We start from the raw sequence: 72089 nt of genomic DNA, 5'->3' as shown, positions 1-72089 counted from the left end.
CCGCCGCAGTGCTAAGCCGAACACATCTGTAGGCGGACCTGTAGGCAGACCGGCCGGCTGCTCCCAGCGCGCGTCTTGCCACCAACCGTCTCGAGCGTCGCGCGTCGTTCTTTAGCCGCGGTAGCATTTGCACTCGCAGCGCCTGCGTCACATCCACGGTCGCTTTTTAATTAAGCGCCTCACTAGATCAGTACGTGAGGGCATTCGCAGAAACTGCCGTCGATGCGGATTCGACAGTGTGTATACGGCGGTTCTGCTCTGTGATATTCCTCCGACGGTCACGCGGTCAGCTTTGTTCACACAAAATCCACAAAATCCATCGTTTCGCGGCACTCGCTGAAACTGCGACTGCGGCTGGCGAAACATCGAAACTGCGACTGGCCGCATTGAAAATGCCTCTAATTAAACAACCGTCGCACGATGAAGCAAATGAGGTTTCTACAGGTTATAAGTAGGTCACTAGCTACTTATCGCAACAAAAAAAAACAAGATGCAAAATTTTTGTGTCAGTGCCCCTTTAAGAGAGAAACTACCACACCATTTTTTCTTAGAGTGAAGTTTCTTCCTTTCACGACGCTTCCTCTCCCTATATCTCTACTTTCTGCTTATCAGTGTCTTCCAAAGCCGTGTTGTCACTCTGCTCCTTTCTGCACTCTAAGAAAAAACGCTGTGGTAGTTTCTCCCTTAAAGGGACACTGAAGTGATATGTAAACATTGCGGGATTACTAGCGCAAATTGTAGTCCGGAGTCCCCAGGCCATGTTTCGACCACTCTAGGCGCGTTTACGCGATTTTATTTAGTAGAAAAACTAATTGGAAAATGCCGTCCTCCTCTCTTTACGCTCGCCCATTTTCTGTGGCGTTTTCGTGTGACGTCAGGAGGGGATGAGGTGGCAATTGGCTGGCTGCGCTACTGCACGGCTCCCCGGCCTTCAGACAGAGTCAGTCGGCCCAGCGTTTCGTCCGCCGGCCGCCGGCGGGTCGTCGCAATCAAGGAGGTTAAAAAAAAATGTTAGGTCGCAATTCGTTCGCTTAGTTGAAACGAAGCCAGGACACGTTTGTGAATGGAAGAATGTGCCTTTCTTTACTTGGTTTGTTTGTACACTGTATCTAGCTCCAAGTCAAGGTCGCTTCACACAGGCGCTGCACAAGCGCACATGCGACGCTTCGCTGACTGGTACGCCAGTAGGAAAATATAAGGCCTCTTGAAGGGGTAGAAGAGTCAGCGAAGTTGATATAGGTACTAAATAAATAAATTCAACTGATATTTTTACCGTACAGCGTAAAACTAGGGCGCGGGAAGCACTTTTTTGCGCTGGGCGAACAAGAACAGCGGTCAGCAGCACGACTACGCATCTGCGAACGCTTTTCCGTCTACGAAATGCAATTGCTAGACGTGAGCTACTGTGGAAACTCGGGCGACGCTTACTGCACGAGCGCAGTACAACAAATAGTCACCTAAGCTGCTTGAAATGCCAAAACTAAATAAAAGTGTAAACCGGTTGTGCAATATATACCCTATATTAGGAAGGCCTGCGCATCCGGCTTCGTGGCCGAGTGGGCTGACGCGTTATGTAGTACTCCGCAATTGTTTTGCAAGTCACGAGTTCGAATACCCGCGGGTACGTGCTATTTTTTTTTTTGTAAGTTCACTTTTATGTTTTCCGCAGATGTTTTCTATATTGAGTTCACCTTTTTTTGGGCCGCAACGTTCATGTCTACACGAACTAGTTCACAAAACACGCGCAGGCTGGCACTGGCGCGCTAGCGACTTCTCGTTGGCGAGCTGTTGCCATAAGCACCGACTGCTTGCAGGCAGTGGGCACAGGCCAGAATGAACAGACCCTTGGCCTGGTGCGAACACGCTTTTTACGATACAGGCATGAGGGAGGCAAGCTCCAAATATGGGGGAAAAGCGCATGACATTTGGGCGCCTGCGGGTACGCGGAGGGCGTTCATGCACTGCGTAGGTCTCGGCTAGTGAATGCTACGACTACAAGCCGTCCTGGGAGGCTTATATTGTGCATTTTACAGCCGCCAACATGGCAGAAGCGCGGTACGATGATTACTGAGATATTGAGAATGCCCATCCAACAACGCCATTGGTTATGTTTTACAGAACCGAAACCGAAACCGAAACTTGTTGGATTGCTAACCTTGGGCATCGTCCAATCACGGCGCCCCTCCTCTCAACGTCACAGCCTTAGTTGGTGCGGCCGCCGCAAACCGCGCATGGTAGTTTTTCTTCTTTCGCGCTTTGTAAAATAATTACCGATTTGTCAACCGAATAAACGATGAAAAGTGTGCTAATTTGAGCCAGTCTACGCAGTGCAAGCAAAAACGGGAGCTTGACAAATTCACTTCAGTGTCCCTTTAAGGGTGAAATAGGAATGTATCAAATATTGCTCCCTAAAAGATAGAAAGATTCTCCCTTTAACAGGGAGGAGCGCGTCTCTACCCCTAGGAATGGAGGATGATTTCCCCCTTTCGTGAGCTACTGGAGGAGCGTTCCTCCCCTGGCGGCGCTACCCGAGCAATGCTTGTTATACGAGAAAGGCCTAGCGAGCTGATCGGTTTGAGGATCGAGGAAGTACAAATAGGTAGGTACTCTGGTTGTGTGGGCTTAAAATACGATTAAAATACGTAAAACCTTACCCACCGCGCTCCAGAACTGCGGTTAGCAAGCCATGACGCCAACCGTATATGCATGCGCGACTTGCTTCCGTCCCGCTAAGCGTTCCGTCTACGCGTTTAGCACGAACGCGGCGCTGTAAACAGAGCAGAAGTCAACGATTGCATTCAAAATGCTGCCTTTATTTCCCAAACGTTTGTAATCCTGCTGTTCACCGACTCACGAGATCACAAACATCTAATGCGGCCGGTACAGAACGACTAGTTGTTGTTAGTCGCCTAAGCTTGCTACAACCGATGCATCAAAACGCAGATCGTCTGCAATTGTGCACCTCAGCACGGCGGTGCAGGCGGCACATAAAACGGATCCGCCGCATCCGTCCGAGCAAAGAGATGACACTGCTCGCCATCTAGCAAGCTCGAATCGTAAACGTTTAAAAATGACCGATAGATGACGCAAAAAAAAAAACAAAACACTTGGGGATGCGGAGGGGCAGTTACTAAGCATTTCTATGAGTGGGCGCTTACATCAAGGGGTTTATTCTATGGCTAGCGTATATAGGGACCGGTCACTGCTCAGAAGGCGCTGCGAATAAGTACACCCAGCGCCGCCCCGTGGAAGCTTGAGCTAACTTTGGGTCGGTGAGAGCCAGACGGCGAGCGCACGTTCATGTATTTGGCACCTCTCGGTTCTTTCTTTTTGCGATTCTGCGATTGCTTTTGAAAGGTTTCTCGTGCTTGAAAACTGTTCTGGCAAATAGTTTCCCCATGTCTCAAGTGCTTCTGTGCGATTTCCGGACAATTACGGGCTGAATATACTGCCGGCATCGCGTGCGCGAGAAGTTACCGAGATTGTATGTTCCCGCGCGCGTGTATGCCCTGAAAGAAATTGATGAGACAGAAATCGTTGCGAAGTCTCATTCTCAGCATGGGAATCTTATTTACATCGCCAATTCAGGTCATTATTAACTTATAATTGTATAAAAGGCTAATAAAGTGACGCCAGCGTATACAACGGCGCTCCACGACAGAAGCGTGTTTGTGTTGTTTCCTGTGTTCGCGCAACCACACTACGGTTACTTTTTCGGTTGCCCTTCTTCAGCTCGGTTGGTGTTGTCACTAATTAACAACGAATGCCAAACGTTATTAGCTGATGACAAAGTAAACGCAGTTCCACACAGCTGGAAATCTGCTGCGGAGCGTCGGTTGTCTTTACGGGGATTCCGTTTAGTTTCGGCTTCTGTCTTGTGAGTAATGTTTGAGTGGTCTTAGCGGCTAATTGTGATACACTTTGTCCAGGCCGGTCAGAATTCTCCAAAAAAGCATTTCTTCCTCCTCCTCATACTCTGCTTAAACAATATAACCTCAACTTTCACAGTACGCAAAAGGCATTGAAGAAGTCAGCGCGAGTGAATGCAACCTTGCCTTTGACAGCTTTCCACGCTCTCGCTTGGAATGCGTGGCCGAACTCTGCACACTTCGGGGAACAAAGCAGGGCAGTAAGCGGGATGCATATTGACCGTCTCGACGTTGCATGCTTTTGGCATCACCCGCGGAGTGCTGAGAATGCATATTCTTGTGCCGCCTTTTGCATCTATTCGGTGCCGTGAATGTCGCTAAAAAAGGTCACTGCTGATAAAACAATAGTGGCTGAAGCCGTAATACCTTGTGCTATGCAAATACTACGACGGCATGCGATTCATCGGAGCGCGTGATGTGTATGGAACACTGAAAGCAAACGTTTGTGTTTCACGGCCCTTTGTGTCTGCGCTGCGCATAAACAGTCATCGTACTCATAATTTTAGTCCTTCCGCTGACGAAAAATGTCACGGCTTTCTTGCAGCAAAATCCATTTCTTGCGACGCTTATTCTCGAGAAACCTGTACAGAACGATGGCAGGCTGCCTTTTGCGATTGTGGCAGTCCATCACGCAGCAGAATATTCTTTCCTGCAGCATTTCGATCCTTTCGGACCCTGCAACTTGCAATTATAACTATGTTCCTTAAAAATTGCACCATCTCCCAACGTGGGATCCCTGAGGAGATGCAAAGCCGTGGAAACTCGTGCAAACTCGAGATGCTTCGCATATTCTCAGCGTTCCAACGTCGGAAGATGGTGTAATTTTTTTGCTTTTCGCCTCCATCAGAAAAGCGGCCGCCGCGGCCGCGAATCGAACCCGCGACCTCGTGCTTAGAAGCGCAGCGCCTTAGCCACTGAGCCACCGCGGCGGGTCACTGCCAGAATCCTTAGTTGGTGCGGCAACCTAACCTAACCTAACCTAACCTAACCTAACCTAACCTAACCTAACCTAACCTATCCATTGTCAGCTCATCGGACGGCGCAGACCGAAGCAGCAACTGCAGGGAGCAGCGGCGCGGACCTGGTCTATCTGAAGTGGCGAGGGGGAGGGTAGAGGAGGAGCAGCGCACACAGCTGTTGGGGAGGGGAGAGAGTGACGTTATCACAGCTGGCGTGAAGAGGAGAAGAGGTGCGGACGGATGCCGGAAGGACAACGGACATAGCCCCGAGCAAGATATGCTTTGCATCCAAAAGCTTTTGCCACACAAAGCCGAACCGCACGCAGCGCGCGTTTTCACGTGCGCTGAACGGCCGGTCGCGACATCCACCGACCCAGAGTTGATAATCGGTGGCGAGAGGTGGCGCTGCAGTCACGCGCAAACTTCAGTGTCCGGTGCCTATATAGCAACATTACAGACGCCGCAGGCTGGCGGGCACAAAGTGGGAAGAAACATAGCACAACACGCCAACATACACTTCATGGAAGGCATTGTCCCTGCATAATACATGCATTATACAACAGCGCAAGCATCATACACTTATATGAACACATTAAACAACACATTGTACACTATTCACGTGCCCGCAAAGCACAAAGCACAACTACACCTTAAACGGCCACAAAGTATTTATACCACTGATTGCAGAGCGTGCAAATAGGAACAATGAGCTTGTTGTTTGTTTCGAATAACCCACAGCAATGCATGAGCCTCAGCTGTGCTTTGTTGTTTTGTCGAATGTAGCTCGTACAATTGCAACCTTTTATTGGTTTCAGGTTTTGTAAGAAGTAGTAGAAGCTCAGAGAAAAAAAAAAACGTGTAACGAAACAGTACGGCGGATATGTTTGAGTGATGACATTGCCTTCGCTCTTTTAGCGAAGAGTGGACCGCTGGTCTGGCAACCATTCGGAGACGCCAGCCCACTGATCTCCACTAGAGTTGCTGGATGGCGCTTCGAGCTCTCCGGCGCACGGCCGCCGGAAGTTCAAGCGCTCGTCCCGGAAGTCGGGCCGTTCCAGCATAGCGCATGCTACGCATGGGCTGGTTTCGCACGCATTCCGCCATAAATGCCTGCTTGTTGCGCCGTCAACTGCACAAGCAGACCAGAGTAGTCGTCTGGGAAGACGTTCCACTTGGAAGTATTACAATATTCTGTACGACGTGCGTGATACGCAGAGAAACGCAAATGTCATATCAGTGTCGTTTTTAAGCTGTGGCTCTTGTTACGAAGAATCCCTCGCTCTAAGCCGGATTTTTACCGGCGTTGGGTCGCAAACTTATACCCTAGTTACACGGCGAAAGTAACCGCAGCTAAGTTTAACCGTTGTTAATAACTTTAACCACGGGTATCGCAAACTGCAGTTTTGGATGTTACACGCGAAATTGCAGTTTTGGTGACCGCAGTCACTTGATTATGAGCGCAACAAAAATAAATTACCACACTTTTAACTTCACGATAAAAAAACAGAAGAGAAGCAGTGTAGACAAAGAAAAATATCGTTGAAGCATTCGCTTCTGACACAAGCGCAGCGCACTCGTGCGCGGCGAGAAGAGGGGCTTCCCCAACAGCTCGCAACCGGCTTGGTTTGCTTGTTGGGAACTTTCAGCTACTTTCTACTTCCAGCGGTAGATATTTGACCACCGCTATCTCTACAACTGCAGATTACAATCCATAGCACAATTTTTCACCGCACTAACATCCACTTTCTGGCATGCGGAAGTTCTTTTCCGCGATCAGATTGATTTCGAAGAGCGGCGATGCGATAAGCTGTTGCTGCCGTGGCCTGGGCCGGTTCGGGCCGCAAGCAGTGCCGTGCGGGCAGGCACGCCGGCGTGTTTACGGGCACGGCCGACGCACGCGCCGATCGTTTCCGAGTGCTACGCTTCAAGATTGCTGTTATATCCATTTTTGGCGGACGACACGCGGAATTTAGAAATTTAGCACGGCTTTTGTCGTAGTTGATCGGGCGGATCGGGAAACGAGCCGCTGCTGACGGACAGTCGCGCTGATTGCGAGAGCTATGCAAAGAACGCAAGCGCGTCTTGGGGACAGCTTTGGGGCGCCCGCTATTTGAGAACCTTCGTCTCTTCCGAACGCCAGGTGATTTTTTTTTTTCGCCTCCGCTGATGCGCCGCTACTTGCGTTTGAATTGAATTGTGCGATTTTGGGCACTGCGGCTGCGGAAACTGCGGTTAGCGTGACCGAACTAAGGTGGCCAAGCTCAGTTTGCGTTAACCATGGTTAGCGACGTAACCGCAGTTTCGTCTGGCGTGTAACGCAGCAAACTTTGCTGCGGTAACCGTGCTTAACCGTGGTTAACTGTGCCCGTGTAACTAGCTCTACACCCCCAGGCAGCATGCTCTGCAGTGACCACTTTACTGACAACTGTTTTGACAGAACGGGCGCACGAGCTCGGCTACAGCCTGACGCCGTGCCCACGTTGTTTTCTTTCTAGCATAAATCCCTAGCACAAATTTCTAGCATAAATCTCGTTAAAAATGCGTCGTCTCCTCTCAAACCAAGACCCAAGTGACATTTTAGTTCTCCTTTGCAATTAAATTCTGCTTCATATTAACGTCGCATATTTCGGTATAGCATAAGTTGCGATCTGAACGCGGTGTGTATAGCCAAAATGCAATAAAGTGAGAAAAAAAATGCCAAAATGCGCCAATGGGAACGCTTTTCAGCGGTTGAGAAGCGTAGCAGACGCCTGACTTCCGGGACGAGCCGTTGAACTTCCGGTGGCCGTGCACGCGCCCGGCCGCAACAGCGGCGAAGCGCCATCCAGCAACTAAGTGGAGATCAGTGCGCCAGCCGAAATGCTACCGAAGCTACTGCAGGGGTCTTTTTGTTGTTGGTCACTGATGCATCAATATGCTGCTGTCCGTGCTCGTTGACGAAGAAATGGGCGGTTTAGAAAAATCGTTGCCCTCTTTTACCCTTGGGAGTGAGTAGAAGGCGTCCAGAAATGCGGTGGTAATGTTGAACTGGGCGCAGCCGAGTCGTACCCAAGCCAGCATGCAGCTGCTACTAAGGAATGTGTGCGAAACACACGGCTGGAGAGGCGTGCGTTTGTGTGGCGAGCACATGGTGATAAAAAAAAGCAGTGAGAGGACAAGGAAGCACCATATTGCAGGGGCGATACTGCACAGAATAATCGCGTACGTGCGATCGGCAAAAGCCGTTGTGCAACGAAGAACGGTTTCGTTATCGGCGTCGGCGCCAACGGCAGATTGCAGACGACAATGGAGAATGTATGCCTCCCGCGTGGCCTCCGCGATTTGCTTCCGGCGGCGCGCCGTTGCTCCGGCCGTCCCATACGGCCGGAAACGAGGGGAGCGGTGTAATTTCGCTAACTCCGACAAACGCCGCTAGGCGGCGCCGTTAGCCTAAGGTCGTCTGCTTGGCTCCCTTGGACGATTGGCTCCCTCGGCGGCAGCAGCGGCAGCGGAGGTGACGGCGCGGAAGACCAAAACGATAAGTTTTTGATTTTTTTCGTTCCTTTGTTTGTGATAATGTTGCAGAAGTAGGACTCGACTTCAGTAATAGAGGTTAGCAGGTAAAAGAGCAGTTAGCGTGAGTTAACAGTAATATAAATGTAACAAGTAGTAAAGCCACGTGGTAGCAGTTAGTACTTTTTTTCTGGTTGTGTTTTGGCGCAGCGATAGGGATGTTTTGAGGATTAGGAGCAACGTGGGTGACAGCACAGGGGCGACGCGACAGGTTTTTTGGTGTTGCAACAAGCAAAGGGGCAACTGTGGGATAGAATGGAGGACCGCAGCTTGGTAGTGAGAATGGGGGGTGTGAACGATGTGTTGCAGGGACGCGGAGGAGGGTTCGCAAAGCAGATTGCGAAGGGGGTCACCGAGCTGAGGGCGGTCTCGGAGGATGTGCAGATTGCGGTTTGCACGGTGCCGGAGGTTCAGAAACAAGGGGTCCACGTAGAAAGGGCGGTGGTTGCGGCAAACAGGGAGCTTTGGACCCTGGGTAAAACGATGAAGTTTGAGGTGGTCAACCTGAACCGGGACCTGGTCCGTGCAGGCCGCAACGGGGCGTTTGTGTTCGACGGCATACACTTCAGTGGCCGTCTAGCTGAGCCTGTAGGGCACCGACTGGCAGCCCGCGCAGTGGCTTTTTTAGGGGGGCCCCGAACGTTCAAGAAGAAGGCGGACAGAGTGGAGGCGGTATCGAAGGGCAGGAGGGAGGGGGCACTGATGCACGGCGGCGGAAACGTAAAGCAAAGAAAAGGAAAATAAACCGTGGAACTAAAATTAGTTACATAAACATGCAAGGCGGCCGCAAGCAGGAAAAATGGATTGAGATACAAACCCAACTCGAGAAAGAAGAAATTGACGTGTACGCCCTGACTGAAACCCACCTGAGAGATATGGAGGAGCCACCAGTGATGGATGACTACGTATGGGTGGGGTGCAACAGGGCAGCGGGAGAGAGGAAAGGTGGGGGTGTGGGCATGTTGATTAGGCGAGGAGGGAATTGGCAAAGGGAGAATCAGGGCTGTAAGGAGCACTTATGGGTTTGTGGAATGGTGGGTGGAAAAAAGACACGGTTGGGAGTGGCCTATCTGTGGACAGGGAATGACGCCAGAGAACGAAATAAAGAGTTGGTGGACTGCCTCAGGAAGGACATAAAGAAATTTAAAGAATCCGGCGAGGTGATATTAGTAGGCGACTTAAATGCCAACATTGAGGATCTAGATGGATATACGGACTATAACGGCTCAATGGTTCTAGATATGTGTGAAGAACAGCAACTAGTAATAGTTAACCGGGAGCATAAATGCGACGGGCAGATAACGTGGCAAAGCGGCAATAGACAGTCTCGCATAGACTACGGCCTGGTCTCGGAGCACACGTACGAGCGGTTGAACCAAATGACGATAGATGAAGAAGGAGAAAACAGCCTGGGCAGCAACCACAGGCGTATAATCCTGAAATGTGACAGTGGAGGGGCTAGGCAGGAAACACCGGAGGTGGGGCTCCCGAAATTGAGCGAAAAGCAGGTAGCAGACATTGTCAATAGCATCGAAAGAGAATTAGAGGCCGAGCCCACGAAGGTGTGGGAATATGACGAGGTTGTGAGTTGTATACAGAAGGAAATATACAAAGTAAGGAAACAAAACCGCTGGAGGCGTAAAAGGAAACCACGAAGCTGGTGGGACAAGGAAATTAAACTGGCTATTGAAGAGCGACAACGGGCTTCTAGATTGCACAGAAAGGCAAAACAAATGGGATATCAGGATAAAGAGGTGCAGTTACGGTGGAGCCGGTACCGAGAAAAGAAATTTGAGGTGCTAAAACTAGTACAAGCAAAGATTAAAACTGCGAGTGAGAAATGGGTATCAGGTATACGTAAGAAGGATAAGAGCGCCCCCCAAAAATTCTGGAATCATTTAAAAGCATTGGGAACGACGACTAAAGAGGTGCAGTCTCAGATACAGGACGGGGACGGTAACGTTCTCCTGGAGGACAGCGCATTAAAATACCTACATGGAGTTATAGCAAATACTTTCGGCCAAACACGCGAGATATCGGCTACCCGGACACATGTGGCCAATAGAAGAGCGACAGAAAAAAAATTCAATATCGAATTTTTGGACTGGAAAAAGGCAGAACACAGTGTTCCCAAAAGTACGGCAACAGGACCGGATGGTATCCCAATAGAGATTATCAACCATTTGGGACCAGCGGGAAAGACGCACTTGTATAGAGCTATCGAGCGCGCTATAAAATCCGAGAGGATTCCCACGCAATGGCGCGAAAGCAGAATGAGTTTGATTTATAAAGGCAAGGGAGAGAAGGACAAGGCGAGCTCTTACAGGCCGATTACAGTCACGTCGGTGCTCTATAGATTAGCTATACAAGCCGTCAAAGTCGAGTAGTTGAAGTGGGTGGAAAGTAACGGTATTTTAGGGGAACTGCAAAATGAATTTAGGCCGGGTCGACGCCTAGAAGATAATATTGTCCTAATAACCCAGACCATCGAAATTTCGGCAGCGCAGGGCAGACCAACATGGCTACTGTTTCTGGACATAAAGGGAGCTTATGACAACGTGGATAGGGTATTGCTGTGGCATATACTGGAAGAAGAGGGGATTGGGTCAGATTTTGTGGGGCTGCTAAGGGCAATATATGAGGATAACAGGGCGCATATTACATGGGAAGGGCGTACAGGCACATAGCCCGTATACATTCGAAGAGGTTTAAAGCAGGGGCGCCCCCTTTCGCCATTGCTGTTCACACTGTTCATTAGAGGAATGGAAAGACGATTGGAGGAGAGTGAATTAGGCTTTGACTTGTCGTACCGAAGCAATGGAGAGTTGGCGGAGCAACGGATTCCGGGATTGATGTACGCGGACGATATAGTGTTGCTGGTAGATAATGCGGAAGACCTTCAAAAACTGGCCGACATTTGTGGTGATAAGGCAACGTACCTAGGACTACATTTTAACCCACAGAAATCTGCAGTCATGGTGTTCAACGAGGAAGCTCATACAGCACCAATAAGAATTCAACAGGAGGCCATACCATTAGTAAATAAGTACAAATACTTGGGGATCTGGCTTAATGAAGGAAAAGGCTACCTGAATGCCCATGAAGAACACCTCAAACATAGAGCACTTTGGGGTTACAATAAGTACGAGGTAGTGCGAGGCATCTGGAAAGGGGTAATGGTGCCGGCGCTCACGTTCTCTAATGCAGTATTATGTTTAAAGTCCGATATCCTGTCGGGACTGGAGGTTAACCAAAAGGCAGTCGGCAGATTAGCACTGGGAGCTCACAGTAAGACTACAAATGAGGCGGTACAAGGCGATATGGGTTGGGCTTCATTTGAGGCGAGGGAAGCGCAAAGTAAGATACGTTTTGAGGAGCGGCTGAGACATTTAGATGAGAAGAACTGGGCAGCCAGAGTGCACAGGTACCTGTACCTTAAAAGTGTGGACACCCAATGGCGGAAGAGGACGCGAAAGCTGGCGACTAAATATACCTTGACCGCGGCAAATAAACAAGGGGGGGGGGGCAGTTAAAAAGCAAGTGAAGGAAACAGAGACGCTCATGTGGAAAGAGAGGATGGAAAAGAAGGCGTCGCTGGGAATCTACAAAGCAAGCAAAAAAGAGATCCGGAAAGAGAACTTTTATGACAACAATAAAGGTAGTGCGCTGCTCTTTGAGGCGCGGGCTGGCTGCTTGAGAACTCGAACTTACATGAGCAAATATTCGTCCCAGGGTGAGACATGTGTTGTATGTGGCAGGGATAAAGAAACAATCGACCACATAGTAATAGGATGCCAAAAGATTCAGCCGGATAGAATTGTGGGGAAAGTCCTACTTCCTGAGGCACTGGGCTTCGCAATAGAGGGAAACATTAACTGGTCAGCAGTAGGTATTACTAAGCAGCGGCTAGAGTATTGGTGAAAAAAAAGCAGGGAAGTCGATAAAATAACAGCCCAGCCAGGGGTAGCGGCAGGGCTGAATTAAAAAGAAATCCGAGTTGAGAGACTAAATTTAAATTCAAACTACTAAGATAGGCTAGATGGCGCACGCCATCACCCCGATTCAAAGGGGAGGCCTTTAATCATCATCATCACCATCATCATGAAGCGAGGCTCGTCTGGCCAGTCTGGCCGACGCTGCCTGCGCTTTGAGTTGTAAATCAGCCTTCGTTGTCGCGTATTCGTGCTAGAAAACTCTCAATATGTGGTCTATGTATTTTGGCTCAATCCTACAAGTACAAAGTTCATTAACGTACGTTCTTAACACCCACGATTGCCTTTACACGCAGCTTCAGTGGTCGTTTGCTTGAAATGCGAATGCCATAACTCAGGGTTCTGTCATCTCTGGCAGAGTGAATGCCAGCGTGCTGAATTATTTTTTCGCTGTTTCAGCATTTTCGCGGGATATCGCAGCGCGAAAATATGCTTTTTTTGCCTTTTAAGTTATTTCGAACGCTCTAGGTATCCGTTGTGTGTGTGTGTGTGTGTGCGTGTGTGCGTGCGTGCGCGCGCGCGTGTGTGTGTGTGTGTGTGTGCGTGTGTGTGTGTGTGTGTGTGTGTGTGTGTGTGCGTGCGTGCGTGCGTGCGTGTGTGCGTGTACGCGTGTGTGAGCGCGTGTATGCATGTGTTTGTGTGGGTGTGTGTGTGCGAGTGCACGTGCGCGAAAACAGCGTAATACCGATAAGCATCTCGTCTATTGTTCATACGGCAGGCGACTGATAGTTAAATAATCTGTTAGGCTTGGTACGAATCACTTTTTTGCGTTTTATTTTATATGCTTAGGAGTTTCAAGTAACTACTGCAATCTCGCTACCAAATTATTTGCCGGGAGTGAAAAAGTCATGGTTTTCCGCGATGCCTTTCATACCGCTATCGACTCTACATGTGTATTTTTTCGAAAAACTGTTTCTTAATTTCTAGATTTGCTGGAGTAATATATTCTGCACATAATTTGTTGGCATGACATATTAAGGCCATTATTTTTTTCGATGAGCAGTTAAGCTGATCACTAATATCTGTATGCACAACATCGGCTGTAAGCAAGTTGCTCGGGATATCAGTGAATAACCACATCAAGTGGAAAACTACCAATCTTAACTCGGGTAAAGATTTTTATTGCATTACTTAGATCACATCCATTTATGCTAGACTGGAAGTCTCTCTGTGTGTTTGTATATACAAGCATGCATGCCAATAAACGGCTACAGCACGTTTACACTGCGTATTGAGGAAGAAATACCGATAGCCATTTGGACAGGATACACTTCAGATGCTGAAGAATACGATGTACGATGTACCGCGGTAAAAGTTGCGCCAAACGTTTCAAGTAGTGTTGCCATGTCATCTACTTTATCTGTCGAAGGCCGCACGTTTAAAGGAGAACAAAGGAAACGACATAGGGGGCATTTTCGTGTTTACTAATGGTTGGATTTCGGTCAGTTGAATTCCCATAATTTGGTTCTTGCTCGGAACGCGCGGAATATGCGTTCCGTGCGTTCCAAACAACATGTACGAAATTTTCAGAAATAGAACCTTAAAACGTGTCGTGTTTTGGAACCATGCGTGACTACAAAAAATAATACTGCTGTGCAACGAATTCACTTACGCGTCACCCCGGGCGTTGAAAATTCAAAGGCACCAGTAACTACCCTAACGACACCAGTAACAACTTCTACCTTTCTCCTGCTAACTTTTTTTATTATTAAACGTCGCACACAGGCTGCAAAGACCGATTTTTCATCCTCTGCGCCCGCCCGCGCCAGGGAAAGCTACCTTAGGCTTACCTTAGGTGCTACCTTAGGTGCGGCAAAAAACGCGGCCACGCCCCCTTTTCAACTTACGCTTTCTCCGGGCGATTGGGACGGCCGGAGCAATGGCGCACCGCCGGTAGCCGATCGCGGAGGCCACGGCCTCCCGTGTCCGTGTTTCGTAGAGGCCGTACAGAGGGCGCTACGTGTAATGAGCTAAAGGGAGAAACTCGCTGAGCTGGGGGGATGAAGCCCGCATTATTCTCCCTTTTTCTACCCTTTTATTCTAAGAGCGTGTTCGAGGGTGCTTCAATCAACGCTCGCCCCCCCAAAGGGTGGAGACACGTAACGCTGGCGCCGCCATTTTGGTTCACTCGCTGGTTGCCGCAGCAAGTCACTGTAGCACGACCGCGTTATCATTTTCGCTGAAAAGCGGTTGACTCGCGAACTGTGAATCATCTTTTCTATTTCGGATTGCTGGGTCTTGTGGAAAACAAAAATTGGTTTGCGTTGAGCACTTTGACCCAATAGCGGCGGCACAGGACTGTTCAAAGGGTGTCTCCACCCTGTAGGGGAATGTCGTTTTTGTTTTTATCTCCGCTTTGTACTATCGTTCATTTCTGTTAGCCTCTGCAGTTCAACAGTCATTTTTTCCCATCTCAATTTGCTCGACCACTTCGGACTTATCTCGCTTGCGGAAGGAGCGAGGCTGGTGGGCTATCGTCGGACGGCGTGGGTGCTTGGCTGGCGGGTTAACTCGGGCTCTGTGGAGGGTAGGGGGCAGGACATAGGTGTTTTTAAACTTCGAATTTGAGCTAACGGTTTGCAAATAACACCAGAACGAACTAAATATAGTAGCTTAAATAAGTTCTTAGCCCACCTGTCACGTGAGACCGTCTGCTAGGCCGGCATTTACACGCACCCCGGTCGTACGACACCCCGGTAATATAACGCTTTGTCGCGGTCCCTTGAAAGTCGTATTATCGGGGTTTCACTGTACATAAATACGGTATTCGTGGGAACGCGTTAATAACACAATAAAACACTGAATAAACAAAACACCTACATCGAGAAAACAAGGTATCTTAGTAAGGCCTTTAACGAAAAAAATGAAGCCATTTGCAAGCGATGAGTTCAGCATGTCGTCGGTGCGCTGTTTGCTTGCACTTGCCTCCCAAACGCTGGTATTGCCGTGCCTCCTGGCACGTTCCCCAGGAAGCCACAGTAGCACATGGACAGCAAAACGCTTTAAATGTACGGCAACAAATACAGAAGAATATTGGGCATCTGACCTTAACAAAATGAAATGGCATTGTAATGACGCCGCACTTGTCACTTTTGCGTCCAACTTTCCGTAAGGTCTTAATGTTTATTTAAAGCTACGCAAAATTGCACTTCCCTCCGAGACACCTGTGCTCATTAGTTGGTCAAAACGAACTGCTGTTCGTAAGGGAGCGCGATGCTTGTGACGACCAACTTCTCAAAATGCTTCCTCTCCCTCTTTTCCTCGCGTGTAGTGTTCTGGGAGATAGCTTCACGTTTTACTACCCGCACTTCCCCTCCCTCCCCTCACCCAAAGTTAAGGAATAATTACGGTCGGCGTGACGCCTCTGCCACCCCCCCCCCCTTTTCAAAAAAATAAATAAATAAGTATTCGTCCATCGACCCCACAGAATGCTCCCTCGAATGGGGTTTGCTGTTAATAGTTACACGCGCCTAGCGCACGGAGAGCTACCACAGGGCTCCGACCTTCTCCCTTTCCAATGAAAGCTATTAATAGCCGGCGGCACGCGGCAGCCACCCTCCTCGTAGTTGGCGCGGCAGGCACCACGCGTACTTCTCGAGAAAAGCCGGCCTGCAACGTTTGACCGGCCACCTTCACCATCGCCTGCCAATAAGCCACAGACACAGCCTAACAAAAACACTTAGCAGCCGTTCACATTGCGGACACTTTTTATTCTGCTCGCGAGTGTGAATGAGCTCGCGAGTGTGAATGAGAACCGAGAAAATACCCATTGCTTTCACATCGTTCGGCCTCCCCAATGACATTCCGGGCATGGCGCCCTCTCTCACGCACAACGCTCACCCCCAGTGGCGGAGAATCGCCCGTGCAGTGACGCGGGAAACACACCGACTTTATTTGGCACTACAAGGGGCACAAGTCTCCCAAAATGTTGGTAACAATAAAAAAACGTGCAAATCATACCTTCAACCACCTCGCAGAGGCACAACCACGTTGTTTTTTACAAGCCACTCTCCGTTAGCGATCACTGCATTTAGGCCTCGCGTCGGCTCGCTGGCGTATTCCGTCGGCTCGAAGTTCGGTGACTCGGAGGCGACTTTGCAGACGCCTGGATGTCGCACGTTAGTCTGGGCTGGTTCAACAACGTTCGCAACCAGCTTCGGTTGTCGGGAAGCACTTCACATCCATTCCTGTGGCCGCAAGTTCACACCGACAATAAATTTTCGGCACGCTAGAGCTCACACGACACACGACAAAAACGTAGTATCCGCAGATAGATACTGCATTTTGTGGAGAGGGCAATCGTGGTAAAAGCGCCTGTTTACGACGGCCCGTGGCCCTCGGAATAAACTGGCAGTTTTTCCACCATCATATTACCACACGTTGGTCAGGCCGCCTGCTGTGAGGAGTTTAAAAAAGTATTTCAGCCAAAAAACTTCCATTGAGGCTAATTTGTGTTTAATGTGTACTGAGACGATAAATAGGTCTCTCTTGTTTTCTGAAAGTCTGTAATAAAGTTGTGTGATGTGTTCTTTGCAAGTATCGACACTGCCTCCATCAGCGGCGTTTTTATAAACAGAAAATACTTTACTCGACATTCGAAAATACTCTTGTCCATGGCGGAGCTTTGGGTGAAATCAAGTGCTCCGCCGAAAGCCTAAATACGCCCTCCTTGAGCGGTTTTCCAAATGACACGAAAAAGTCCGCTAAATCCCCTAAAAACTCTCCTCATCAGTGGAATGGTGGACATCAAATATGCTCAATTCTTTAGGGGAGTTTATAAAATAGTCCCTCTCAGCGGAGTACATAAAACTCCGCCTAGGGAGTGCGCAAACACCCTGTTCGGAGTATTGGCGGTTAGTGTGTAGTTACACACGCAAGGAAGTTACAGCTAGCAACTTGTCGACCTCCAAAGGATAAGAAAACTGCTTTTGCTAACTTCATACGTTTTCGAAACTTCAAGAAAACTACAACATCAGCTTAACCTCGTAACCGGCTAACGTCTATACTTAAAAGCTTACTTTGCCACCTGGCACTCCAGCCGAGGGAAACATTGCCGTTGCTTTGGATGTAATATTTACCCTTCTAGAGAAAGAAGGACCACCACTGTAAAAGGCGGTAGAAGGCTCACATACTTAGTCCCCCGTTGTATTTGTCCCCTCGAACCCCACTGAAAAACGAATGACAGTAGCACCTGGCCTGCCTCGCTACACTGCTGCGAGCACGCAAAGAGCCCTCAAGTAGAATTACAACGCCTCTAACAATCTACGCGGTTACGTTTAATGTTTGATATTGGGTTATTCATCTATCCAGCCACTGAATACAGAATGAAGGAAACAACGTCCGTAGGAAAAGGAGCGGTGTCGGCATTGGTGCTATGCTACTCAGCATTACTGGTAGGAAACAAGTGTTGCCCTGTAAAAAAATGTTATATGTCGAGGCTCACTGTGTCACCGGGCTCAGCTTATATTTCCCTGATTGTGTAGCACGTGCCAACGGCCTCACGATTTTCAACACTATTTGCTGTTAAAACTTTTGCTGGATCGTAAAAATTACGTGCTGTTATGACTTTCGCTGGAGAAATAAATATTAAAGTCTGCGTATTTCAAAGCACGTAACTATGGGCTGAACGGAAATATATTTTTACCAACGCACCAAGCACTTTCAGCATTACAGACCGTCATATCATTCGTAAATCTTTTCCGACGCCACGACAAGTTTCGAGAAAATCCTGGCCTGCGCTGGTCGCTGTTTTTGGTTGAACGCTTGCGGTTGTCATTCGCCGTGCACACTATGCAGAACAGTAGTTCCTTCATATTGTCTCACCAACTCAAGTGGGTGACCCTGGAGTGTCAGTGCCTAGAAACAAAGCCCGGACTGAGGCCACTACGGGGAACAATACGGACAGCGGCGATCAAAACGAAGCACTTGGGGATAGTCATGAATAACAAGAAAATTTTATTGCTTACGTCTATATATACCTTAGTATATGTACCCTCATCGAAAGCTCCTATCAGAACCCATACATTCCCTGAACGGTGGGCTAGAAGCTTGTTTTTAAATGAATTTAACTGCGGCGCTCTGTGTTGTGTTCCTTTTCGTGAGCTTGCACCTGCTGTTGCCGGCTGAAGGGGCTGCAGACTCTTCAGAAGAGGAAGAGGCACCTGCAAAGAATGGAAATGCTGAAAAAAGTAAAGAAGATGGTGGTGCCACGAAAGGACCCCCCGATTCAGGACCGCCCAGTTCTGCGGGTCCTGGACAAACCGACAACTCCCCAAGCTCTCACAGCCCTGCAACCCGAAAACGCCCTCCAGGTCCCCCAGGTCTTCGAGTCCCTCCAAGCCCTCTTGGCAATCTTCTAAACGGCCTACTTGGTCCGCGTCCTCCGGGCCTTGGGCGCCCTCCACGCCCTTCGTGCCGTCCACCCCGGCCTGGTCCTCCTCGCCCACCTCGCCCTCCTCGTCCTCCACGTCCACCTCGTCCCAGCCCGCCTCCAAGTACGTACCTATAAAATTGCTGTTCCTTGAAGACTGTAACAACTGAAAAATGTAAAACTGAGTGCAGTGCGCGACACCCTTGTCTAGGACACTGAGTTCAACTTCAACTAGTTACCTCTCAAAACTGCAGACTCACACTTGTCACAAAAACGCTGAGGTCAAAGTACATGGTTAAGACTTCAGAATGACACAATAGTTTTCTTCAAATGCTTTTAGGCCGAGGCAAGATAAGGCTATAAGTACGAAACCTGTGTTATAGACAAGTGTGTTGCCCTCTGTACATATAGCTTTACGTGTTAATTGTGCTTTTTAGTTTATTAAATTTAAAAAGAGAGACAATAGTAATTTAATGGTGCCGGTGAGATTAAAATGAGGTTTATAGTTCTGAGCTAGTAGAAAGGCTGTGCGGAAAAAACGTTCAAGCGTAAAGGGTTGCTGATGTGTGGACGTTCAGAAAAATAGACCTAAAAAATACAACTGACGGTAAAGACCACTGTACAAAAGCCATAACTTGCACTTTCCGTGTGAGGGAAACAAGAAGGTTCTGCGGCATATCGTTTGTTTTTTAATGAGCAGAACCGTTGTCTTATTGCGCCGGGTTTTTTAACTGTGCTGTATGCCTAAGTTTAAAGAACAAGCAACTGGGCGTATTGTACAGTTCTGAAAATCTTACCACTTCAAACAAACAGAATTCTAATATCGTGAGACATTATGATTTAACTAGTGGTCTTATAGGTATCGAAGTTCAAAAAAAAAAGGAAAAATTTCGACCTTTCACTCTACCTTAAAATGTTTTGTAGAGCGGAGGCATTTGTTATTCTCCTCGTTGTATCGGGAATACCTAGTTTTTTATCCGCTTGAGTGTATCTTGGCAAAGCAGTTGGTCAGCAATGTCTCAAGTTATTGATACTTATCGTCTTTTGTTGAGTCCAAAGTTTACTCTTCCAATCCTGGTTTTTTTTTATTTCGAGAAAAAAAGTTTTAGGTACTTAAATACTATGACAACAAGAGATCAAAAACAAAAAGGTGGCGATAAGAAGCAAAAAGCCAGCGTACGAAGAAAATTGCTCAATTGTATAAGATTATGAAAAGCGGAGACAAGTGCGTGCCACCCTTCAGTTTCGCTAACCGATGAGGCGGTTGCCTTCTTAAACAAGACGTATGTATAAGTATTCGTGTGATACGTTTTTGAGCCGTTTGTGTTTTTTGATTTCGTTTTTTGATTTGTAATACCCCTTTTTTGCTGGAATGACTCGTGTTTTCCCAATAAAAGTTCAGCTGCTAGACAGCGCTTGTGGCGTTCATAACCTTCGTGTGATGTTTTCGTCTGCGGTGACCACCATGAACGTATTCAACTAGCCCAATTAGCTACCGTATTACAAAACATAGCACTCGGAAATGCAAGTGTTAACGCATTATTTAACGTGGTGATTATTTAAAGCATCTCGTAATCAGGAATTTCATTTGGAACGCAATTTTTTTACCATGTTTGAATAAATATTATGATCACATCAGTCTACAAACAAAAAGAAAAAGTTTGTAGTGGACCTATTTATAGACCCGCAAGCATGATAGCTCTGTTTTTTAACCGCCACGTCGTCATTGCGGTCTTAGGTGGGGCTTCTTTGTTTTTGTATTGTCCAGCTCCCAACAATGGCGATGTCTATCGCTATACGCACGCTTGAAGAACTGTTCCCCAGAAAACTAAAAGTTTTGGTTTCGTCCTCAATACGCTGGAGGAACTTTTGTGTTGGGACGTCGCCATAAGCGCCAAAAGGATTAAAGTTACCATGCAAAGAAAAGCGGGGAACTTGACAAATACACGTTATTTTCTAAATAACAAATATGAAACGGTAGAACAATTTTCGCGGTATTTCACCTCCAGAAACGTCCTTACTACTAGACACACAAGTGCCCTCTTTACCCTTTTTGCACTGCACGTACGGTCCCTTGGTTAATTGCAACCTTTACTCGAGAATATTTCCTTCGGTTGTTTTCTTTTCAGTAGTCTTAGAAAGTACATGGGTAGTCTTTTGTGCAACGTAAAATATTAAAAAAAACGATAATTTTTAGAGGGAGCACAAGGATTTTACAATAACAAATTAAAAATTCTGCATAGCACTTTGGAACATCACAGACCGCAATCTGCGTCGTACAGTATTGGGTGGCGCAGATTTTAATGCGTAACGTTTTTTGTCGGGTACCCCCCCTCCTCCTCAGCCAGTATGATATAACGCCCGGCATTTACACAAAAATGCGAAATATTTATTTATTTATTTATTTATTTATTTATTTTTCAGTATATTTAACCATATTTAACTCCTATATTGCAGTTATACTCAGCTATATTCAGCTGTAGAGCCATATTTCACTATATTACCACGGTTTCTTACGCCGTGTGCAAACTTACCAGGCAAAGTCACTAATTTGCACACGTTGTCACAAACCAGGGCATAAGGCGTGTAGCTGTCCTTCCCCAACTATTATCTGTAACGAATGTGGTAGATACCACGAGTTGAAGGACTATCCCGGTCTGTGTCCTTATAAGGAACATAGTGCAGCACTGTGTGCATTGTAAAAAAGACGGACACCTCGCCACTTGCACAGAGTGTCCAGCTCGCCCTCACTTCGTCGAAATGCTTAAAATACGCCAGCAACAAAACCGCTTTCAAAACCGCTACCAAAATGGCAACCGTCAACGGCGACTTACAGACCCCGGTGACTCGCCCTTACCCGTTGCATCGAAAGCTTCAGAGATAAAGTATCTCAGTCAAGACTCCACGCCGCTGGAATCTGCTGTCAACTACGAGGATGATCCCATAATTGCTGAACTACAACAAGCACGTCAAAAAGCCGAGACACAATTCGCTGAGGAGATGGCAGCTCTACAGAAACAAATTTTATTACTCAAACGCAACCATGAGCAGCGAATGAATGACATCAAGAAACACATTATCACACACAGACAAAATCTCTCCTTCAAGCAAGCATCAAGCAATCCTCAAGCAAACAACACTCTCGAAAAGCAACAAACCACCTCCCCTGCCATTTCTCGGCGCTAGGATGATACCTCGCCGGACGAACCACAGTTTCAAGTTAATTTACAAACCCCCAGTCATCACAAAATCCTAACCATGTTAGAAAAACACACAAAAGAGACAGCAACATTCCCAGTCGAATGCCACCAGGACATGCAGTCATTTCAGCAATGCGTGCAACACACAGCGCAACAGCTAACTGAGACTCAGAAGACTCTACAACGCATTGTCATGCAGTTAGACGTGACTACTGGTCACAACCCTGCAACCACAGCTCATGGCTTCGTCTAAGCCTTATTCCCACCTTGACGTTCTTCAATGGAACTGCCGTTCTCTCAAGTACAGTGCCGCAGAGCTTGGGGAACTTTTCCGGACAATAGATCAGCCCTCAGCCCCTCGCATTCCTGCTTCAGGAAACGAGAGGTACGACCCCAGAAATAGCAGGTTATCAGGGCTACTTTGTGCCGTCCATACATCACAAACAACGCGGGGGACAATTCAAAACAGAAGCACAAGCCGCCATATTCATAAGGAAGGATATACCCCACACCCAAGTTGATACCTCGTCCTATTGTACGGAAATACAGGAAACAGTTGCTGTCAGCTGCACTATGAACAAGACGAGATATCTCTTAGCATCTCATTACGCCCGCCCTACAACAAATTGTCGAGCTTCTCCTGGCATTGATTATTCTTGGTTACCTAATTTACGCCAGCAATACCCGCATGACAAACTCCTCTTCGTTGGAGATTTCAATGCTAAACACCTATCTTGGCACCACAATACAACGGACCTTCGCGGCCAAGCACTTCCCGATAACGCTACCAGAGCAGGGATGGAACTTCAGAACGACCTCGACTACCCCACCCGTTACGGTCTTCACGCAAATCAGACGGACACTACCCTCGACCTCACGTGGGCCTCAAACAGTGTAGTTCGCGAATGGCGCTGTGGTACAGACCCTATGGTTTCCGATCACTACCCCATATGGATAACATTGGCAGACTCAACTTCTCGTTGCAAATTGCGCCGCACAGTGGTAGACTGGGAACGCTTTCGCTCCCTCATTGCGGAATACGACCACACTTTGCCGTTAGCCACGAAAATAGCTCGGGCTGTCAAGCATGCCACCAGACATTTAGACGTCCGGGACGACACTCCGACACCTGACAAATACTTGATCAACCTTTGATCGACCCGCGAGACCCTCCACCTTCAATATCTCAGCAATGGAAAACAATTCAACGACTTACTCAAAGTTCGAAATAAAATGGCGCAAGCTAGACGGTACACCAAGCACATCAGAAGAACCCGCTGGCTTGACCACTGCGCAAGCCTAAATGAGCGAACCGGCTCCTATTAGCTGTGGCGCACTTACAAAGCTCTCTTTGGTACGACAAAATATCTTAACACCACGCAAAACATCCTACTTGCACAGTCTATAGACGAAGACGAACTGGAACGAGTTGCAGCCCAGACATTTTCCCCCCAAGATAACGTATACGACCCGACTATATACGCCCCATCCTACGGTAATCACCTGAAGCCTGAGGACACATTCTTCACCATTCAAGAACTGAACATAGCCCTTGAGGCTGTTAATGTCAAGAGCGCTCCCGGAAAGGACAAAATTACTTGGCAAATGCTCCGTAACCTTGATGAGAAATCTAAAGAACAGTTGTTGGCGGAAATTAACACAATATGGGAATCTGCGATACTCCCTGTTGAATGGAAGCACTCCGTGTGCACCCAATACCAAAACCTAAAGAAAACCCTAATTCCATTTCCAACCTTCGTCCCATTTCACTTACATCCACACTTTGCCAACTGATGGAGCGCATGATCCTTACTCGTCTCACCTACCTGCTCGAAACAGCGAACGACGCCATTTACGACGCTGCACAAACCGGGTTCCGGCCCGGTGTGACCACTCATGACAGCTTGCTCTTATTACGACCAATGATAGAGAAAAAATTGAGAAAGAATGTTAAGACAGCTCCAGGAGTCCTTCTTACTATTGACCTCAAGAAAGCATTCGACACAGTTTCCCACGCCTACATAATTTCGATTATGAGAGAACTTCACATCGGTCACACACTCACCAATTTTGTCAAGAACTTTCTCTGCAACCGAACGTTTGAAATCCATACGGGAAAAGAGCACCCCCACATCTTCCACAACCACCTAGGTGCACCGCAGGGCGCTATTTTACCTCCTACTCTATTCAATCTTGTCATGTCAAAAATTGCCAGGCAACTCCGACAAATACCCCACATTCAATGTACTACATATGCCGACGATATTACGATTTGGATTGACCCCCGTAAGACAGACCTGACCCAACAGCAAGTGCAGGTACATATTCAAACTACACTCGATACTCTCGCCGACGCCCTCCAACACACTGGGATGCAGCCTTCGCCTGACAAAAGCACATATGTGGTGTTTGGTGGCACACAGCAACAGAAGAACGCCTACACTTTTCAGTTTGTACGATCGCTCCTTAAGCTGTCCCCCGAAAAGTGGGTTAAAGTTCTTGGCATCCCTGTCCCTGAGGATGGCGGCTGCAGTGTGTGGCTTGAACAAATCAAGAAAACATGGCATCAACAGCTTCACAAAATCAAACGCATAAGCAACCGGTTAGGAGGGGCTACAATGGAGACACTCAAACTATTGACCCAGGCTGTCCTCACGAGCAAAGTGACATATGGGGCAGTATGCTTCGACTTCACTAAGGCTCAGTTGCAGCAGCTGGAGGTGCTACATCGTGAGAGCCTTAGAGTCATCACTGGCCTTCCCAAACATGCCAAACTCGAGGAGCTCTACAAGCACGCTCAACTCCCTCCTCTCACTGAAATCATCCGAACCCGTCAGGAAGGCACGACTTCCGACGAGCATCCACTCTTGCCGGCCGTGCGCTACTCGCGCTACTACCACAATGCGCGGCACCACAACATCCCATCCCTTTGCCGCTTCCACCATGGGACGACTTCATCGTCGTTAACCCTCAGCCACTCCCAGACACCGGTCATACGCTTCGCCACTCCAACAAACACAGACGCACAGCTGAAATGACCGAGCGGTTTCCACATAGCGCTGTTTATACCGACGCCACTTGGGACCCATCCACGAATACTGCCGGATTAGCGGCCATTTCAAGCCGCCATTTCACTCGACATTTCAAGCCGCCTGTCAGCTATAATATCCAACAGCGCCATCGTCTACCCACCTCCAACTCGAAGCGATATTACTGGCTGTCCGACAACTTCAAACTTCTCACTGGCCTATCAACTGGCCTCATGCAACTATCTTCACAGCCAGCCAGGAGGAATTCCGCGCATTGCGCCGGGTGCCTTATCAGAATTCTATCTGCGTCCATCAAGATGCTTGCCCGGAGGCTACATTGTACAACAGGACTACAAATTCGGGTGGACTGGGTGCCAGGGCACTGCGTTAACTCCTCCAAGGAGGCCGTGCATGCCCTGGCGAGTGATGTTCTTTTCACCCGCTCGCACCCAGTATTGCCTCATCACGACCCCAACTTGGACCCCTTTGAAGCCCGTGCCATCTACCAGCGATGTGCTAGAGCTCCACTCAGCAGCCACATCCCTGCCAATGACTACCCGTTACCTACAGGACTGCCACGTGGCCTTCACGTTCTGATCCACAAGGCTCGTGCTAGGGAGGCGCTTACAGAGGACATCCTTTTCAAGTGGCGGTCTTACATACCAAAGAAAGGGAGGCCAAACGTTCTCCCAGGCACTACCACAAGCAATTCACCTCCACCGGCCATGACACCACCCACCACACCGACCATTGAGCATCTCCTTTGGACGTGTCCAGGACTGCACGCGGAGCGCACCTCTTGCAAACACAGCAGCGTTACGTGTTTGACGGACTGGCTCTACCCACCCGCAGTCACAGCCAAGCAGGTGTTTACCTCCTTGTGGGACTTCGCTCTCGCTACTGGCGTTCATCTGAGAATGTAAAGTTTTCCCGATTTGACACCACCCTCCTTACCCGCCCCCACATAGGCCGAGTCGCCATCCTTGTGTCAATAAAGTTTCATTTATTTATTTATTTATTTATTTTTTTATTTATCTATCTATCTATCTATCTATCTATCTATCTATCTATCTATCTATCTATCTATCTATCTATCTATCTATCTATCTATCTATCTATCTATCTATCTATCTATCTATCTATCTATCTATCTATCTATCTATCTATCTATCTATCTATCTATCTATCTATCTATCTATCTATCTATCTATCTATCTATCTATCTATCTATCTATCTATCTATCTATCTATCTATCTATCTATCTATCTATCTATCTATCTATCTATCTATCTATCTATCTATCTATCTATCTATCTATCTATCTATCTATCTATCTATCTATCTATCTATCTATCTATCTATCTATCTATCTATCTATCTATCTATCTATCTATCTATCTATCTATCTATCTATCTATCTATCTATCTATCTATCTATCTATCTATCTATCTATCTATCTATCTATCTATCTATCTATCTATCTATCTATCTATCTATCTATCTATCTATCTATCTATCTATCTATCTATCTATCTATCTATCTATCTATCTATCTATCTATCTATCTATCTATCTATCTATCTATCTATCTATCTATCTATCTATCTATCTATCTATCTATCTATCTATCTATCTATCTATCTATCTATCTATCTATCTATCTATCTATCTATCTATCTATCTATCTATCTATCTATCTATCTATCTATCTATCTATCTATCTATCTATCTATCTATCTATCTATCTATCTATCTATCTATCTATCTATCTATCTATCTATCTATCTATCTATCTATCTATCTATCTATCTATCTATCTATCTATCTATCTATCTATCTATCTATCTATCTATCTATCTATCTATCTATCTATCTATCTATCTATCTATCTATCTATCTATCTATCTATCTATCTATCTATCTATCTATCTATCTATCTATCTATCTATCTATCTATCTATCTATCTATCTATCTATCTATCTATCTATCTATCTATCTATCTATCTATCTATCTATCTATCTATCTATCTATCTATCTATCTATCTATCTATCTATCTATCTATCTATCTATCTATCTATCTATCTATCTATCTATCTATCTATCTATCTATCTATCTATCTATCTATCTATCTATCTATCTATCTATCTATCTATCTATCTATCTATCTATCTATCTATCTATCTATCTATCTATCTATCTATCTATCTATCTATCTATCTATCTATCTATCTATCTATCTATCTATCTATCTATCTATCTATCTATCTATCTATCTATCTATCTATCTATCTATCTATCTATCTATCTATCTATCTATCTATCTATCTATCTATCTATCTATCTATCTATCTATCTATCTATCTATCTATCTATCTATCTATCTATCTATCTATCTATCTATCTATCTATCTATCTATCTATCTATCTATCTATCTATCTATCTATCTATCTATCTATCTATCTATCTATCTATCTATCTATCTATCTATCTATCTATCTATCTATCTATCTATCTATCTATCTATCTATCTATCTATCTATCTATCTATCTATCTATCTATCTATCTATCTATCTATCTATCTATCTATCTATCTATCTATCTATCTATCTATCTATCTATCTATCTATCTATCTATCTATCTATCTATCTATCTATCTATCTATCTATCTATCTATCTATCTATCTATCTATCTATCTATCTATCTATCTATCTATCTATCTATCTATCTATCTATCTATCTATCTATCTATCTATCTATCTATCTATCTATCTATCTATCTATCTATCTATCTATCTATCTATCTATCTATCTATCTATCTATCTATCTATCTATCTATCTATCTATCTATCTATCTATCTATCTATCTATCTATCTATCTATCTATCTATCTATCTATCTATCTATCTATCTATCTATCTATCTATCTATCTATCTATCTATCTATCTATCTATCTATCTATCTATCTATCTATCTATCTATCTATCTATCTATCTATCTATCTATCTATCTATCTATCTATCTATCTATCTATCTATCTATCTATCTATCTATCTATCTATCTATCTATCTATCTATCTATCTATCTATCTATCTATCTATCTATCTATCTATCTATCTATCTATCTATCTATCTATCTATCTATCTATCTATCTATCTATCTATCTATCTATCTATCTATCTATCTATCTATCTATCTATCTATCTATCTATCTATCTATCTATCTATCTATCTATCTATCTATCTATCTATCTATCTATCTATCTATCTATCTATCTATCTATCTATCTATCTATCTATCTATCTATCTATCTATCTATCTATCTATCTATCTATCTATCTATCTATCTATCTATCTATCTATCTATCTATCTATCTATCTATCTATCTATCTATCTATCTATCTATCTATCTATCTATCTATCTATCTATCTATCTATCTATCTATCTATCTAATCTATCTATCTATCTATCTATCTATCTATCTATCTATCTATCTATCTATCTATCTATCTATCTATCTATCTATCTATTTATTTATTTATTTATTTATTTATTTATTTATTTATTTATTTATTTATTTATTACAGATGGCTACAGCACCCACAAGACATTATTGACAGAACTAGCACATTTATACGTTATAGTAGCGTGAATGGAGATATTAGCATAACGGTATTTCGAAAACCAAGCCAACCGTGCCGCGATCTGCATTTCCACGAAAATGAATAATTTGTGGATATAACACATTTAATCGTTATAATAGCCTGGATTGAGACCATTGGTCGAATGGAATTGTGAAAAACCAAAGAATGCAAAAAATGAAGATGATAAAGATTTTCAAAAAGTACACTCATGAAATATAAAATATGCCTCTTGCACATATCCTCCAAACAATGAAGAGTCAGACGAAACTTCCCGGAAAAGAACGCCGAAAATACGAAAAAAAAATTTGCCCCCTTCGCAACTGAGAAAACTGAAGAAACAGCGGAGCTGTTGGTCTGCACTAGCTTTAACTTGGCTTTTCTTAGGTCGGCACCTTTCTTAGAGGAAAAGGGCTAAAAGCGAAGCTTTCTCCGTGTGAACTAAGCTAAATAAAAGTCCACAATCTACCCCCCTCTAAATTCTAAAATTCAAACTGCCGAAGTGCACATCAACTAAGCCAATGTCCACAGCCAACGCTCGCGCCACGAACCCAAAGGAAATGCTGTGCGCCCCGAATGAGATAACATCTAAATCACAATGAAGGAAAAAAACTGTGATATTGCATTCGAATACATGTCGGCTCCGTAACGCGAGGTACCCGGGTTTGACTCCGACCACGAGAAGGGTTTCTTTCTTGGGGCGCGCACTCACCTGCTCTTGGGCTTCTTGCTTCCTCGGCACGTTCTCTCCCACTTCTTGGCCTAGTATTTCCACTTCTCCACTTCGCCGGGAAGACTTTCCTGTTAACAAACCGCACGGACGGAAAAAAGCTTAGACATCCTTCTTTTCCTGCTCCCATTTACGGATAATATCGTTTGTTTATAATAAAATAATTGCTGAATTTCGAGCATTCGATAGCATAGTATGAAAAGCGCAGCTTCAGTGGCGTGGTATTCCGAATCTGTCCCTAACATAGTGATTTTCGAAGTGTTTCTATTCGCCAAGAGAGAGGGGGTGATGGGGGAGAGGAGAGATAGAGAGGGGAAAGAGGCATAACTTTATTTATAAAACCGGGTTAGCGAGGTGCGATGGCGGAGGACCAAAGGACCGCCACGACCACCAGAGCTCGGGAGGTGTCCAGACGTTGTCAGAACTCCTCGTAGCTGCCCAGGGCCTGCTCTCATTGCGATAAAGCGGGGAGTGGGGAGTTTGGGTCAGCGGGACACTGGCACAGAGAGTGATATAGAGTCATGGTAAGTCGCATGGCTAAGTTTTGATCCATGAACTCAGGCGATATCATAAGGAGTCATGGTTAGGGTGACAATTTTTTTCCCGCATCACGCAAACAAGCTATTCAACAGAGTTTATTAGATGCCTACGATGCCATTACATGTGATGAAAAAAAACGTCCTCATTACTCGCGTGACTAATTCATGATCCATATGGATCATGCGACATTTTAAGGAATCATGTTCATCATGACACGACTCGTGCACATCACGTGAACAAGCAATTTACGACGTTCATTTGATACCTTTGAGGTCAATAGTTCTGATGTAAAAAACGTGATGGTAAGTCGCGTGGCTAAATCATGAGCAATATGGGTCTTCCGACAACACAAGATATCATGTTCATCATCAAAGGATTGTTTGGCACATCATTAACAAGCAATTAAACAGCCTTTTTTGATACCTATCATGCCAATACTCGTGCTGTAATAAACGACCTGGTAAATCACGTGACTTATTCATGACCCACAGGAGTCATGCGACATCTTAAGAAATCATGTTCACCGATACTTTTTTTTGCTCATGATCACCAAGTTCAACAGCGTTTATTTGATACAAATGATGTCAATACTTGGTATGTAAGAAATGTCATGGTAAGTCACTGACTAATTCATGATCCATAGGAGTCATGCTGCATCATAAGGAATCATGTCTACCGTGAAAACATTCTTATTGCACATCACGAGGACAAGTAATTCAACACCGTTCATTTGATACGTATGATGCCAATACTTGTGATGCAAAAATCGTAGTGGCCAAGTCACGCAACTAATTCATGATCCACGAAAGTTATGCGACGTTAAGAGGAATCATGTGCACCATGAAAAGATTCTTTGGACATCACGTAAACAAGCAATTCAACAGCGTTCATTTGATTGTTATGATTACAATACTCGTGATGTAAAAAACATCATGGTAGTCACGTGATCCATAGGAGTCATGCCACTTCATAAGGAATCATGTTCAAAATAAGACGATTACTTTTGTACATCAGATGAACAAGTAATTCATCACCATTCACTTGATACCAATGATGCCAATTCTTGTGACGTAAAAAATGTCATGGTAAGTCACATGTCTAATTCATGATCCATAAAATTCATGCGACATAACAATGAATCCTGTTAACCATAACAAGTTACTTTCACACATCACGTGAACAAGTAATTCAACACCATTCCTTTGATACCCATGATGTCAGTATTTGTTATGTAAAAAACGTCACGGTAAGTCACGTGTCTAATTCATGATCCCTAAAAGTCATGCGACATCACAATAAATCACGTTCACCATGGCAAGATTCTTTTGCACATCACGTGAACAAGTAATTCAACACCCTTCATTTGATACCTATGATGCCAATACTTGTGATGTAAAGAACGTCACGATAAGTAACGTGACTAATTCATGATACATACGAGTCACGCGACATCACAAGGAATCATGTTCGCCATGACAAGATTCTTTTGCACATCAGAAGAACAAGTAATTCAACACCCTTGATTTGATACCTATGATGCCAATATTTGTGATGCAGTAAACCTCATGGTAAGTCACGTGACTAAATCCCGATACATGGAAGTCACGCGACAGGACCGGGAATCATGTTCGCCGTGACAAGAGTCTTTCACATCACGTAAACAAGCAATTCAACAGCGTTTATTTAATACCTATGAAGCCATTACTTAGGATGTAAAAAGCGTCATGGTAACTGACATGACTAATTCATGATCCATAGGAGTCATTCGACATCATGAGGAATCATGTTCACCATAACAAGACTTTTTGAAAATCACGTAAACAAGTAATTCAACAGCGTTAATTTGATACCTATGATGCGAATACTTGTAGAATGTCATTGTGAGTCACGTGTATAATTCATGATTCATACGAGTCATGCGACATCACAAGGAATCATGTTCGCCATGACAAGATTCTTTTGCACATCACATGAACAAGTAATTCAACAGCCTTGATTTGATACGTATGATGGCAATATTTGTGATGCAGTAAGCCTCATGCTAAGTCAGGTGACTAAATCATGATACATAGAAGTCACGCGACAGGACTGGGAATCATGTTTGCCAAGACGAAATTCTTTTCCACATCATGCAAACAAGCAAAAGAATGGCGATTATTTGAGACCTATGATGCCATTACGTGTGAGGTAATAAACGTCATGGTAAGTCGCGTGAATAGCTCATCATCCGTTGGAGTCATGCGACATCATAAGAAATCATATTCACAATGACAGGTTTTTTTCTCGCGTCTAACAAGCAAGTCAATAGCGTTCACGCATTGCCCGTGACGCGGTTGCTCGTACAAATGCAAGTGATGTATTAAAGCTCATGGTAAGTCACGTGACTCTTTCGTGGTCGCAACTAATAGAAGGGGTGTCCTGTTTGTGTTCGTCACATGACCCACGCCTACGTTGGCTGTTCCAGATCGTTTTCGCATGAGCTGGCAATTTTGGAGTTGTACCAGTTCTGGAGATCACATGTGACGTGGTATTATGAAGATGATCCGCCATTATACAGGATGAGGAGCCAGTGAAATGCATTTGATTGATATTTATGACGTCATAATTTAGAGCGGACTTCTCGTACAGCTAACGTTAGAATCACATGAATTTTTGGTTTCGAAAGTTAGCCGTTCTGGCAGTTTCCCCTGACATATCGGATCAATGAGCAATTTACATGCAATAATTCATACGAATGACACCATCCTCGGGTTGATATATAATTAGGCGAAGGGGTTGAAAGTAACATGACTCTGTTTCTGTGCGCCCTTTCTAAGTTATCAGCTTAAGAAGCCATGAAGAGAAAACAAAAGTTTGTTTTATTCGAAAGATTAGGTGCTTCATAATACCCCAAGCGCTTTCCCGGAAGCAAATGATGCTTTATTCACTGAGAAATAAGGCAATTTAAGCCAAATTTTAAATCTCCCGCTAAAATTGAACATTCCGTGACGTGTACAATGGCGTCATAGAGCCGGTCCATGAAACAGATACTTAGTATGTCGACTCCATATAGCACCCGCACGCGGGAGTCGATCGAGACGGCGGCCATTTTAAAAATACAAGTAAAACCTAGTGCACCCGCAGCCGTAGTCATGGAATAGTCTGATCCGGAGACCAAAACTCTCGCCGAGGAGCTCGGGCTTGCATTTAACAACCTCACACCACAAAAACGCTCAATGCTTCTAAGTGCACGAGCGGCAAGAGTTGTGGGATACGCGGTGGACGGGAAAGCGACCATTCCGCGATAGCCACAACAGACGAACGCCCAGTCGTCGGCACCGCTGCCTCGTCAGCCCCGTCGCGACGGACGAATATAGACTGGTACTTATGTGCCGTATTTTGATTACGGTTAATAATAGTTCAATTTCAGTAGCAGTATCACTTATGCCAGTTGGCCGGTGTCGTGTATGGAAAGTCATTCGCGCGAGCTCTCTGCTTCGACCAGAAAGATACGAGCGTCAATGCGCGGTGTTTACGGCATTTTTTTCCCCAAGGTCAGAGCGATTTGACGAAGTCGGCGACGAGCGCCAGCATGTCCCAGGAGTGAGCTAACGTAAGGGTCCCTGCCGTAATCACTTCCTCGGAAATGAAGCGAGCACACTCGTACTTCATTTAGCTCTCTTTCTCCTCCCTTTGCAATGTTCACAAAACGTAGCCACTTGCTTCGCCTAGGTTCGTCGTTGGGCAGCACATGAAAGGAGATCTCCTCACCGGCGGGGATGTCGCACTCCCTCGACGATTTGCCCGTACTACATGGACATTTCAAAACGCAGCAACAAAATTTCATTGTAAAGTACTCGAACAAACTGAAGTTTTCAGTGGTTGTAAGCTGGAAACGAGCTCGTAACGACAGCAGCAAGCCAACACCATTCGAAACTTACGCGACGACTGGCACTATCTCGTCGCTTCTTGCTGTTCCTTACTCCCCTCGTTTTTATTTTTACCTTTGCTGGTTGGCGATATGACGGCCAACCTCATGTGAAGGGATTACGATACGAAGGAAGGTCGCGGCTGTGCGTGCTGGAACGGTTCGTTGGCCCCGAAGAGCCTCGAACCCGAAAATTCGTCTGCGCGACGGCGAGATGCCGAGCTCGGCCGGCGCTAGTTTCGTACGCATTGGCGCACACGCTTGCGAGTTCGTTCGGACCTTCAACCGTTTACTCCACCGTCATTTGTCATAAAAAGAATGTGCAATATGTTTCACGGGCATTTAGCTCGCTATGCAAACTGTAAGCCCTGCCTAACATGCGTTTGCTTTTGCCGGCCTCCGCCAATCGCAGAGCATTCCCAAGTGACATCACAGGTTCTGTTGCGGAAAATGAGCTGGTGGGTCGCATGGTCATTTCCTTTTTTCCTAATTATGTAGCTTATTTGAGCGAAGTTTGCGTTATAAGTGGTGTCGTTATGGTTCTAACGAGGCAATCGTTCGAATGAACGAAACTTGTGTTTTCTCTTTATGGCTCCTTTAAACAGATCCCGTAACCTAGTCCACCCAACTTGCATGGAAATACACTCTGCCTGTACGGTATTGGTTGCGCCTAAGTTACAGCGTGCTCGCGTCCGTTCTGCCCTGAGTGACTCCCGGATCATATTGGTTGGCGCCTGGATTATATTCAGTGGCTCTGGGGTTATATTCACTGGCGCTTGGAATATATTGATCGGGAAATCCCGTAGAAATCAAACGTAGGTCGGCTGAAGGGGACATGAAACGAATAATGCTCGGAATAACACTTAGTGACAGGAAACGAGCTATCTGGATAAGAGAACCGACTAGAGTTGATGATATCATAGTTTAAATAAAGAGTAACAAATGGAATTGGGTTGGCAATGTAGTGAGACGAACGGACAACCAGTGGACAATTAGGGTAACACAATGGATACCAAGAGATGGGTATACAAGAAGGGGAAGCCCAATAACCCAATGGAAGGATGAAATACGGAACTTCGGTGGTAAACTGGGGACTCGAGTAGCGAAGCAGGAGCGGTTGGAGGTCAGTGGGAGAGGCCTTCGTCCTGCAGTGGACCTCAGCAGGCCGATGATGGGGATTCTGGTGATGATGATGACGATGGTGATGATAATTATAGACACATTCACACTTCAAATCTCCCGATTCAGGGCCAATCTCCCAAGTGGGCATGTGCACAAAAAATGAACGACGACGACAACTTTTATTCTGCTACGAGCGAAGTGCTTAACTTTGTGCTGTAGGTCGTTTGAATTGCTGAGGTATACGTCATTAATGAGTAATTGGGGTTTTAATCACTCTGAGATTTTATTTCACGGCCTTTTCTTTTCGGAAATAAATAATTATATCAAAATCCTAACGCATTAAAAATGATTTAGCACTGACCAATTCCCCTTTCTGGGCTCATTCAAAGAACATTAAGGGTATTATCCTCCTCATCATCATCAGCTTGCAGGTAGCCTGAATTCGGTTTGCTTCATTATGACGTGTAATGCACCGAAGCTTCACAGGTGATCAGGCGGGCGCACTGTAGTGGAGTTATTAGAGTTATCCGTGTAGTAGAGTTATCCTGTATTAGAGTTATCATGTAGTAGAGTTATCCGTATTATTACTGTAGTAGAGGGCTCCGGATTAATTTTTACCACCTGGGGATCTTTAACGTGCGCCAAGTCTCGAACACACGGGGGTTTTCGCTGTTCGCCTCTATCAGACATGCGGTCGCTGCGGCCGTGCCTGAATTTGGGTGTATTTGTTCTTTTCCTAACTTCAATATATTATCTTGTTTTCTTGAATATGTTGTGTCCTCGTACTGTCGTGTTTGAACGTATTCTCCCAGGCAATAAAGACAAAAAAAGTGCAGAAATAGTGGCAGTCATTAGAGCATCGGGCTGGTACCTGGAAACCCAGATTCAAATTCCTGCATATCGCGCATGTGTTTTTTATTTACTTACTTTTACAGCGGCCTCCATTTTCTTGACAGGGCAAAAACAACAGCAACGGCGCTTTTTCGCAGAATGGGGCACTTAACGCTGCCGTCTCAACATCTCGAACAGATTGATTAAAAAATAGAGCGCGGCTTGGACAACGATACTAAAGAAGGACGACGAGACAAGCGCTGACTTGCAACTAACATTTATTGAAGCATCGTCTCATATTTATACATTTATCATCGGAAGCATGTGCACTAGGGTACACTAAATTGGAAGCATCAAACAGATGGACACGATCAAAGTGACGTTTTCAAAAACTCAAACTCGCTTGCACGCAAAGCACAGATGTATCACTGACGCACTTGTCACCATTCTGGATAATATAAACCGCTTTCAAGAGCTTCCTCGCCACTGTATTATCACTCCTGCCGATAATTCTAATCTGCTCAAAGAAAGGTCTGCGTTTTTCCAAACGACTGACAGGCCTGCAATCTTCACAATGCGCGCGCGTACTATTGTTAAGAGAAGAACTATGCTCGCGTGCCCGGTCATTCACACATCTTCCCGCCTGGCCGATGTAGGCCTCCCCGCATGAAAGCGGTATCTCGTAAACTACACCTACGTCACAGGCACAAAGCGGTGGGCATGCTTTTTTTCGCACTTTTTCGGTTTGGTCTTGCCCAAAATTTGCGCACGCAGGCGGCCAAGTTTTTGTGGAGCAGAAAACACCACCGGCACTTTGTACCATTCTGCCACCGTTTTCAGGTTGTGCGTAACTCTATGTATATAGGGTAGAACAACAGGCTTCGCCTTAGGTTGTTCTGGTCGCTTCGCATCTACTTGGCCTTTGGCTTTCGGTAGCAAGGCTTCGGCACCAGCCGTTATAGCTTGGGTAACCGACCGACAGAAGTCTCTTCAGTTGAGAGTGTATTTCAATGAGATGATGAAAACGGCAGAAGCTGTTTACGGGCACGCGGGCGATAGTCCCAACAAACATGGTCGGATGAAAACTTAAAATTAACATCTAAAAACTGCACGCGGGTCATGACTTGGAACCTCGTGTGTGAATGCAAGACCCTTCCCATGTCGACCAAAATGTTCTGAAATCCCTATTGCGGTTGCAAGGTAGTTAGGAGAACACTGTTTTCTTAAAACCACTAAAAATCGTAGACACATATAAAAACACGCAGAACAGCATCCTTCTCAAAACTTAAAAGCAGGTCCCGGTCGACCATGGCAAGAAAAATATTGCATAAGACCGGCGCAACACAGAACTCGATACAAATTCCTTGTTTCTGAATGTACGCGGCGGCCGCTTTTCTGATGCAGGCGAAAAGCGAAAACGCCCGTGTGTACGAGATTTCGGCGCACGTTAAAGATCCTCAGGTGGTCAAAATTAATCCGTAGCCCTCCACTACGGCGCGCCTCATCGCCTGCGTTGCGTGGGCACGTTAAACCCTACAATCAATCAATCAATCAATCAATCAATCAATCAATCAATCAATCAATCAATCAATCAATCAATCAATCAATCAATCAATCAATCAATCAATCAATCAATCAATCAATCAATCAATCAATCAATCAATCAATCAATCAATCAATCAATCAATCAATCAATCAATCAATCAATCAATCAATCAATCAATCAATCAATCAATCAATCAATCAATCAATCAATCAATCAATCAATCAATCAATCAATCAATCAATCAATCAATCAATCAATCAATCAATCAATCAATCAATCAATCAATCAATCAATCAATCAATCAATCAATCAATCAATCAATCAATCAATCAATCAATCAATCAATCAATCAATCAATCAATCAATCAATCAATCAATCAATCAATCAATCAATCAATCAATCAATCAATCAATCAATCAATCAATCAATCAATCAATCAATCAATCAATCAATCAATCAATCAATCAATCAATCAATCAATCAATCAATCAATCAATCAATCAATCAATCAATCAATCAATCAATCAATCAATCAATCAATCAATCAATCAATCAATCAATCAATCAATCAATCAATCAATCAATCAATCAATCAATCAATCAATCAATCAATCAATCAATCAATCAATCAATCAATCAATCAATCAATCAATCAATCAATCAATCAATCAATCAATCAATCAATCAATCAATCAATCAATCAATCAATCAATCAATCAATCAATCAATCAATCAATCAATCAATCAATCAATCAATCAATCAATCAATCAATCAATCAATCAATCAATCAATCAATCAATCAATCAATCAATCAATCAATCAATCAATCAATCAATCAATCAATCAATCAATCAATCAATCAATCAATCAATCAATCAATCAATCAATCAATCAATCAATCAATCAATCAATCAATCAATCAATCAATCAATCAATCAATCAATCAATCAATCAATCAATCAATCAATCAATCAATCAATCAATCAATCAATCAATCAATCAATCAATCAATCAATCAATCAATCAATCAATCAATCAATCAATCAATCAATCAATCAATCAATCAATCAATCAATCTGTTTCTGAATGTACATGTGTCCGTCGAAAGAAACAAATGTTGCGTCCAGATAAAACTAAAATAAACGTATAGAACGGTCCACCGACATACCACAAGAATCCTGGAAATTGACCACGCCGTTTACGTCAATGCATTGCCTAACGCAGGGAAACAGTACGTGTGAAGCGGCCAAAACAACCTAAGGAGAAGCATGTTGTTCTGCCCTATATACTTAGAGTTACGCACAACCTGAAAAAGGTGGCAGAACGGTACAAAGTGCCGGTGGTGTTTTCTGCTCCACAAAACCTTGGCCGCCTGTGTGCGTAAATTTCCAGCAAGACCAAACCGAAAAAGTGCGAAAAGAAGCATGCCAACCGCTTTGTGCCCTGTGACGTCGGGGTAGTCTACGAGATACCGCTTTCATGCGGGGAGGCCTACATCGGCCAGGCGGGCAGATGTGTGAATGACCGGGCGGGCACGCGAGCATAGTTGTTCTCTTAGCAATAATACGCGCGCGCACTGCGAGGATTGCAGGCCTGTCAGTTCTTTGGAAAAATGCCGACCTTTCTTTGAGCAGGTTAGAATTCTTGGCAGGAGTGATAATACAGTGGCGAGGGAGCTCATGGAAGCGTTTTATATTAAGCAGAAAGGGGACAAGTGCGTCGCGATAAATCTGTGCTTTTGCGTGCTAGCGAGATTAAATTGTTGAAAACATCACTTTGATCATGTCTTCTGTTTGATGCCTTCCATGTAGTGTACCAAATGCGCATGCTCCTAATGATCCATGTATAAATATGGGACGACGCTTCAATAAATGTTAGTTGCAAGTCAGCGCTTGTCCCGTCGTCCTTCTTTAGTGTCGTTGTCCAAGTCGCGCTCTATTTTCCAATCATAAGGCACCAACTTGCTTAACAGCTTTTTTCAATCTCTAACAGGCTTTCCGCCTGCACAGGATATAAATTGGCTGATTATTAGTATCATAATGCAGGTCGCAGCCACTATTATTCATTAGTATTGCGATAACTGCTCTGAGGGGCATAGCGGGTGCGTTTTCGGATGAACTCTCAATTTTGCAGTTCTGCGGCGATTGCACCTGGATGATAATGGAGTGTTGAAACATAGCTGTTGGGATTGCACTAGCTGGTTGGATGCTCTGTGTGGGTATGCTGGTCTGGCCAGTTTGAAATTTCGACACCTGTTCCTAGGGGGTAGAGAGAGAGAGGAAGAGAGGGAGGGAGGGATAAGGGTAGAGAGATAGATGAAGGGATGGAGAGAGGGAGGGAGAAGGACAGAGAGAGAGGAAGAAAGGGAGGGAGAGAGAGGGGCAGAGAGAGAGAGAGATAAAAGAAGCAATTGGGAGGAGTCTTCAGGCCAAGTTTCTTTGAGCTCTTCCATCCTCAATAGCCCTCGGTACACGCAGGAGCTAATCATAACGTCGGAGCTGGTAGGCTATATAGAAATCCTTCTGCAGCAGTTTGGGTGATGGCGGGGGCTTGAAAATCCGTAAACTTGGAGCGAGAATTAAGGGTCACAACGCTAGAAATTGGAATTTTGGTCCGGGCTCTGGAGGCGGCTATACTGCGGTTCATGTTCCTGTCGGTAGGATAGTACGGCGGTTGTTGCGTCCAGTTGAACTGCGACAAATTTCGCAGAAGGGTCAAACGTGTAATAGGAAATGCCGTGCGTCATTGACGCTATCATCACTACTAACAGGATAGTCACAGTGTTGGGTATTATTGTTGTCTCCGATTTTGTAGCCGAAGCGATCGATAGGCGGCGCTGTGCTAATGTGCCGAGGCTTGCACGGCGCTGGATGCTACCATTTGCGCGGCGGCCGTCGCAGTCCTCCCGTCGTAGATATATCTGCCAGTAGAAGTCAAATACAATCGAGACAGTTACTGCACAATTTTTTTGTTGGCGTGAAACTGCACGAGAACACAGGACACCAGAACTAACACAGACGGAGTGCTGACTAAAAAATGAATTTAGTATCTTTGTCAACAATAATTTAATACTTTGTCAACACGACAATTTATAATTGGCCGTTTGAACCTTAATCCCAGGATAGGCATGGGCTGGGGAGCACTTGGCGGCACTCCCAAATTATGAAACGTAAGCTGCGTCTCTCACTCAAAAAGAGAATATACAACCAATGGGCATTTCAAACGTGATTTCAATATACAACGTGACATACAACGTGATGTCATATGGAGCGAAAACTTGGCGCCCTGCTAAACAACAGGAAAGCAAACTTAAATCGCCTTAACGGCCCATGGAAGGTATAATGACAGAAGTGACATTTAGGGATAGAAAACTAGCGTGCCAGCTGTATCAGGGTACAAACTAGAGTTGACAGTCATCATCATCATCATCATCACCACCAGCCTATCTACGCTTACTGCAGGGCAAAGGCCTCTCACACTGATCCCCAGTTACCCCTGTCCTGCACTAACTGCGACCACTTTATCCCCGCAAACTTCTTGATCTCACCTGCCCATCTAACTTTCTGCCACCTCCTGCCACGCTTGCGTTCTCTACGCCACTCTGTTACCCTTAATGACCAACGGTTATCTTGCCTTCGCATTACATGCCCCGCCCACGTACATTTCTTCTTCTTAATTTCTACTAATATCTTCTTAACACGCGTTCGTTCCCTGACCCACTCCGCTTTCTTCTTGTCCCTTAATGTTACACCTATCATCTTCCGTTCCATTGCGCGCTAAGTCGTCCACAATTTAAGTTGAACCCTCTTAATGTACCCTCTATGATATCGGCGATATCATAGTTCAAATAAAGAACAAGAAATGGACCTGGGCTGGCCATATAGTAAGGCAAACCGACCACCGGTGGTCAATTAGGGCGAGAGAGTGGACAGAAAGTAATAGAGAGTCAACTTTTTCTTTAGCAAAAAAATTGTGGAGTGGTGTCCTAATTTCAGGACCCTATTCGTGGTGCCAGCTGCGACGGCCCTTTAAACCAATCGAAGCTGGTCGTCCGGACTGGGAACTGGACAGCACGTTCTCCCACTGCTCATAAGTCCAACGAGGAATTCCCCCTAACTTGGGGTTTTAACGCGAAAGTGTTTTATTCCGGGATACACGAAGATTTCGTTGACGTCATATCCGTCACGGAAGTGACGCCAGTACAACGAAGCGAGCGGACTGTAAAGGATGCATCTCTGCACACAGGTTCTTGCGGAGAAGCAACCTTTAGTGCTAAAGAATACGTTATACTTAGGATTCGTTTCGGGTTTTATATTTTAGCACGAAAGTGTTTTATGCCGGGATAAACCAATATTTCTTTGCCGTCGTATCCGTTAAAATGCCGCCAGTATACCTTTACTGAAGCGACCCGCCAGCAGGCCGTTGCTTGCCAAGCACACCCACAAGACAGCCGCCGACCCCCAAATCATGCCCAGCTGCAGATTTCGTTGCACATTTCACTTTCGTGTTTTACTCATCCCTATGACAGAGAAATCAGCCACAGTTTTTTTCTGAAACCCCCCACACCATATGGTAGAGCGCGCCACGTTCGCTACAAAACGGACAAAGGGCGGAGTTGTGGGTCGGATACATTAGGCGCAATTTAGACACACTGAGGTTGGCTAGGTGGGGGAGCGGGGGTATGAGTACCGGAAGAAGCAATGCTTGCCCAGCTCACCTGTCCTGCGTATGATGTGCTCCGCTTCTTAGATCTGGATCTGGAGTGGCATGGTCCACGGTACGCATGACGGGATGGGCTGCGTCCACGAGACCTGCTCCGCGGGGGCCTGGATTGCGCGGTCAAGCGCCGCGTTTCACGATCCCTAGCCGGTGCATTCTGGCGCAAGACGAAAGGCTTGCAAAACCTCTTGGGGCACCCTTTGTGCACAGTCAGGTGGTATCCGTTGCACAGGGAACCCTGCGGCTTGCAGACGTCCGCCGGTATCGAATCCCGTGCCCTGCAGGAGTCAGAAGTCGGAACGGTGGGGTTTGGACACACATCGCCACAATGTGCTAACCCTTAGCACAGATCACACATTGGCAAAGCCTGCCTATATAAGTAACATTTAACTTCAACACCCATGTAGTACACAGAAAAGATACCTTGTGTCTTTGGAAGGAGATCATAACAGTCCTGGTACTGCCGAGGCAGCGGTACGTCAGGCGCTCATGCCCCGATGAGTAGAGGTCGCCCAGGACTTGCTGCATGCTGTAGTGCAGTAGTACGTCCCGAATAGTAGTACGTCAGTAGTACGTACCGACTCCCTCGACCGAGTCGGCAGGGCCAGTTCACACATGTTGACCGGATGTGTTTTCCCTTAACTGGTTAGCTCTCGGATTTGATTGAGGGCCCGCAATGCCTTCTGGTGAGGTGGGCTCACGGTGATGATGTTTTGAGTCTCTTCTACTCTGATACAAATGTCTGCCTCTCGCTAGGTAAGTCTTCATTCATATAGAATGGCTCCAGCGAGCTTGGCCGGGTTCAATTTGGTTAGCGATAAACCTTCTTTGGGTCTAATCACGAGCTTCTAGTGATCTTCCGGGAATGGAGGTGGCTTAGGCTTAGAGGTGATTGAGCTTGGTCAGGCCTATGGATGATTAGGGGTTACTCTTAACGTAGTGCTGCTCACCTTTTTGGCGTCGCTTGGCTCGGCTGATTATTTCAATTCATTCCTCCTTACTGTTCATCGTGGTGCTATCTTCTTGTTCGTGGTTGTCTTCCATCGCTTCTTCGCCACTTTCTTGCTCTTGCACGAAGCTTTGGGGTTGCTCCAAGGTCGCAGGAGGGGTTGTCATTGTGCCGCCTTCGAAGCTGTAGGTCTAGGCAAGAGGCCTAGATCGACGCCGCCACTACCGAGCAAAGGCGGCTCGTAAAATAAAAAAACAATGCACTTAGGAGCCAACGTTTGGTATTGGCGTAGTCCTACGAACTTTGCAAAGGCGTTAATGAGGGGTTTGTCCTCAGGACTTGGCGTATTCTGTACTTGAGGTTTCAAATAGGCAGAGCACATGCACGGACCCGCCGCGGTGGCTCAGTGGCTAAGGCGTTGCGCTGCTCAGCACGAGGTCGCGGGTTCGATGCCCGGCCGCAGCGGCCGGTTTTCTGATGGAGAAGAAAAGCGAAAACGCCCGTATGTACTAGATTTCGGTGCACGTTAAAGATCCCCAGGTGGTCAAAATTAATCCGGAGCCCTCCACTACGGTGCGCCTCATCGCCTGCGTTGCGTCGGCGCGTTAAACCCTATAATAATAAAAAAAAAGAGCCCATGCAGGACACGTGTACACTTGTCTTCATCGTCGTTTTCTTCCCTGGATACCAAGAGACGGGTCCATAAGGAAGGGAAGGCCAATACTTCGATGGAGGGACAAAATAAGGAAGTTCAGAGGCAAAGAATGCGCTCGAGCAGCGCAGGACAGGAGTGGTTGGAAGTTTGTGGAAGAGGTGTTCGTCCTGCACTGGACCTAAGTAGGCTGGTACTGCTACTGCAGCTGCTGATGAGGATGATAATCATAAAACGCATTTTCAAAAAGTGGGAGTGTAATGCTTCATTTGTACGAACATTTGATCTCTTCTGTTTACTCACTCTTTTTTTATATACAAATAATATGAGTTTCTTCTATCGCAGAATGCCCACCAGGGGAAGCACCACGGCGATGCAAGCACTACAAGGAGTTTAAGTGTGGGGAAAAAAAGCCTGAAAGACATACTTCAGACCCTCATGAATGGAAATGCGTATGCAGGCTCACCTGGTGCAGAAATACAGAAGGAAAGTGCGTGCGGAAGCGCATACTTCTGGGAAAACCTCACGGACCGGAATAAACAGTGCTTCCCGTCGAACTGTGGACTATCCAATACAGCACGTCTCCGTGAAATTGATGACCCAAATGTGTGTTGCAGTATTTAAAGCACAAATGAGATTTCTTCGCCTAGAACACGCAATTTTCGTTTTCTTGTTTTCAGGCAAAACTGCCGAGTGCCCATCCGACCGGAGTACGTAATTGTGCGCATAAATTGTGTACTAAGCGTTATTTGGAAAGCAAGATATCATTTTTTAGTACATCTTTAATAGTATGAGTTCATGCATCGTCAAAAACAGTGTTGGGGAATTGGCAGCGCCTTTCCATTCCAGTTCCATTCCGTTCAATTCCGCGTTCAACCCACTCCTGTAATGGCCGGGAATAGATATTCCATGCCTGTAATTCTTCAGTGTAAAAACTACCTCTTAGTTGCTGCACCTAGTTTTCTACCAACGCAACATGAAATTACCCGCCGCGGTGGCTCAGTGGCTAAGGCGTTGCGCGTCTGATCACAAGGACGCGGGCTAGATTCCCGCCCGCGGCAGCCGCTTTTTTGATAGAGGCGGAAAGCAAAAACATCCGTGTGAACGAGATTTCGGCTCACGTTAAAGAACCCTAGCTGAGGAAATAAATTAATCCAGTGTCCTCCACTACGGCACGCCTCATCGCCTGCATTGCGTTAAACCCTAGAATCAATCAATCAATCAATCAATCAATCAATCAATCAATCAATCAATCAATCAATCAATCAATCAATCAATCAATCAATCAATCAATCAATCAATGAATGAAAACAACATGAAATCATCAGACGCACTGAGAACTGAAAAAATATGCACGGCTGAGACAAGCCACGTGGTGCCGCGACCACAAGAATCTAGGGTGAACATGGTGCACGCCTCTCTATGAGGACAGTGTAGGGACGCGCAGTGATTGCAATGACACTCTAATTCGCTACCAAAAAGCACGTACTTTATCGTTAAATTAGGGGCTCTATGTTTCTGCGCTGCCACAGCCGAAAACTGGCAGTAAACTCCAACGAAGTTACACTGCTTATAGGCAGCGGATACTTTCTCCGCCAGATACACCAAAACCCGCCCTGACACCGTACGTCGACATGGAAGAACCTCACGGCCATCAGCGTATTAGTACCTACTCGCAGAACGATCAAGGAGCGTGGTCAGCTTTCACCCTTGGGCACTGCTGGAAAGCACTGAGATAACAATAAGACGAGGATATAAAAAACTGTTGAGGCACCTATGCTTTCTTCTGTAGTGTAAGACTGCGTGAGCATCCCTCCTTGCTGAGCTTTGTCGTCGAGTAGTGGCGCTAACTTTGGTTTGACTAAGGTTTATGCAGTTGAGTTTGTCGTTACTGAGCGTGTAATGTCACGATACACGCAAGACCACAAAGACCACATTTTGACATTTTCATCGTTAAAATTTTTGTACCTTGCGTTGTCTTTTCCTATTCCCCGCTATTATGCCTTGGTTAAATACCCTTCTTATCCCACATTTAGGCTTAAAGTTAGGTTACCTAATGGTTCATCTCAATGATCTGTAAGGCGATGTGTGACTCATTCGACGACAATCTGCGGGCAACGCTTGGGGGCGTACAGTCGTCCACCGTCTCAGCTGGATCATTGCTTTCCGCCCTTACCGTCTTTTTAGTGTAAGGTATTTTAGTCACAACTTTTGCTCTGCTCTGAACTTAAAGGTGGAACTCAAGCCCTCCACAGAGGTTTGAACCATTTTACGTTAGAATGTTCGAGCTATGTCAAGCTAAAGTAGGATATGATGCTCCAGCAAAGCCTGTAAATGATACCTGACAGAATGACTCTGGCCGTGGCATCCCCCCCTCCACACCTCACTCTGTTGAGCCAGCAGTTCGGCTGGTAATATGTCTACCTTTTCATTTCTATTTTTTCGGCCACTGGCCACCCTTCCTTGTCCAATCAAGATTTATACTCCGCATAAATCATCACCCGTTTTAGTACAGCTGCGTCTCGTGCACCCGCCAATTGGGCGTCAGGTATGCACATAATTGCTTTCCGAGTCAATGCATGCTCGCGTTCGCAGCTCCATCACGCGTCGTAGCCAATGGGAATGTTGCGCAGCGCGTGCCCGCGCTCGCAGCAAATGGAAATTTTCCGCCCACGTTCTTGGCGGCGTTTTTCCAAAAGCTTCGCTGCACTCTATTGAGCTGCTGCTAAAACGACACCGCCGTGTGGCTCAGTGGCCTATTTAAAGGTCTAGGTAGTCGCATTGACGACCTGGGTTGGAGCCTCAGCGGGTCTACTTAATTTTTTTTTAAATTTCCGTTCTTGCTAACCTCAATTTCTTTTATTGTGGGAGAACTCAATTCTGCGTGTTATTTTATTATAAACGGTGATTTTCTATGTTTTAGGTCACTTTAGATTCGGGGCGCAGACTATAACCTTCTGTATTCGGCCCGAGATCGAACACAGTCTGAACCGCCGCAGAACGCTACCCCCATTATATTCACAGCGCCTGAAGGAGAGGAGACAGCGGAGGAGAGTCGCGCATGCGCGCACTTGCGCACACCGCGCGCCCCGGCGCAGTTGTTAACACAGTGAAGCGCGCCCAAACAAGCGCGCCAGCTGTGGTATGCTAATGAGCCGGAGTGAGAGTGTTGCCCACAGCTGTGGGAGAGAAGAACGGAGGAGGCCTGTGGACGGACGGTGCGACAACGCAGGAGGGACATGCCTCAGAGCAAGAGATGCGTCGCATCTAAAATTCGCATTTTCCCGGAGGGAACTATGTGATGATGAAAAGCGGAATTGTTGGCGTCCATTCAGCTCATCGGGTGGTGCAGCGTGTCTCCACCGAGCAGCAACTTTGGAAGCGGCGCGCGGACCGGGTTTATTATATAGAGCAGACGGAGTGGAGCGGAGGAGACAGAAGAGACGCGCATGCGCGCTTATCGCGCAGCTGGCGTGTTGCCTTTATGTTGAGTGATCTGTTGTTTAGTAGCGCCAGAGAGAATTCCACGTCCGGGTCCACACCGGTGGCAAGGGCACCGGCACGCAAGTACTGTTGTGTTACGGTGAATAGGCGATGGTGCTCGAGGCGCCGAAACTCGTCCATCATGTTCTTATCGATGTTGTCGTCTCTGTGGTAGAATCGGTAGTCTCCGTGAGCGTCGGTGAGGTAAAGGTTGTTGACGTTGGTGCACCGGCTGAGAGCAACGTACACGCCCTCCTCTTCGCAGCTTTGTCTTCTTCTCCTTCTTCGTCTTCAGCGGTTCCCCTACGGGAAGATGACGACGGTGGTTGAACGCTAAGCTGTCTCGTGATGGATTCCTTGGTTGGCCAGTCCCTAGGGGCATACTGCCACAATCATCATCAGAGGCGCTGCGGACGGGGCACGGACGCGGGACATCCCCCCGAGCAAGAAACGCTAACATCCTCCTCTAAAGTTTTCAGTTCGTCGTTTCTATTGACGTTCAGCTTCGCGTGCTTTCGTTGTATCAGTAGCTTCTTGACGTAGTTTGAATGAGTCAAGGACATAAGGCGCGTTCGTAGCACTTGCTCCTGTCTCGGTTTTGTAGCGCAGTGGGAAGAGCGCCGCGTACCTCCCGTTGCAGCCAGAGAGCCGTGGGGTCGAAACCAGGCGCCGCTAACTATTTCTTATATTTATAGTGTAGGGGGAGAGGGGCGGACAACGGACGGACGCCGGACATAGCACCGAGCAAGATATGCTTTGCATCTAAAATCACTCCGTCGCCTCCTGTCGCCCACGCCACCATAGATTCTGGCGGCATTTTAAGAAATCAAGCGGCAACAGTTACAAAAGGTTCACTAGATACGATCCAGGTTCTGCTTAGAACGCACGTGGAGTAGGACAAAATGTTTCTATAAAAGTGGAAGTAGGGCGCCTCGATTCACGCGCGTCTCCGCCGTACCGCAGCTCTTGCATCAAGGCACCCGTTCTGGAGCAATGGAACGCGGTAAATTTAAATTGACGTGAGGAAACCTTCAGCGTGCTTACCTTGGGAGCATCGCGACGGAAGAGGAACAGCATGAGAGTTGAGCGGAAAAGGGAAGGCAGGCATTTACTTGGCTAATGTAGAAACAGACTATCGCCTTTTGTCGGCATGTGCAACGAAAGGGGCAGATACGCGGCCAATTTTTTTTTTAAAGTGCGAATGCACTTTATAAGCGACCCCAAACCATCCACCGGCGGCGGCGGCGTCGGCGGCGGCGGCGTCCGCAGTGCTCCTCTATATTTAAAAAAGAAACGGCATCCGGCGCCAGGTTTCGATCCGAGGACTTTGCGGCCGCAGCGCGATGCTCTACCGACCAAGCCACGGACGCGACGCTGATATCAGTGTTAGTGACGCGCCTTATATCTTTAACGAATTCAAACTACGTCGTCAGCGGCGTGCGTTGGCGACTAAGCGGCGTTATAGCGGCTTGATAACTGCGTGGTGTACACGTGATACTACAAACCCGATGGAAGAGATGGAAGAGAAGGCGGCGAGGCGGTGGGCTGCGGGGGCCGAGCGCAAGCGCCGCAAGCGGGCCGACAGCCGTGCATTCGCACTTTCACATTCTCCCCCTCGGGGAAATGCGGGGGAATTTTTTTTGCCTACTGAACCCGGTAATTCCTTAGCGATGGCCACAATGAAAGGAGGTTCTCCCGCGTGCCACCCGAACCAGTGCACTGCATGCGAAATAACTTTATGTCCATGTCACACGCCTGATAATGCATGGTATGGGCACGGAGCGAAACTTGTGGACGTTAAATTAAAAGCGAATTCATAAACTGCAATTTTGAGGGTGAAGGGGGGACTAGGTATAATCGTGAGAGTTTGCTGTCTTTGAGAAGTAGCGTGACCCCATTACAATTTGAAAGCATAACCAAGCATGTCAGAATCGCTCCCAATATTTTAAATGCAGAGCATTTCAGTAACTCGCGATGTCACCCGCGTTGGCGTCCGTAGTCCGCATCGCTCCCCCTACACTATATAAAAATTAATACTTACCGGCGCCAGGTTTCGATCCCGCGACTCTGCGGGCGGAACGCAAGGCACATGATGGTCAACCCACTGGGCCACAAAGCCGACACAGAACGGAAGGTTACGAACGCGCCTTATATCCTTGACTTATTCAACCGTCGGCCACAGGTGCGCCCTCTCCCCCGCATCCTCCTCGCCTTCTCTCCGCTCGCAACACCCTCTCTCGCCGCGTTCGGTTCGGGCGCACAACAGGTGGGGATGTGCGCAACACCCTCTCTCGCCGCGTTGGGTTCGCGCTGGCATTAGATTGGATTCGATTGGATTGGCTTGGCTTGGCTTGGCTTGGATTGGCTTGGTTTGAATTTGGATTGGATTGGATTAAAGTGGATTGTGTTGCGTCATAGCCGCGCCACGTTGCGTCATAGCCGCTCCACGTTGCCTCATAGCCGCGGCAGGGGGTTCACAGCACGTTTAACGTTTCACCATCGACTTCATCGACAATGTCTACGCTGGAAGACAACAATTACAACAACCAATACGTAATCCATACGACTTGCAGGCTCACCCCCCGTGGAAATGCTCTGCATTTGATCGTGCCCCTCGCAAGGGGGATGTTTCTTTTTTGGATAATAAAACGCAAAAATTTAATCGTGTATTTTTGGGAGTCGGCATACGTTTTATTTTATTTGAGGGTTACCAATGGGATTATAAAGTGCTCCTTCAAAATATATATTGGGAGTAAGGGTAGCATTACGCCAACACAGGTTGGAATCCGCATGGTGCGGAAGACAGCCGTGCTTGCTGCTGTAGGTTGTGGCGATTGCGCGAATGTGCGACGATATCATTCGGAAGAGCCGCTTTGGCGACCCTTATGTGCCATTAAACCATAAAATTCCATTTTGATATCCACACGTTCAAATCAGCCGCAAGGAAATGAAGGTCGCGATGAGATGCTTTGCTTGCTCTGATGCAGGTTAAAGAGCCAGATTGGCTGTAGGTACGAGCCGAAGACCGACAAAGCTTGTCTAAAAATTTAGCGCATGTCATTTCTATTCCATTCCAGTTAAAAGAGGCGAAATTGTATTCCTATTTCATTCCATTCATAACCCACTTTGGGGTCGCGCAAGAATGGAATCAACTATGCATTTCGACATGAACGTGTTCGTATTCGCATTTGTGGGTGTTGCTGTTTTTCATGTTACAATGTGCTTTCTTTTTCACTGCGACCCCTATGTAATGCCCGTAAGGGCCATTACGGTAAATGAATAAAAAAAATTCCCGTAGTCATTCCAATTCCAGATGGGCAACTTTGCAACACTGGTCATTAAGAACATTTTGAAGCATCACGTTACGGCGCCCGACACTCGCATTTGTAAAACGTACGACATCCCGTTCGCTCGATGGTAACCCACTGAACCCGCTCGAATACTTTCACTACAAGGGCAACTTCACAGCAGCTGGTTTACGGTAACTGCTCTAGAGGTACGCCAAAGGAATGAATAGGCTGGTCTTCGTGGGCAGTTCAGATCAAAGTTTCTACTTAACATATGTCCTCTTGCGATTTACGAGAAGTGAAGGTACACAATACTGTAACACAATTTCGGGGGTAGGCTAGAACTTCATAAGGCCCGCCGCGGTGGCTCAGTGGCTAAGGCGTTGCGCTGCTGAGCACGAGGTCGCGGGTTCGGTTCCCGGCCGCGGCGGCCGCTTTTCTGATGGAGGCGAAAAGCAAAAACGCCCATGTGTACGAGATTTCGGCGCACGATAAAGATCCCCAGGTGGTCAAAATTAATCCGGAGCCCTCCACTACGGTGCGCCTCATCGCCTGCGTTGCGTCGGCGCGTTAAACCCCAGAATCAATCAATTAGAACTTCATAAGAATGTGAAAACGAAAGTTGTGTTGGGGTGGGTGGTGGTGGTGATGATTTATTAAGAAAGAAGGGAAGAGGAAAGAGCTGGGGATATTGTTGAACTCAGTCGGGGAGTTCACTCTCATACAACCCAGCCCAGGGAAGGGACGGGGGGTTTCAAAGGATAGGAAGAGAGAAAGAGGAAGGAAGGAAGGGAGTGGGGCACAGTCTATGTAGCATTCGTTTCGTCCAAGACGCGACGGCTACAAGCGCTGAACTAGTCCTGTCACAACTAGGAAGTTGAGGAAGTGCTGGAAGATCTCCTGTCGTAAAGCGTCCGATCCCGTGGGGAACAGGAAGTCTTCCAGCTTGTGGCTTGGTACCCCGAGTCGCTGGAATGCGGTCCGGAGTTCCTCTCTCGCGGTGGCGTGCTGGCGGCAAGAGCACAGTAAGTGCTCGAGCGTCTCGGGCTCTGGGCAGTCGGCGCAGGTGGGGGACGCCCGGCGGCCCTGGTGGTGCAGGCGGGATCCCACGTTGCCGCAATTAAGCCGCAGGCGAAGCAGGAGCGACCGGGCAGGAGCCGTAGGGCCTGACCACTGACCACTCGAGCATCTGGATGTTCACCCTCCACCCCTCGGGCCAGGATAGTCCTTGCAGCGTCGAATGACACCACATCCCGAGAGGCTGGTACCCCTGCCTGGCGAGCAGCGCCCTTGGCCAGGGCGTCTGCAACATCGTTGCCCGTGATGCCTATGTGCGATGGTAGCCAGTGAAGTCGCAGTGGACACCCCTGGGACTCCACTGCAAGGAGCTTGGCCGCCAGCGATCGCTCCACATAGCCGCTGGAGCTGGCTGGCTGGTCGGCAGCTCTTAGACGGAGGAGAGGAGACCGAGAGTCAGTCAGGATGATGGCCCCCCGGTCATGGGCCCCCTGCTCTAGAAGAAGATCCGCGGCCAAGTGGAGTCCAGCCAGCTCTACGTAGGTAGATGAGGCCGGGAAGGGGAGGCTGCACACCCGGCGGGTGCCAAGTTGCGGGGCCGTGCAGGCAGCTCCGGCTCTGCCCGTCGACTGTTGCACGGAGCCATCCGTGTACACCTGCAGACGTCCGGCAGCGTCGTCCTGTAGCAGGGCGGCCACCTCTCGGTAGGTGGCCTGGGGTGGAGTGGACCTTTTGCCACGGACCCCCGGCAATGTGGTGGCGATGCGTAGAGCCTACCCCGTGCCTGGTGGTGGTGGCTCCAGGAGGGGCCGATGCGGAAGCTGGATATGGCTCTCGTAGGTACTAAGCAGCATGCCCATGCGAGAGTTGGGCCGGCTGCGGTAGCGCTGGAGGAGTGCCGCGCCGTCCGGTGTGCCCTGGAGGCGGTGGATGTGGTGGAGCCTCACTTGCAGGGCCCGCATCTGGATAGGCCAGGAACCTGCCTCCGTGTACGTCACCGCCACCGGGGATGTGCTCGGAAGGCCCAGGCAAAGGCGGATAGCCCGGCGCTGATCTACCTCCAGCTCCTCCCAGCGGCGCGGCTTGAGTTGCGCCAGAGGCAGAGCATAGAGGACAGCGGTCGACGCCATCCCGTGGAACACCCGCAGGGCCACGTTGTGTGTGCAGCCCTGACCACGGGTCTTCGGATGACCTGCTGTTGCCCTTTCTCCCGAGCTTCGCGGCCGCGCACACGTCACCACTTGAACAGCCCTCTGGACAGCACACTCCGAACTGCGTTTCCTCTCGCTTGCCGCCGCAAGGAGCCTCCTGTTGATCAGCTGCCGACCTTTTCCACCCCACCAGTCATCTCTTGACCAGCCCCAGCCCCATCAACAGCACCCTCCGAAGCTGTTTTTCCATTTTACCACGTCACATGGGCGTGTAAAGCCAATCGCTCACTGGAACCAATACATACTTCTTCCCGTGAGCGGTGGGGGCCAGTGCTGTTCAGCTCTGACATCGAAGAGAAGCTTCGACTGATGGAGAGAGCCGCAGCAGCTTCCAAACCTCAAAGCGGCCGGTAGTAAGGACCCCACCCTCTGTGTTAATTATAATAAATTTTTCAGGGAACTTCAGACTGATTACGTGCTTTAAAAGCGAAATCATTCCTATACCTAACAAAAACGTATTTACGGCTACATCGTATTTTGTCCCTGTCTTTCCTTTAGCCTGTTTGTCTTTCGCACGCGCTAGCCAGCTTGTGGCGCGAGGACCAAAAACGCCTCATCGCTCGCGCCAAGGCTGCTGCGCTGGCGAGTGACTTCCGGGATCATCATCATCACCCTGCTCCGGCAGACGTGTCTTCATCGAGCTCCTTATTCTTCAATGAATTTCGGCGGTTATTATGCCAACGAACCGCTGAAGACCTCACCAACGCAAGGAGAAGCCTGTCCGATCACCACCACTGCAAACGTTTCTTCGGTGAGTGGTTTTGACGGCACTTTTTCTGAAAACCACGCCGCCGCTTGGCTAGGCCTAACCGGCTATGCCAAGCTGCGCAGCGGCAGAGGCGGCTATTGACATGCCAGTAACCTGCGGCAACATGGAAATTGTTGAAGGAGAGGAAATTTCCGAAGAGGAGGCCCGCCTCCCGGGATGGAAGCAGCAAACACGTAAAAAGAAGTGCGAGTTTGAAGAAAATGGCAGAGCGGCTTCTACAATGAGCTCCGGCAGGGACCCGCCGCGCCGCAACGGCAACCCCACAGGCACTCTCAAACGCCTAACGACCGAAGCCAGGCTCCCGAAACTACCTGCGGACCATTTTCGGGTCATCGTCCGCCCGAGGGATGGAATCGATGTAAAGAAAATGGATAAAGTGACCTTCATGAAGGCGACCGCTAAGGCCACCGGCGTATCACACGAGCAAGGAAAGCACGACATGCTCTGCCCGAATTACGGGCAGAACATTTACATCATATCGACACCAAGGATGGAGAACGCCAAGGCGTACGTGCAGCTAAAGCAACTTCAGATTGGGGGAAAGACTTACAGAGCGGCGGCATACCTGGCCGCCCAGGAAAATACATGCAAAGGAGTCGTGCGAGAAGTGGGCTTAATGCACACGGACGAAGACCTTGAGAAAATGTTCTTAAACGAGAGGAACCCCACGATACTGGATGCGAAAAGAATAAAGAACTCGAAGACGGTGGTCCTGCTCTTCAATGGAATGAAGGTGCCACGATATGTATTAATGGGCAACTGCCTGGTGCAATGCTCGCTATTCCGTAGACAACACGACGTGTGCTACGCGTGCGGGAAGGCGGGCCATCGGGCCGATGTGTGCATCAACCCCATTGGTAATGCCTGCAAGCACTGCGGTACGCAAAACCCACAGGAAGACCACCAATGCACACTGACATGTAGTCTATGTGGAGGGGCGCACGCCACCGGAGACAAAAGGTCTAAGAAGAGATTCCAAGTCCCCTACATTGTGCGACAACGCCGCAGGCAGCGCAGCTGGGAGCGGCGCCACCAGATAGATACACGTGACCAGGTGGTCAAAGGCGAAACAAAACTAACAAGAGACCGCTCCGAGACGCCGCATAGTCACAGGCGCCGCAGCTCCCAACCACTGATCTCCACTTAGTTGCTGGATGGCGCTTCGCCGCTGTCGCGGCCGGGCGCGCGCACGGCCACAGGAAGTTCAACGGCTCGTCCCGGAAGTCGGGCGTCTGCTATGCTTTTCAACCGCTGATAAGCGTCCCGATTGGCGGATTTTGGCCTTTTGTTCTCACTTTATTGCATCTTGGCTATACACATTGCGTTCAGATCGCAACATATGCTATACCGAAATATGCGACGTTAATATGAAGCAGAATTTAATTGCAAAGGAGAACGAAAATGTCACTTGGGTCTTGGTTTGAGAGACGACGCAGCTGTAACGGGACTTATGCTAGAAATTTATGCTAGGGATTTATGCTAGAAAGAAAACAACGTGAGCACGGCGACAGGCTGTAGCCGAGTTCGTGCGCCCGTTCTGTCAAAACAGTTGTCAGTAAAGTGGTAACTGCAGAGCCTGCTGCCTGGGGATGGACAGCACACGGGCACAGTTAACCACGGTTAAGCAAACCGCGGTTAGACAAAACCCGCAGTTTGCTGCGTTACACGAAAGACAAAACTGCGGTTACGTCGCTAACCATGGTTAGCGCAAACTGAGCTTGGCACCTCAGTTCGGTCACGCTAACCGCACTTTCTGCAGCCGCAGTGCTCAAAATCGCACAATTCAGTTCGGACGCAAGTGGCGGCGCATCAGCGGAGGCGGAAAAAAAATTACCTGGCGTTCGGAAGAGACAAAGGTTCTCAAATAGCAGGCTCCCAAAAGCTGTCCCCAAGACGCACTTACGTTCTTTGCATCGCTCTCGCAATCAGCGCGACTGCCCGTCAGCAGCGGCTCGTTTCCCGATCCGCCCGATCAACTACGACAAACGCCGTGCTAAATTTGTAAATTCCGCGCGTCGTCCGCCAGAAATGGATTCTTGAAGCGTTTTCAGCACACGGAAACGATCGGCGCGCGCGTCGGCCGTGCCTGTAAACACGCCGGCGCGCCTGCCCGCACGGCACTGCTTGCGGCCCGAACCGTCCCAGACCACGGCAGCAACAGCTTATCGCATCGCCGCTCTTCGAAATCAATCTGATCGCGGAAAAGAACTTCCGCATTCGAGAAAATGAATGTTAGTGCGGTGAAAAATTGTGCTATGGATTGTAATTCGCAGTCGTAGAGATAGCGGTGGTCAAATATCTACCGCGATGCTAAGATGAAAGTTCCCAACACCGAACAGACCTAAGCAAACCAAGCCGGTTGCGAGCTGTTGGGGAAGCCCCTCTTCTCGCCGCGCACGAGTGCGTTGCGTTTGTGTCAGAAGCGAATGCTTTAACGATATTTCTTTTTGTCTACAGTGCTTCTCTTTTTTTATCGTGAAGTTAAAAGTGTGGTAATTTATTTTTGTTGCGCTCATAATCAAGTGACTGCGGTTACCAAACTTGCAATTTCGCGTGCAACATCCAAAACCGCAGTTGGCGATAACCGCGGTTAAAGTTTAGTAACCACGGTTAAACTTAACTGCGGTTACTTTAGCCGTGTAACTAGGGTATAAGTTTGCCACCCAACGCCGGTATAAATCCGGCTTAGAGCGAGGGAATCTGCGTAACAAGAGCCCCAGGTTAAAAACGACACTGATATGACATTTGCGTTTCGCTGCGTATCACGCACATCGTTCAGAATATTGTAATACTTCCAAGTAGAACGTCTTCCCAGACGACTTCTCTGGTCTGCTTGTGCAGTTTACGGCGCAACAAGCAGGCATTTTTGGCGAAATGCGTGCGAAACCAGCCCATGCGTAGCATGCGCTATGCTGGAACGGCCCGACTTCCGGGACGAGCGCTCGAACTTCCGGCGGCCGTGCGCCGGAGAGCTCGAAGCGCCATCCAGCAACTCTGGTGGAGATCAGTGCTCCCAACGCAGTCCCAGTTCACTCTAGTCCCAGCGCGAGCGCCGCAGCTGGCCTTCGAAGAGGGCGCTCGCAGTCGCGCCAAGGTCACCGCGCCGAAGCCCCGCACCCAAGGAAGAGCCGCTCGCGATCCAAGCGCCGCCGCAGCTCCGTGCGGTGGAGGAGCCCAGGGAACCAGGGGCCCGCCGCGGCCCAGGGACCCTGCCGACCGGCCGCGAGGAGGACTGGTGAGGCGAGGCCGCTCAAGGATCCCGCCCGGGAGAACGAGAGCAGGGACAACAGGACCTGGGCTGACAGAGCAGCGGATGCGAGAGCGGACAAACCACCCATGGACAGGGAAGAGAAACAGGTAACGCATGCGGCTTTGCCAGAGCATGTAACAGCGCAAATCAAAGGCATAGAGACAATGCTCCAAACGCTAATGAGACAAATTGAGGAACTTAAGCAGGACAACAGAGAAATTAGGGCGGAGATCGCAGAAATGAAACGTAAACAAACCGAAGAACCAAGAGATTACAGTAAAGACAGGAAAGTCGCTAGACGCCGATTAAACAATGGCGAGACAGAAGAGAAAGAGGAGGAATCATTCACGGAAATCCTAGCAGCAATTAACAGACGACTTGACAAAATTGAGGAAAACATTACGAATCAAGGGGAGGAGATTCCAGCACTTCACAGACGTCAATCAGCAATAGAGGGCGCTATGGCAAATTACAACCTCAGAATCAGAGAGGAATCTAGACATACTGAACATAGGGGCATCACCGATCACACGTACAATGGCACCCAAAACTAAGGAGTTCATTATATGGCAGTGGAATTGTGCGAGCTTTAAGCAAAGAAAAGAAGTCCTTAAGCAATACATACAAGCACAGAAGAAGAAACCGCAGGTGATCCTGCTCCAGGAAACACTAGAAGAAAAATGCGATTTCCCGGGATACAGAACGGCCAGCAAACGTGAGCAAGATCATCGAGGTATAGCTACGCTAATCAGCAAGCAATGTTCCTACGTTGAACATCAGATCCAACTGAGAAGCAAAAAATTAGAAGCTCTATTAATTGAAATCATCCCAAATCGAGAATGGAACGCAAGAATATACGTACTCAACGTATACAGCCCACCCTCGGACTACCAGCAGACCTTCGCGGAAGTCCTACACAAGGTAGTGGCAGTTTCCAAACACGCCCCGCTGATCGTCGCCGGCGACTTCAACGCGAAGCACGAAGCCTGGGGCTATTCGAGACAGGCCAACACAAGGAAGGGAACCGGACTACTACAAGCCACAATCAACCACTCACTAACTCTAATCACCGACCCCAACTTCCCGAATAGGCTGGGTAACTCGGTAGAGCGCAACACGACCCCGGACTTAACATTTGTCCGGAACAGCCGGAATGCCACATGGGTTAACCTGCAGGAGAATCTGGGCAGTGACCACATAATACTCCAAACAAAGATAGAAGCAGAAACTGCCAACCCCGGTACCAGGAAGCACAAAATCATAGACTGGGACGCCTTCAGAAAAAGACGCAAAGATGACAAGCGGGAGGTCAATACCTTCACCGAATTCATCAGGATCATAAAAAACGATGTCAAAGCGGTCACTAAAGCAATTGAAGCACCGGCGGAGTGCGAAGCGATGGACAATAAATTAGCGCACCTGCTAGAAGCCAAAAACGCGCTCAGAAAGAGGTGGGAAACGCAGAAGCTCAATAGGAGACTTCGCAAGGAAATCGCGCTCCTCAACAAACAAATAGAAAAGTATGCAAGGGGACTTAACCAGCAGAAGTGGAATGAAATATGCACACAACTGGACGGCCGTATGAGAGCGGGGGGGAGATGGAATCTCCTCAAACTTCTCATCGACGGTACGCAAACCAAGAGCAATCAACAGATATCGATCGACAGGATCCTACATCAACAGCGCGAGAAAGGTCTAACAGACGACGACATCCTAGAAGAACTAGCGAATACCTACCTCCCCCTTGGGACAAGCGGAGAAGAGGACTACCCGGAGTACAAGGGCGAAGCGAACCCCAGTCTGGACGAGCCGGTCTCGGAACAAGAGGTCTGGGAAGCCCTGGAAAACCTAAACTGCAGATCGGCCCCGGGACCCGATGGGATCACCAACACGCTCCTCCACAACCTGGATGCTAAGTCAGTAAGAACGCTGACGAATGCGGCCAACCAGGCATGGGAAACTGGACAAGTTCCTGATGAGTGGAAAACGGCATCAGTGATACTGATCCCCAAACCCGGCAAACCTCTGGGCCCCAACAACATGCGACCCATATCCCTTACTTCCTGCATTGGAAAGGTACTCGAGCACGTCGTACAAAACAGAGTATTGGACTACATCGAGAAACACGATGTCTTCAAGCACAACATGGTGGGTTTCCGGCCTGGGTTATCGACCCAGGACGTGATGCTAATGCTGCGCCACCAGATACTGAAAAGCACAAATTCATACTTGAAGCCATTTCCAAAGAGAACCTGGGGGCGAAATTCCATTCGTACATTAAGTCGTTCCTCAGAAACCGGAAAGCAACGATCAAGTTCGGACTCCTCCAATCACGAGAATTCAAGCTGGGGCCGCAAGGAACACTCCAAGGAGCCGTCTTGTCTCCCTTGCTATTTAACCTCACCATGAAAGGACTGTCAGACAGATTAAGTACAATTAAAGGAATCAACCACGCCGTCTATGCAGACGACATCACGGTATGGAGTCTTGGAGGATCAGAAGCAGAAACCGAACATGCCCTGCAGACTGCGCTCGAGACAACGGAGAGCTACATCCGTGACTCGGGTCTCCAGCTGTCGCCGGAGAAATCGGAACTGCTCCTGTACAGGTCTAAAAGGAAGGGCGGTAGAGGTCAACCACCCCCTAACCAAATGAACATAAGAATCGAAACACAATACGGGCAAACCATCCCCATAGTAGACACACTGAGGGTCCTTGGGCTAATGATACAATCCCGAGGACAGAATACAAGAACTATAGAAAAGCTCGCCAAGAAATCGGAAGACACAATCCGACTCATCGCACGAGTATCGAACAGACGAGGGGGCTTAACGGAAGACAACCTCCTAAGACTTTACAACGCCTTCCTAATGAGTCACGTACACTACGTCGCAGCAGCGGTAGACTGGGCCAAAACCGAGGTGGTCAAAGTCGACACGCTCATTAGGAAATGCGTCCAGAGGGTACTTGGTCTCCCTATTAGTGCCAGCACTGAAAAGGTTGAAAGACTGGGTGTACACAACAAACTAACGGAGATCACCGAGGCACAAAGGGAAGCCCAAAAGCAAAGACTCTTAACTACGAGAGCAGGGAGGGCCATACTCCTCACCACGGGGCACATCCCCGAAGATTTTGAAGCATACCAAGTAAAACGCGATGGGAAAACCAGGGAGACCTTCGAAACCAGGCCCATCCCTCGCAACATACACCCGCAATTCAACGAAGGCAGGAGGGCGGCCAGGGCCAAGGCGCTACTGAAAATTGCACAAGAAGGGCGGCGAACGTCGACGTTCGTGGATGCAGCACGATACGGCCGTTCCAGTAAATACATGGCGGTCGTGACCGACCCTGCTGGCAAACTGCTGAACGCAACATCCGTAGTTACACACAAACCCGCTATCGCAGAACAAGTGGCGATTGCCCTGGCTATGGCCGACCCTTCGAGACCGAACATCTACTCGGACTCAAGGGCAGCAGTCCGTGCGTACCAGCGACTGGGAAGAGTATAGAGATCCGCTACAAACTTTCAACGAGATCACGGCACACTACAAGCTAGAGAGAAAGAAATATCCAGCCCCGCACACCAAGCTTCAGCGATCACAATCCACTGCCTTTAGAATGCTCCAAACGGGTACATTCCCCTCGAGAAGCGTATTTAGCCACTTCGCACACGACATCCAACCGCACTGCACAAAATGTAGTAGCACCACATGCTCGTTAAACCACATGCTCTGGCAATGCCCTGCGTTACCGCGCGGTGACTTTATGACAGAAGAAGAGTGGGAAGAAGCCCTACAAAGTGAAGAGTACATGACTCAACTCCGGGCTGTCCAGATTGCTTGCGAGAGAGCGGAGGAACAAGGACTTCCGCCCCCTGCGCAAGTGCGGCTCCGCAGGACGCAGTCACTAAGACTGCCACGGATTTTCTGGACCTCAATAAAGTTCTCTGTCTGTCTGTCTGTCTGTCTAATCCAAGAAAGCAACCCACTTTATTCCGAATAAACGTTTTTCTAATCCAATCTAATATTTTGACGGGAATTATTTCGACCGGCGCATTTTCTGTTACGCCACTCTGCGCATGTTTCTTCACTTTCATTTCTTGCCTTACAGCGTGAATTACATGAGCAAGCAGACTGACACACCGCATCTTTCCTAGAATCACGGTGATTTGTGCCGGTGTTTACCTGTTTTACTCCAGTGATCTCGTTGGGGTATCACGCGGTACGCACCATTCTATAACTTTTGCGTTTCTAATTGATAGTTTGTGGGTTTTATGAAGCGGGCAGATTAGCTCCTCAAAGCTCACTGTGCCTAGCCAATCCATCAAGGGGGTACGTGCCGCGAAGAAAGTAAAAACAACGGCAACAATTTTCGTTTCGCAGTGTCTAGAGTGCCGCCCGACGGCACTCTAGCTGATCGTTGCAGGCATGGCTAGAGTGCCGTCCGACGACATTCGAATATTTAACACTAGGCTAGCGCCCGCCAGAGTCTGTCGTTGTAGTGTAGAGGATGCCCCTGAGCTTCCTGATCCCAAAGTCGGTGGTTCGAGACCTGCTCTTGCCTGGGTTCCTTTTTTTTAAGTGCGAATGCACTTCTTAAGCGACCCTGAACCTGCGTCCACCGGCGATGTCCGCGCACGTGGAGATGGGCGCGCGCAGCCTGGCCGCTGACATGGCACATACCCACGTGGGGGATTGGCCAGGAATCTCCTCGTCTTCCTTGGCAACGGGGGGAGATGGGCGCGCGCTGCCTGGCCTCTGACATGGCACATACCCACGTGGGGGATTGGCCAAGAATCGGGCGTGAGAAGGGCTAATGCACCTGCTTAAAGGAGTACTGACACGAAATTTCAAAGCTGAGATCCGCTCTAGCAATCAAGTACAACGACAACACAAATAGGTGTCTGTGAATAAATGCATCTTTCTTTCTTTGTAGTTGTGTGTGTGTGTGTGATCTCTCTTTCGCGAACATTACCGAACCGCGCAAATTCAACTCGTGCATTCGTACTTTCACATTCTGCCCCTCGGGAAAATGCGGGGAATTTTTCGTTATTTAATTGATAAGTAATTTTTATGCCTTAGGTTAGTTGCGGGGTTTTAAATGATTTCTTTGTGTGCGTTAGGTTATCTTATGTTATGTTTAGGTTAGGTTGCCTTGCTTTACGTTATCTGGAGCGGTGGACTGCCAGACGTGGCAATTTAGCCACAAAACATCGGTGGACGTCGATATAGTGGAATGCTTATAATACCGTCGGACGGCACTCTAGACACGGCCTTTTCGTTTTACCGCCAGCAACATGCGGAGATGGAGGAGGAGGAGGAGGAGGAGGAGGAATAAACGTGTATGGCGCACGGTGCACTTCCGGGCACCGTGCTGAACAATCGTGAAATCAATCTTGTATGACGTGGCGATAGCGGGCGCGGGCCGATGGCGGCCGCGGACACACGAGTGAAGGAATGGGACACCAGGGTCATCTCCCAACGCGGGCTACCGGTCGCATTTTGTTTAACACCATGTTTCTTTACGCCAACGTAAAGGGACTACTGTACCGTGTCGAAGACTTCAGGGATTCACTGGTCCAGCTTGGTGCGCTACCCGACGTAATTTCCTTGGGGGCGTATCAAATCAACCACGCTTGGGCCGTGACTTTCAGGAGTGCAAAAGGCACAAAGAAAACGAGAAAATGTTGGCTACGACACAGCTGAAGGTGAATGAGTGCCACTGCCTTGTCATCGACACGCCGAACCAGGCGCTAAAGCTCAAGCTCGACTGGCTTTTGCACGGCGTTGGCTGATGAACACAATGGCTCTGCGTTTGCGCCGTACGGCAGAGTCTGCGAGGTGACGAGGGAGCGCTGGCGGGTTGCTGTCAGGAACGAAAATACGTGTCCTCCGAGGACAGTGCTGCTCAAACTCAGGTCAGGGCTACAGCTCGGCGACCTACTTCCCCAGATTGCTTCGCCGGAGAGCTGGCTCTCGTCGTCGTGTCAGGCCGGCCCATGGAGTTCCTTCGCTGCAGTGGTGAAGCGCACGTCAAACGATAGTAAAAAAGTTCTCCGGTGTTCCCTGTGTCGGCGGTTTGGCGAAGCTGAGGCCCACTGCAAGTGTTAGTACGTGAGCGCGGTGCAGCCTCTTCGTCGTGACGCGGCGTCCGAGCACATCATAGGCGCCGAGAAGTCCGATGGACAGCCAAGGAGGATCAGATGTAAGAGGGGCCATCACGGCAGCGAACACAGGCTAGGCCGCCGCGGCAGCTAACGAAGGGGACACCCAAGTGCAGGAGCAAGCTCCGGCTCACACGGATAACCTGACGGAAGACGGGGGCACTCGAACTAACGACCAAGCAATGGTCAACGACACCTCCGACGCCATCGATGTGACTGTGAATTTGGTTGGCAGAGGGTGCCATATCGACGTTCCCAAGAGCTCCGCCAACAACCCTGCAGCCCAGACCGATGAGGCCAGGGTGTCGTTCTACGTGAAGGTTCAAGTCAAGCGTCTCGTTGTACTGCAATGGAGAGGTGGCGGGAGCGTCGCAAACACAGCTCGATGACCCATGGCCCAAAGGCGTCGCCCAGCATCATGGGGGACACGTGAGAGGTAAGCATCATGCCGCCAGTTTGTAGTCCGTCATATTATATGACTTTTCTAGAGTTCTGGAACCTAGCTGTGGTAAACATCCGTGGTCTTTCAAGTAAAGAACGACACAATCAGGTGCACTACCTGCTAACAGATTTAGACGCAGACGTCTTGGCGGTTGAGAATACAGAGGTAGAGGGGAATAGGAGACCGGGTGCATGATGCGAAGTTTCACGTAGGGGTATTAGCGAGTTTAAGTAGAGCGTTTGCTGCGTTTCGTTACGTGGAACGCGAGGATAACTTAAGTGGAGCGTTTCGTCGGTTTTGCGTCGCGATACATTACGGATTACTGCGCCACCTGTTGAATGTGTAGCGGTGTCATCATCATCATCACAACAGAGGCCATTATCAACATCGCCTGCGCTGTATCATCACCATCGTCATCATCTAGCACTGGGTGCTTGCGTGAGCAGTCCGAGCCACGCGCAGGGAATAAAAATTAGTTTACTGTTCCGGCAAGACGTCTGGTGCCGTCTCTCTCGGCTGATCAGCGCTCTACAATTGGTGACCCGGACGTGATTCGATTACCGTTGCCCGTCACCGGGCAGGAAGTGGAGCTATGACTGACGGCGACCAGACGCCGCCTTTCCCACCGGTTGCTGACGGCGGCCAGTCCTAGCCTTCGCCGCCGGTTACAATCGCCACATCTACCGCATATTCCTGCATATTCCGGCTTGTGCACTAAACTTCTTCAATCTGGACTACATTTCGCGGATATACAGAGACCACTGATGGGTCGGTGTCATCAACATCATCCACTATCAGGGTGTGGATACCGTCATCACGTACCACCATCAGTGTCATGCTGAGTCACCAAACGTCAACTACGGCTAGCGAACTTGCAGCTCTGAGGGTGGCTTTCGCTCATATCATCAAGCAACCCACACGAGAGTGGGATATCTTCATAGACTCAAGGGCTGCCCTTCAATGTCTAGCGTCTTTTCCAAAAGACCAGCTTGTGTCTGACATACACGCTTTACATCTCCAAGCTCTACAAGCGCGCCATCACATTGCAGTTCAGTGGACTTCAGCCCATTGTGGGATAACTGGCAATGTGAAGGCGGACATTGCGGCCTCCGTTGCGAATAAGCATCGTGAATCCCCAATAGCTATACCATTCTCCAAGAAAGATACATCTGTCCTTGCATCCAGCGTGGCATGAAACATGCAGAGTGCAGCCTGGGATGACGTATCACGTCACAACATGCCGCTATCTTCCATCGATCCCACCTGCAAATTCAAAATCAATCGGTTTATTTCCCAGAAATACATCTGGAGAGGTCCATGGGCTAAAAGCAGACTTAACCGCTTGACTCAGCCCATGAACCCTTACGCAACAGTGTCAGTATAACGCAGGGAGCTTTTATACAAACTCTAACAAAATGAAACATATGGATACACACTGATTTTCACACAATGAAATACACAGCAGGTAACAGTTCCAGTACATAATTTTGAAAAAATGCAATTTCACATATTCAAACAAAATGCAAATATGCAACGTCATAACGCTCTGAAGTATAAAACATTAAAATGTACAAAATTGTATACAATTTATAAAAACGCATCAAGAAAATGGAAATGGGAGGAGAATGTATAACTAAAGAAATGTGCTATCAGCAAAACCATTTGCCCTGCAGGGAGGGATGTTTTTCAATCAATACATGGCTGTTTCCAGTTTACTCTTTGGTGGCAAAAAACACTTTTAGCAGTCCTAAAGAAAAATTAGCTGCAAAATCGTATCTATTTAGAATTAATGGCAAGTTGTGCTCTAGTGATTGCAACTTGTAGTTATTGCGGAATTTTCGTTGGTGCCAGTTGTCTGTGTTACGGGTATTTATAGGGTGAGTTTGGGCCTGCAGTGATGCCAAATGTATGAGAAAGTTTTTTATCGGTAGCGAAGAAAAGTAGAAGGAGCGGAGAATTCGGAAGTCGTACATGTAATTTGCCTTGATTATGTTGTAACTTGGGAAGAAAGTACGAGTGGAACACGAATAATGAAAGTTTGCAATATGGCGAACGGCTTTCTTTTGTAAGATGAGTAGTTTATTGATGTTTTGTTTAGTTGTAGTAGTCCATACTAAGCTGCAGTAATTGATATATGAGGCAAATGAAGCATTGTAGATGTTCAGTTTAACTTTTTCTGGGAAGAATCGTCGCGTGCGCGCTATCGCGCCGGCTACAGAAGATAGTTTGTTACAGGTAGTATCTACATTTTTATTCCAACAAAGCTGGGATTGGAACGTTACACCGAGGATCTTGTGATCATTTACTAATTCTACATCATGATTGGCATATTTAGGTGTATATTTCAGTTCAACTCTTCTGTTTTTAGCTCGGAATAAAACTGCTTTTGTTTTCGTCGGATTAACCTTTATTCTATTTGAACTTGACCAATGAAATAATTTATCCAGAACTGCGTTACATTTGAGCATTAGGCTATTCTCATCAGGACCAGAAAGAAGTATAGTACTGTCACCGGCATATATTACAAATGTTGCATTTAAGTCAATGTGCGTAATATCATTTATATATGAATTAAAAAGCAGTGGACCAGCACGCTGCCTTGAGGAACACCATTGAAAATTGGTAGAAAAATAGACTGTTCACCAGAAATATACACTGACTGCACTCTGTTTTCGAGATACGATTTCATAAGTGTTAGGGGCTTCCCACGAATTCCTGATTGCGATAACGTTTCGGCTAAACTATTATGGTTTAGACAGTCGAAGGCTTTACTAAAATAAATAAAGAGGGCTAAAGTAAGCTTATTGTTTTCTATATTTGATAATATGTGATCCTTAATTGTTAGCAAGGTTGCTTCAGTGGACCTTCCTTTGCGAAAACCGAATTGTGCGTTCGTAATGATACTTCTTGCTTCAAGATAGTTAGACATACGCGAAAAGATTAATTTTTCTATACATTTGGAGAAGACTGGTATGACAGATATGGGCCTGTAATTTTTAGGATCATTTCTATCTCCATGCTTAAAAATTACCGTTATTCTTGCTCACTTCATTTTATCTGGAAACAACGCATGCTGAAGAATTAAATTGTAAATGAGTTAGAATTGGGGTAATAAATTCTAGGACCTACTTAACAGGTTTAATTTGAACCTTGTCTATACCTAATGCTCTACTGTTTTTTATACTCATAAAAATTCTGTATACTTCGAAATCATCAGTAGGCTCCAAAAAGACGCTTCCAGTTGGACCACTAATAGGTATTTGGAGAGCAGTAGTTTCACCAGCTGGTACGTCAATGTTTGTAAAGTACCTATTGAAGTAATCCGCAAGAATTTTCCCAGATAGTTTATGGCCATTCTGGACTATGCTCTCGATTGGTGTGTTTATTTTGCCGCGGCCTAGAGAGTCATTTATTAGTTTCCAAGCAACGTCTGGTTGTTTTGAACAAATGTCATCAAACAACTGCTGGTGATATGCTGCCTTAGCTTGTCTTAGCTGAGTATTTAGTTTGTTTCGTGCTTTTTTGAAAGCTGTCAGAGTATCTACAGATTGTGTTTTAAGAAGGAGATGGTAAAGTTTATTTTTTCATTAATTTTTTTATATCTTCCACCGTAATCCATGGTTTCCTTGGTTTTTTATTACGGGAAAGAGGCTTAAAAGGAAAGTGGGCTGCATACATTTTAAGGAATGCTGCAAGAAAACTTGAATATGCAAGATTCGAATCTGCTATTTCGAAGAGGCGAGACCAGTTATAAGCGACAATGTCTAATTTAAAGGATTCAAGGGTTTTGGCCGTTATATGTTGTGTAAGGAATGGTTTACGTTGAAAGTTTCTGGTTTGATTTTTACTATGATAGAGCATAAATATTGGACAATGGTCACTTATATCTGATGTAATCGTCCCGCGATCGGACACAAGCGTATCGGCATTGGTTATTAAAAGATCCAGGCAACTTGAAGTGGCCTGGGTGACGCGTGTTGGGGTATTAATCAAATTTACGAAACCAGCGGATTGTAACGTCATCAGTAAACTACTACCCATGACACTGTCATCTATTATATTTACCTTCATATCACCCCCACATATTAAAAAAAATCGTTTTTACTAACATAATCCAAGAACTTCTCAATAAACTGCAGGAAACATGGTATGTTTCCATTTGGTGGACGATATATTGCACATATAATTTCTGTATTAGATTTTAAGGTCAACATTTCATAGTCCTCACTGATTGTTGAGAACTCGGGAACTAAGTCGTAATATCTGGAAGAGTGTACGTAGATAGCAACACCACCTCCTCGTCTGCCAGTTCTATTAATGAAAAAAATGTTATAGCCATCTAACTGGAGCATACTTTTGTCATTACTACCAAGTTTCGGTGAGCATGATTACATTGAAACGATAAGAAAACTGGTTAAGGAAATACTCTAAGTGATCATTTTTGTTGTTTGCAGAACGAGCGTTCACGTGCAGAATGGAGTTATGGGACTGCGGCGGGGACGGAAGGGATTCAGGCAAGGTGAACTGGTAGTTCATTCAGGGAAAGCGTTTTGTTTCACTGGCGTGGTAGCACGCAAGCTAGAGGTCATTTTGGCAAGATCACGTTCATCGGATATGTGTAGAGGGTCGGAATTGTCAGTTTGTTTTGCAAAGATTTTCCCATTGTAGCTCCAAACCGATTTCCAGAGGCATTCGTGTTTTCGTTTCACAGCCATTCCGAGAAGCCTTTTCAGAGCAGGACATAAATGTTCGTTCACATACACAGGGGCCACGGTGTCGAGACCAATGTCCTTGTGGTTGATCCCCGTTTTCTTTGCCTTCTTTAGAACCGAGTCGCGTTTTGTCCGCGATTTGAATTGAACAATGATGTTCGATTTTAAGGGATCGCGAGTGGCCACCCTGTGACAAGCCTCAACGTCAGAGGCAGCTATACTCGAACTAATTGCCGTCCCTATCTTGGACACGATGTCGAAAACTGATTCATTTTCACTTTTGGGAACACCCTGTATATCAAGATTTGTGCAACGCGAATACTGCTCTGACTGAGTGACTCGTCTCTCGAGGCCAAACGCTTTCCTTTCAAGGCCGTCACATTTTGCCTGCAGTTCCTGCTTCTCTTGCGTTCGTTGCTTGGTTATTGATTGTTCAGTCTCAAGTCGCATTTTTAGGTCCGTAATTTCCTCGTGAGCATATTCAATGCTTTTTTGGAGAGCTTCTTTCTCCTGGCGTAAATCTCGTATGTCACCCCTCAAGTCACGTTCGAGGGTTTCCTTAAATGTCTTTAGTGTTTAATTCAGCTCCTCCTTAAATTTTAGAAATTCCGCTTTCATTTCGTATCTGATCTTAGCTGACTCTTTCGACATGTTGCAGGTACACGATATTCATCAAAATACAGAAACTGAGACACTCGAACTTTGCAGTCACGGTGACAAATGCGGAACGAAAATTTTCTGTCGTAAACCGTAACTAACCTGCGGCAAAGAAGGTCGACATGCGCTTAGTGGTGCGTCCGAGGTGTCGCCGCCACTGCCAAGTGAAGCATGCAGCCGACGAATGGTTCCTTTTGTATACAGATGCCGCAGCGTGGCCGATCACATGCGCCGCATCCAGATACGCCCTCCTTCCGATGCTTGGGTTCTTTCGAACGCTGCTATCTGGCGCACGAAACAGCTGCCGTGGAAACAACAAATGCCTCCAGGACTCTCCAAGCTTATAGAAGCAATTCTACATCGCATGTGGTTGAATGTCGCATAGACGCACAACTTCCTCTATAAGATGAAACAAGCTACCTCGCCACTCTAAACACAGTGATGTGCGAGAAACTTTGCAGCCCCTGCTCTGTGAATGTGCTCGATTCAGTGATCACAAAGTGTCCCTCGCAGTGGATTTGGGACTGCCGCTTTCCGTGGACACGCAGCTAAAGGATGTTTTAGGACCATGGGCTTGTCCCAAACGTGCTTTACGGGGTATAAAAGCTCTGATAGAGCACCTGTAACACACAGGTCTAGACCGGTCGCTGTAAATAGCTCGCCGTTGATGTGCGCATCAAGTTCGTGAACATAATCACCATCATCTTCATCATGTCATCAACTGGAGTAGCAGGTTCGGCATTTTAGCCCGGCTAACATCGCCAGACTTCATTAAAGATCTCTCTCTCTCTCTCTCAATCTCTCTACTGCCGGTCCCCTGCTGCCGCCATATTGGGATTGAAATCCTAATTCCTGGTTCCTGCAGGTCGACTGCTGTTTTGAGCTGGCCACGATTACGTCGCAGGAGACGAAGTACCGCCGCGTCATCGTGTCTCTTCCGGCCACTGTGGTGGATGAGGTCGCGGACATTGTAGCAGCATTCAGCGCCGCTCTACCGGCAAGGCTATACGACCAGCTTAAAGCGGCCCTGCTCGAACGCACTGCCGCCCTGTCTGAGCGCTCACGTATGCGGCAAGTGTTGTCCATGGAAGAGCTGGGCGACTGGCGCAAAAGTCAACTGTTACAACACATGCAGCCACTTCTTGGCCCTAGTGACACCATGGACGACGCTTCGGTGCGCAAGCTGCTTCTTCAGCGCCTTCCAGCTTATGCGCAGATGGTTTTGGCCGCTTCCTCCACAACAGATTTAAATGCGCTCGCTGCCCTGGATGACAAGCTGATGGACGCTGTGACGCGACCCCATCAAGTTGCCTCCACCGCCGCACTTTCACCCTCGTCCAGCCACGCTACAAAAAACCAGCGATACGCTCCATCCGATGTGGACCGGCTGTGCGACCGCCTCGACCAGCTAATCGTGGCCTGTACGAGCAGGGGCATCTCTACACCGAGCGGGCACCGACGTCACTGTTCGCCCTCTCGCCATCAATCGTCTTCAACCGAGCGTTTCCAGCGTAGCTCTCCGGGAAAAGGCGTTTGGCACTACCACCGTAACTTTGGCGACCAGGCTCGCCACTGTCGGCTTCCGTGCTCCTGGTCGGGAAACTGCGTGGCCGGCCACTAACGGCGACCAGTGGTTAAGGCCTCACTGAGACGCCTTTTCTATATCGTTGACTGTACAACCGGACAAAGGTTCCTGGTCGATACGGGAGCCCAGGTCAGCATCCTGCGCGCTACATGGTCGGAGCGCTCGTCCACCTCGGCGATCATGTATCTTCAAGCTGTCAACGGCACTAAGATCCCCGTGTACAAGCAGCGATCACTCACGCTGAACCTGGGACTCCGAAGAGCTTTTCGATAGATTTTTATGGTGGCTAACGTCGGCTGCGTGATCACCGGAGCCGATTTTCTCACGCATCACGGCCTCCTTGTCGATGTCAAGCGGCGACGTTTCCTCGATGCCACCACAATTCTTTCCATCCAAGGACTTGCTGCGCCGTCGACTACAGATGTGGCACGTTCTTTTGCCACTGTTGCCGAAGCGCCATTCACGGCCTTGCTGCAGGAGTTTCTATAGTTGACTTCGCCGCCCGACTGGAATAAGCCTGTCAAGCTTGACGTTCGTCACCACATACCCACGAAAGGCCCCCCTGTCTTTTTTCCGCCCCGATGACTTGCCCCCGACAAAGACAAGGTCGCCCGTGGAGAGTTTTATCACATGTTGGAGCTCGGTATCACACGCGCATCCTCAAGCAGCTGGTCCTCCCCACTCCACATGGTTGCCAAGAAGCCAGGAGTTTGGGGACCCTGTGGGGACTATCGGTGCCTTAATACCAGGACTGTGCCCGACCGATATCCGCTCCCTAGCATTCAAAGCTTCACGGCTTTCCTTCACGGTGCTACAATTTTCTCCAAAATAGACATCGTTCGGGCATATCATCAAATTCCCGTCGCCGAAAAAGACGTTCCAAAAACGGCCATCACAATTCATTTTGGTCTTTTTGAATTAGTCTACATGCCGTTTGGACCACGCAATGCAGCGCAGTCATTTCAGAGATTCATCGACAGCGTCACGTGCGGGCTAACCTTCGTCTTTGCGTACGTCGATGATATCTTCGTAGCCAGTTCATCTATGGAGGAGCACCTGGAGCATCTAAGCCACCTGTTTGAATGGCTGTCTGCACACGACATCATCATTAACGTGGCGAAAAGTGAGTTCGGAGCGTCGTCGCTCGAACTCCTTCGCCATTATCTAGGCACCTCTGGCATCAGACCTCTCTCTACAAATGTCGAGGCCATAAGATATTTCCCGAATCCCACCTCCGTGACGAAAGTTCTTCAGTTTCTCGGCTTGGTGAATTTTTACCGCCATTTTATACCGAACTGTGCCACCCTACTCGCGCCATTAGACCGCCTCCTTGGTACTAAATCTCGTGATTCTGCGCTGCCTTGGGACCAAGCTGCTGAAGAAGCGTTCTCGGCCACCAAGGGTGCCTTAGCGGACGCCGCTCTATTGGTCCATCCAAAAGCGGACGCCCCGCTCACGATGATAACCGACGCATCCAGTACCGCGGTTTGCACCGAATTTCAGCAATGGCTGGATGACAGCTGACAGCCTCTCTTCCCGGTACTACAGCGACACTCGTCAACGTACCTCGTGGACATAAACGGCCGCCCTGACACCATTGCCCTCGAAAGGCTCAAGCCCGCCAACATGGCTAACGCCGCTATGGATCCTCCACAAGAGACTCTACATAAAGGCGCGCCTCCAGCGGACAGTTACCGAAGATATGGAAGACGGCCAAGACCATCTTGCTGCCGAAACCCAACAAGCCGCCGGGGATAGAGGGCCTGCGACCCATCTCGCTTACGTCCTGCGTGGGCAAGGTGCTGGAGCACGTCCTCAACACCCGGTGG

At 47.5% G+C, this 72089-nt stretch overlaps 1 long non-coding RNA gene across 1 annotated transcript; it reads left to right on the top strand.

Annotated features, from left to right (window-relative positions):
• Positions 1-18343: 18343 nt before the first annotated feature.
• On the top strand, positions 18344-44258 carry LOC144139028 (uncharacterized). The gene is made up of 2 exons (XR_013316022.1): positions 18344-18926; positions 44030-44258. It is a non-coding gene; the product is annotated as an uncharacterized LOC144139028 (long non-coding RNA).
• The last annotated feature ends 27831 nt before the right edge of the window (positions 44259-72089 follow it).

Source organism: Haemaphysalis longicornis, unplaced genomic scaffold (genome assembly GCF_048455015.1).
Source record: "Haemaphysalis longicornis isolate Haplotype H1 unplaced genomic scaffold, Haemaphysalis longicornis Haplotype H1 scaffold_5, whole genome shotgun sequence".
Taxonomy (NCBI): Eukaryota; Metazoa; Arthropoda; class Arachnida; order Ixodida; family Ixodidae; genus Haemaphysalis; species Haemaphysalis longicornis.
The sequence above is the reverse complement of the archived record's forward strand: the minus strand, read 5'-3'. Positions and strand labels throughout refer to the sequence as shown.